Source organism: Camellia sinensis, chromosome 8 (genome assembly GCF_055761805.1).
Source record: "Camellia sinensis isolate YWXY chromosome 8, ASM5576180v1, whole genome shotgun sequence".
In the NCBI taxonomy this organism is placed as follows: Eukaryota; Viridiplantae; Streptophyta; class Magnoliopsida; order Ericales; family Theaceae; genus Camellia; species Camellia sinensis.
In genome coordinates this window covers 22,719,029-22,791,117 of record NC_138968.1, presented here as the reverse complement: position 1 = coordinate 22,791,117, position 72,089 = coordinate 22,719,029, and the positions used below count along the sequence as shown (strand labels likewise).

General features: G+C 38.7%; 3 protein-coding genes across 17 annotated transcripts in view; 1 reads left to right on the top strand and 2 right to left on the bottom strand.

Annotated features, from left to right (window-relative positions):
* Nucleotides 1-14,714: 14,714 nt before the first annotated feature.
* On the bottom strand, nucleotides 14,715-15,152 carry LOC114315307 (uncharacterized). Its single transcript, XM_028261926.2, has one exon. The coding sequence runs from the start codon at nucleotides 15,150-15,152 to the stop codon at nucleotides 14,715-14,717; it is 438 nt and encodes a 145-aa protein (XP_028117727.2).
* A 47,410-nt stretch (nucleotides 15,153-62,562) lies between these two features.
* Nucleotides 62,563-63,735, top strand: LOC114267621 (uncharacterized). The gene has a single exon (XM_028208681.2). The coding sequence runs from the start codon at nucleotides 62,780-62,782 to the stop codon at nucleotides 63,542-63,544; it is 765 nt and encodes a 254-aa protein (XP_028064482.2). The 5' UTR covers nucleotides 62,563-62,779; the 3' UTR covers nucleotides 63,545-63,735.
* A 2,424-nt stretch (nucleotides 63,736-66,159) lies between these two features.
* Nucleotides 66,160-72,089, bottom strand: part of LOC114315277 (SKP1-like protein 21) — an 11,414-nt gene continuing 5,484 nt past the window's right edge. For 2 of the 15 annotated variants that reach the window (XR_014337453.1, XR_014337454.1), the window contains 10 exons: nucleotides 70,915-71,123; nucleotides 70,218-70,439; nucleotides 69,809-70,000; nucleotides 69,580-69,690; nucleotides 69,308-69,386; nucleotides 68,556-68,653; nucleotides 68,240-68,385; nucleotides 67,440-67,573; nucleotides 66,865-67,163; nucleotides 66,160-66,777 (listed from right to left, as the gene is read on the bottom strand). Coding sequence is in view for 9 of the 15 variants with exons in the window: in XM_082882235.1 (XP_082738361.1) it covers nucleotides 66,758-66,777; nucleotides 67,440-67,573; nucleotides 68,240-68,385; nucleotides 68,556-68,653; nucleotides 69,308-69,386; nucleotides 69,580-69,690; nucleotides 69,809-70,000; nucleotides 70,218-70,439; nucleotides 70,915-70,950 (1,038 nt within the window). In the remaining 6 variants the exon portion in view is untranslated. Of the gene's footprint in view, nucleotides 66,778-66,864; nucleotides 67,164-67,439; nucleotides 67,574-68,239; nucleotides 68,469-68,555; nucleotides 68,654-69,307; nucleotides 69,387-69,579; nucleotides 69,691-69,808; nucleotides 70,001-70,217; nucleotides 70,440-70,914; nucleotides 71,124-72,089 lie in introns of all 15 variants that reach the window. The other 13 variants (XR_014337456.1, XR_014337458.1, XM_082882235.1 and 10 more) reach the window with 8 other exon arrangements.

The following is a 72,089-nucleotide window of genomic DNA, read 5'->3' as shown; positions in this document are numbered from 1 at the left end:
ATTCAGAATATTTATTTATGAAGTTGATCAGAAATTAATTTTGATTTTCAGAAATAATTTCTGAGTTTTCATTAATCAAAATTCTGTTTCAGTATTTTAATTTTTGAAGTGTTACAGAAATTTAATTTTCTGTGTGGAATTAATTTGTTTAAATAAAACAAAATTTTATTTTATTTTCATATTAATTGGAAATAAAAGTTACAATTCTTGTTTCTTTTATTTTTACAGAATTTAATTATGTGATTTTGGTTTAATTTTGTGTAGTATAAAATTCTAATTATAATTTTGTTTTATAATTTAAAATCCATAGTTACTGAAATTAATGCTCAAACTAGTACTAGTATGGTGGCTGCAATTGCTCCAACCCCCTCTTCTACTCTGACTATGCCAGTCAATCACGGTGAAAAGCCAAAGAACTTCTTAGGAACTGATTTTAAAAGATGGTAGCAGAAAATGCTGTTATATCTTACTACTCTGAACCTGACTCGTTTTCTCCGTAAAAATGCTCATACACTGAAAGAGGATGAAACTAACCGGCAAGTGGTTGCTGCGGTCAATGCTTGGAAACATGCTGATTTTCTTTGCTGCAACTACATCTTGAACGGACTTGACAATACATTATACAACGTCTACAGTCCTATCAAGATGGCAAATGAACTTTGGGAGTTTTTGGAGAAAAAGTACAAAACAGAAGATACTGGCCCAAAGAAATTTGTGTTTGGCAAATTCCTAGATTTTGTGATGGTTGATTCTAAGACTGTGATCAGCTAAGTTCAAGATCTCCAACTTATTTTGCATGACATTTACGCAGAAGACATGTCTCTCAGTAAATCCTTCCAAGTTACTACTTTAATTGAAAAATTACCACAAAACTGGAAGGAATTCAAGAACTGTCTCAAACATAAGCACAAAAAAATGACATTAGAGGAATTAATTATGTGTTTGAGGATTAAGGAGGACAACCGCAATTCTGAGAAACAGGTTGGTAAGCATCTAATGGAGTCTAAGGCAAATGTGGTGGAACATGCTCCAAAAGCAAAAAATTGAAGTATTCTAAAGAAAGTTCTGCACAAGGTTCTAAAGGAAGGGAAACTGAGAAGTACAAGTTTAATGGCTAATGTTACATCTGTGACAAAGAGAGGCATCGGGCCAAAGATTGCAGTAGCAAGCGCAAAGGTAAAGGAAGATCAAGCAAGAAGCCTGCTCAAGCCAATATGACCGAAGTTGACAAAATTTTCAATGGTGTAGATGACATAAATCTTTCTACAATTGTTTCTGAGACAAACCTTGTCGAAAATCTTAAAGAATGATAGGTGGACACTGGTGCTACTCGCCACTTCTGTGCTGACAAAGAGATGTTCACATCTTATTCTGTGGTGGACAAGGAAAGATTATTCTAAAAATGACATCTGGAAAGGAACTCACCCTCAACAATGTGCTGCATGTACCGGACATTCACAAGAACCTTGTTTCCAGATATTTGTTGAGTAAAAATGGGTTAGGCTAGTTTTTGAAAGCGACAAGTTTGTGCTTACCAAAAATGGGATATATGTAGGAAAATGTTACATGTCTGATGGCCTTTTCAAACTAAATGTAATAACTGTTGTACCCTCTGTTATTAATAAAAGTACATCTTCTTCTTACTTGCTTGAGTCTTCAAATTTATGACATGATAGGTTAGGACATGTTAATTATGGATCTTTGCGTAGATTAATTAATATGGAATGTTTACCTAAATTTGACATTGATTTAAATCATAAATGTAAAATTTGTGTTGAGGCAAAATTAACTAAAACTCCTTTTCATTCAATTGAGCAAAGTATTGAGCCACTTGAATTAATTCATAATGACATTTGTGATTTTAAATCAATTCAAACTAGAGGTGGGAAAAAATATTTTATCACTTTCATAGATGATTATACTAGATATAGTTATGTTTATTTAATTCGAACCAAGGATGAAACTTTGGAAACTTTCATTCAATATAAGAATGAAGTTGAAAATCAACTTAATAAGAAAATTAAAAAACTAAGAAGTGATAGAAGTGGTGAATATGAATCACCTTGTGGTGAATTTTGTAAAGAACATGAAATAATTTATCAAACCACCGCTCCTAACTCACCTCAGCAAAATGTCATTGCTGAAAGGAAAAATAAGACTTTAAAAGAAATGATGAATATTGTGCGGGGAAAAAATATACGTCGCTTTCCATAGTCCTTGTGTCCAAGCTTCAAGTAACGTCGCTTAACCTGAGAACAGAAAGAGAGTGAGCTGCTCGGCGACGTGCTGTCGGAAAAACCCTCTGATTGTCGAGTTAGCACACTTAGAGAAAAAGAGAGAAGGTAGAGCCCTGTAGAGAGAGAGAGAGTCTGTAATCAAAATGGCTTACCACTAATGTCTGTATGCTCCTCATTTTCAAGGCTGGCCATGCAACCTCATAGATTGTGGGCACACTACCTCTGTTGTCCTTCTTTGGACAAGTGACTGTGCTTCCTTCTACATTTCTTACACGTGTAGAGACCAAAACCTCCAAACAATGTTTGTCGCGCTACCAAATGGTATTAACGCATACCAGGAGTGGATTCTTCTCTTCCCATCATTGGTCTACGTGGAATACTTGGCCAAACATTACTTCGCAACCAGCAACACCAACTCTGACTTCCTACATACCGGGTGAAGTCTACGCGGCTGTTTCCTCGGTGTCAAGATTGAATCACGCCTATCTTGATCTCCCCACATTGGGTTGAATGTGGGCGACCGATAGGTCGGTCGCAACATAGCTCACATCTCTTTAGGTCGACCAAACGAGGGCGTTCTGTCCACTCTTTTGGCTAATATGATCCCTTCAAGTATCAATCTCGAATGCGGCGATCGATGGCTCGGTGCGGCCCAGAGCGTATGCCGTGCGGCCCCTTGCTCGGCCCAACACCATTCCCGTACTAAACCCTAGATCGGCTCAACGCTCGGCATAAATCCCTTTCTCAATTGCCCCCTAACCCTATCTGCGCCGAGCGTGATTGGGATTACCTTTTATTACCGAGCTATCAATTCCGTACAGTTTTCGAGATTTGTGACGGTTGTCTTGTAACTGATCAATTAGCCACACTTACATCATTGTGGTCGTACAGACAACCAGTCATCTTCTTGCCGCATGGCGTTCCCCCATTCGCTTCGTGTAGCCCCATAGCTGTCATCATTATGCCCAAAATTCAAAAGGTTGCCTCCTTTTGGCTTTCCCTCCATATATACTTGCTAGAAGTCAAAAAAGTCCCCATCACTGTTTATCCTCTTTCTAGCCCAAAACCCTAAACCCTTGAACTTCAGCGACAGTCACTATCACTATTGCTCTCATTCTCAGCTGTCATTTTTGCTTTGTTGGATTCGCCATTCTCCGTCAAAGCTACTCTTCTCTACGGACCAAGGTCTCCCATCATGTTTGGTAAGTTTTTCTAATCTTCTTCACCTCCATTTTTTATTGTTCTTCAAGTTCTTCATTTCTGTTTATTTGAGACTGTTGATATACTGTCGATGCCCCTCTTATGGGGTAAAATTGATAGACATTCGTAGACCCTAAGCAAAACCAAAACCAAAAACACAAATAGGGCCCCCATGCCCTTCATTCCTCTTAGTTCTAGTGTATAAACTTCGTATTTAGGATGAACAACCTAATTCCTGGGCAAGATAGAGCAAAATTCAGTTTTGGATCTTGAAATCGCTCCAAATTGAGCTAAAATGTGTTTGTGGTCTCTTTGAGTGATTTGGACTACGATAGGAACCAGTAGGGGCGTTGAGCCGAGATAACCACAAACCGTTTTGGATAAAGGCCAAGAACCGGTCTAACACCTTAGGCTCCAAAACTGAGCTAAAACTGTATTTCGAGATAAAGCTGGAAGTTTAGAAGAAACTTTTCAAAGCAGAGCTAGACATATTTTGGTGGCCGCGCACTTGATGCTGTGCTAACACTTGCATTTATTTTTAATAATAATGAACTAGGACCGATTAGGCATACCTCAACACCATAATCAGTGAGGCTCAAAGACCGAGCAAATAGTAACCAGAGCCGTTCAATTTTGACCGAGCTACTATCAAATTTAAGATACACAAAATAATACCGAGATAAATAGGAAAATACCGATTTATGGTTAGTTCGCCTGGGGCAATTACTGAGTTCTGTAGAGAATTCAACATACCAGATGATGTCCACTTTGAGCTAGCCAAAAAATGAGAAACTCCCTGGGGTAAATTGAACGTTTGCCCCTTTACGGTCGTGTCCATTGTGGAAGACGGCCTATGTTTCCCGATCCAACCCCTAATCTGTGAATTTTTTAGGCAGACTAGGTTGTCTCCAACCCAAGTGTCCAATAACACTTATAAGATAATAAATGGCGTGGCCGCGCTAAACCGAATCGTCAGTTTGAACCTCGGCCTCGCCGAGATATTCCACCAATATACACTTAGTAAAAAAAAGGGAGGCTTCTGCTAGTACCTGAAGGTTAGGAAGGGCCACGCAAAACTTATAGAGGGCAACCCGGACAAAGAGATGAATGAAGATGATTTCTTGTGGGTGTTTGGTAATTATGAGGACATTGAGACGCCCATACGCAAAAATTTCGGGAGCGCTGGTGAGTATCCTAGTGCGGTTTATATTTTTGCATTTGAACTGTTTTGCCGATCTAACACTTGAATTCTTATGTAGATTATACGATCTTGGTAGAGGATTATTCTTGAGCCAACCAGGAGGCCATCCGAGTTGCTTTGCGGCACCCAGCAGAAGAACAAGAGCCCCAAAAGCTGCTCAAATATGTACCGAGCTACTGGCATACTGCACCGCGTAAAAGCCAGGTCACCGATTTTCTTCATGCCCCCTCTCCAGAACTGGATCCAACACTTCCGCCGATCAAATTTGTCCTCTTGACAGCTGAGCAAGAGATGGCAAATATTTGCGCCATAAAATCGATGATCACTAGCGAGTCGAGCGATTCTCAGCCGCCAAAAATGACACGAGGCCAATATTACTAGCAATCCGCACAAGAATCTGGCCCGGTGCTAGCTCTGGCCAGCGAAAAAGGCACTGGCCGGTCGAAGAAGAGGCAGAGGCGGGCTTCAACCGAGCAGAGGTTGGTCGACGAAGATTCTATCGAGCTTCCATCGACCGATCAAGGGGAACAGACTGAACAACCTTTGGGCGAGCTATCCACCTGCTCCACACCCCCCTCCCCCAAGTCTGGTCACCCGAGCTAAAGTATAAGGGCCGAGCTCCTGCCAGCAGACATGAAAAAACCTGAAGGTTCTTGGGTCGACTGCAAAATCCATCGTGCTGGTAAGTAGTCGAGTCGCTTTATTTCAAGTTATTGATCGACTTCCGCTTCTGACTTCTTCTATTTTTCAAGCCGCATAGAAAAACTATCTCGTGCATGAACGCATGATCTCCATATGGTAGAGTCTACAGAAGGCCATTGTTGATAATAAGGCCAAAATGGCCGAACTCGAGAAGTTGAAGGCCACTCACGAGTCGGTGCTAGCCGAACAGGAACAACTAGCCGAGAAACTGGGTAGAGCCGAGGAAGACAAGCAAAAGTCAATCTAGGCGAACAAGGCTAGATACATTGCCGAGCTATGCCAGCTCTGTGATGTCCACAAAGTCGAGCTGGAGAAGCAGATTGATGAAGCTGAAGACTGAGGTTATGCGGAGGGAGAGAAACTTACGAACGACAGGTTGAAGCGATGAAAGACATATTTTTCCAGTGCGGTTGGAAGGCTGTCGTGGAAAAACTTGGTCATGCGTATGACTCCGAAGTGTTCAAGAACCTGCCAGCTGCGTTCATTCCTGCTCACATGCAGCCATACGCCAGTGCCGTGCAACAAAAGCTCATTGAGACGGCGAAACTGGCAGTTGTGGCTGAATTGTCCACTGTGTAGCCTGTTGGCCAGAGTCCGACACTCAGGGGATCTGAGGAAAAGGCTTTTCTAGCCGAGAACAAGCCGACTTGGAGCCTAATCTGGTGCACGGATCGAAGGAGGAAACCAAGCAGGAATTGGCTGAGCAGGCCGAAACTGTGAATGTGGACTGAGTTTTTTCCATTTTTTTTAATGTAACCGAGCTATGAACCCCACTGCTGTAACCAAACTTAATGATGAATGAAAATCACCATCTCTTAGCTCGCCATGTGCATGCGTCTTCAATTTATCTATTTTGTCTAAATGGTTCTAACTGTAGCTTTCATTTTTGCCGAGATAATTTTTTCGAATACATTTTATCACGCCAGGCTAACTTCATCGAGTAAAAGGTAGCATAAATGCAGAATACTTTTTCAAATGTGGGTAGCGCTACGTCTCTTGAGCACAAATCAGCTCGGTTAAAGAAGCCAAAGGCCAACTTTTAAATTGCATCAGTTTGCGCCACTTTGAGCAAAATCAATTCGGGGTAGCGAGCCAAGTTAGCCCGATTTAAAAGAGTAAGTGAAACAACAAACTTTTCCCTAGCGAGCAAAACCAGCTCGGATTATATTGTCAAAATTAAGGATAACACCAATTGTTAGCACGGTGGGAAAGGTCAACCCGGGGTTGAGCAAAAGCCACTCAGCCTTATGCCCCAAGCTGAACATAACACCAACTGGTAGCACGACGGGCAAAGTCAGCCTGGGGTTGAGCAAAAGTCGCTCAGTCTTATGCCCCAAGCTAGACATAACACCAACTTTTTGGACAGCAGGATACATTAAACTAGGCTTGAATAAAAAATATTACATAAAATACCAAAATACAAAGAGGAATAAAACACTTCTTTTCATTGCTCATTAAACATGACATGCAACAGCAAAAGGCAAAGTGTAAATAAGGAAAAAGGATTACATTTCAAAAGTAAATCTGTTTGAGGGTAGCCGCGTTCCAGGGTCTTGGGATAGCTTTGCCGTCCAAGTCCTCTAGATGGTATGCCTCTTTGCCAGCCAGGCCAAGTGTCTTGTATAGCCCTTTCCAATTTGCACCCAATTTACCCTTCCCAGGGATCAGTGCGTTGCCCATCACTTTTCTCAAGACCTAATCCCCAATTTTGAATAGACGTGGAAGCATGATTTTTTATATTTCTTGGAGAGCTCTTGCTGATAAGCCGCAATGTGAATTAGTGCCATTTCCCTTCTTTCCTCAGCTGGGTCCAACTCCAGGGCAATGGTTTCATTGTTCAAGTCAAGCTCAAAGTTTTCAGATCGGATGGTTGGTATACCGATGTAACAACCCTCATACTGTTTACTGATTAATGACTGATTGATTACCGATAATCACCGATTACTGTTAAACGGAACTGATAATGACTGATAACTGACTGAGAATTGAACTGATTAAAGTACTGAACTGACTGACCGAAATTGAAACTGAATTGAGTGAATACATCTGTTTGAATTGCATTTTATCTGTTGACTGTTTGTTTGATCTGTTCGTGTTTTATGTTTAAACTATTAATTGAAGGCCTTATCGGCGGCCGAACCGGAAATGGGTTAGTGTATTATGATCGTCATATTTAATATGATTTTATGGTATAATTATCTGAAAACTGATTAGATACGATTAAATTAGATTAAATATTGATCAATTGCAGAGTTGGCCTTATTTACCGAACTACCCCTAGTGGACCACTATCTCACACACACACTTGAGCCTTATACATTGAATCAAACATTTCTTTGGCCTATTTGTGAGACCCTTAGCCGACCATAGAGAGAGAGAGAGACTTGAGGAGTTGAGTTCATCTCAATATTGCTTGGAAATTGAAGAATTGTTGAAGGGTAGATTGCATATTTGAGCTCCCTTCTTGAACTACAAGACTAAAGGTAGCTCCATTGTCTTCTTGTTCATGTTTTAAGTTGATTCTTGCATGGTTCATGTCATATTGATGGAGTGTAGAGCCAAAACATGGTTTAGATGTTGAATTGTGGCTTAATTGTTGCATGCATGTACATATATTGAAGTTTTGAGGTTGTAGTCCACGTTTCCTCACATGCATGTCCATCTTTTGGTCATACTCCATGAGTTCATCTTGTTTTTGAAGGTTTGAGCTCTTTTGAAACAGCATTAAAGCTTTGAAAATGATTTAAGATCATGCATGTTTGCATGTTCTCCATGTTCTTGGAAAATGGTTTGAAATTGGATTTGAATTAAACACCCTTGGGCTTTGATTTCTCAAATTGAGCTTTGAACCATGTTATTCTATGTGTTTATAAATGTTTTCTGGAAATTCAGCCCAAGAGGATCGGTTTTGATGCATTTAAACTTGAGTTTGAGCTTGGAGGTGCAATTTGGGTTTTCCAGATTTCGCACTTCCGCTCGAGCGGGGAAAGTTACGCTCGAGCGTGGAATCCGAGCAACCAGCATCTCTCTGCACTGTTTTACAGTCCGCTCGAGCGGAGGATAGGGCGCTCGAGCGGAGTCATGTCTCAAGCTCGAGCGGGCGTCGAGCGGAGATTTCACCAATCCAGTACTTTTACAGTACGCTCGAGCGGGAAAGTTTACGCTCGAGCGTGTACCTTTGTTGCATTACCGCTCGAGCGGGGAAACCTGCGCTCGAGCGGAACTCTGTTTTTCTGCAAATGCTTTTAAATGTGCATCTTTGCATCCTCATCTCATTCTAGGCATTCTTAGGCCTAGTTGTAGACATCTTGTTGAGGATATAGATGTAGAACACACCGAGGCATTAGGGATTAAGTTGTTATATTTCCCAACTGCGTAGCTTAGTGTGTTCAATCTGTTAACTGTGTAGGGTTTGGCGACTGGGGAGACACGTTCTAGCTTACTGTAGCCCGAACTCTATGAGTAACAATTGTGTAAAGATATGTTCAAAATGATTATCTTCTGAATACTGAACTGAACTGTTTACTGAACTGATACTGTTTACTGAATGAATGTATGTCCTATATTCTGAACTGTATTGTGGCATCCTTAGCACCTACTGTTTACTGTTACTGTTACAGAGATCTCTGTCGGTTCCCTCGTGGAACCACTACTGTTTACTGATTGATGGCCATCATTACTGTTCGGTCTTTAAGACCTACTGTTTACTGCTATGCTAATGGATGTACCACATATGACTGAATAACTGTTCTGACTGAAAGACTGAAGTATTGTTTAATGAACTGATTTCATTACTGTAAGGACATTTCATTCATAACCCCTTTACGCATTATGTTATTCACTGGGCTTTAGCTCACTGTTTATATATATATGTAGGTGCTCAGCCACCAGACCGGAGTTAGGAGCGTGGGTTAGACTCCAGTTTTGTCAAGCCAGCCTTTGTGCCTCACTGCGAGGTTCCGAGCCTAACGTGTGAGGGCTTAGGGGTGTTTTACAATTCCCCCTTTTGTACTGTTTCACTGTTCTGTATAGACTGAATGTTTACCGTACTGTTATCTAGGGTTGAGTCCCTAGTCTGAATGATTGTAAATATTGTGCATACCGTTCTGTACTGTTTACGTATAAATGTATGAAAAATCTTTTCATATAGACTGTCGCAGCTCATTGGGCATTGTTTATTTACTGTTTTGGCTTCCGCCAGGCCCTGTACTCTGTTTTACTGTACTACTGTTCTGCAGGCCTGTGGTAATCTCGGATTACTGGCCGGTTACGGTGCTAAACCCATAGGGCCGGGTTTGGGTCGTGACAACCGATCTCCAAGAGTATGACAGGCTCCATACCGTAAGCTAAGGTGAATGGAGTTTCCCCGGTTGAATATCTGGGGGCAGTTTGGTATGCCCAGAGGACGTTGGGGAGTTCCTTAGCCCATCTTCTTTTGGCTTTCTCGAGCTGTTTCTTCAGCCCGTCTAAGTTAGTCTTGTTTGAAGCTTTAGCTTTGTTAGACTTATTTATTTTGATGATTTATTTAATTATATTGTTAATTTATTTGAAAGAGAAAAATAGAATCAAAATTTATTTTGATATTTTATTTGAAAGAGAAAAATAGAATAAAAATTTATTTTGATGATTTATTTGAAAGAGAAAACTAAAATCAACATTTATTTTGATGATTTTATGTTTTAATTTATTTGAAAGAGAAAAATAGAATCAAAATTTATTTTGTCCCATTATTTCTCACCTAAACCTTTATCCTAAATGTTGTTAGAATGTATTTAACATTTGATTAAATCAGGAGTTCAAACAGCCCAGCACAGCAGCAGTTCAAAAGGTTCAAAAGGTTCAAGTGGAAGATATTCAAATTTGTAATGATGGAGTGGAAGATATTCAAATTAGTAATGATGGAGTACAACGGCTATAAATGGTTATAAATTCAAATGAATACAACGGCTATAAACGGCTATAAATTCAAATCAATACAACGGCTATAAGTTTCATTATATATACCAAAGCCTCTAATGTAAACAAGTTACAAAAAATCAGAAAATATTCTTTGATCTATAATCACTCACATCTAGGGTTGCAAATGAATAGAGTCGTTCGTGAACAAACTCGAGCTCGGCTCGGTAAGAGCTCGTTCGAACTCGGTTCGTTAATTTTTTTTGTCGTTCGAGCTCGAGCTCAAGCTCGTTAAATTTTTAATAAACAACCTCAAACATTCTAAAACTCGGCTCGTTAGCTGGCTCATTTAATATTTATTATTTATATATTAAATAATATAAAATTATGTATAAAAAATAAGAGAAATATGTTATTTATATGTTTAAAAAATATAAATGTAAATAATAGTTAACTATAGATAGTACATTTATATAATAGTGGTAGTAGATATTATTATTTTAGTAAAATATGAATTTTTTTTTAGTATGTTTATATATATTGTATATATAATTGTATAATCAAAGTTTTAATTGTAACTTTAGTCTCACATGCAAGTATGAATTTATAAATTTTTTGGCTCGTTAAGGTTCGTGAACAGGCTCGAGCTCGAGTCGAGCCTAAGCCAACTCGGCTCGAGCTTAGTTCGTTAAATTTTTATTCACGTTAAAATCTTAATAAACAAGCCCAAACACACTAAAGCTCGGCTCGGCTCGACTCGTTTGCAACCATACTCACATCTATTCTTTGAAAAATTCTCTGAGAAGTGTTCTTCAATTTTTGTTTACATCCTCTTTCAGAAATTATACACTGAGACGTATAGCTTTAAGCCCATCTTTCCTGTGTGAGATTTACAGAAAAATCAAAGCTTCATTTTTATAACTATATTTGAGAGATAATTCTTGTAGCTTTCTATGAAAGCAAAAACACCTTCTTTTCAACCTTGTAACAGTGTAGTACACTCAGTGTTCTTGACTTAGAAAGTCTGTGTAAAATCCGTGGAGGATTGCTCTATTTGTAAAGAGGTTGCTAGCACCCTCGTGAAGCTAGAGCATAGTGGAAATCTCAAGTAAAGCTTGAGGAGTGGACTTAGGCTGAGTTGAAACCGAACCACTATAAATTTGTTTGCCTCTCTCTCCCTTATCTCTTTATTTTATTTAAATTGCTGTAGCTATGTTTCACATTTTCATTGTGCTAAAATCATTAACTGACATAGTTGTTAGAACACTTGTTTTAATTATTTTTATTTCATTAATTATATTTATCTATTGTGTTGGTCATAATTTTTATTAGGGTATTATTAATTTTAATTATAAAAACCTAATTCACCCCCCTCTTAGATTGTCTTTTAGGTAACAAGCTTGACCATTCGATTAAGGGTAGACCAGTGTAAAGTTGTAAAACTCAATTTTCAACTCTTCGCAAAATTCGCAAAAGAGTTTCCCGTCGAACTGCGTGCCGTTATTCGAGATGAGGGCTTTGGAATGCCAAACTGAGTAATGACATTCTGCCAGACAAACCTCTTTACATATTTTTTCTTGATGGTAGCCAACGGCTCGACTTCCACCCATTTGGTAAAGTAATCGGTAGCGGTAACGAAAAACTTGTGGTTGCCTGGAGCAGTTAGAAGCGGTCCCACAATGTCCAGCCCCTGAAGTGCAAATGGCCAAGGACTCGTCAAGGGGAGCAACTCCCTGGCCAACTGGTGGATCTGGTGAGCAAATTTTTGGCACTTCTCGCATCTGCAGACATATTTATGAGCGTCAACCTGCATGCACAACCACCAATAGCCTTGAAAAATTGCTCGATATGCCAAGGATCTGCCCCCAATGTGGCTACCACACATGCCTTCATGAATTTCAAAGAGGAAAGCTTCAACCTTGCTGGAATGGACGCATTTCAGGTACGGCCCAGTAAAGGACTTTTTGTACAAGGCGCCAGATAGAGAGAGCCAAAACCGTTCTGACTTAGCCCTGATCTTGTTGGCTTCTTTCTTCTCGGTGGATAGGATTTGTTCTTTGAGGAAGGTGATGATTAGATCCATCTAAGATGGTTCCAAGTCAGTGCAAAGTATCTTGGGCGTCTCTGGCTCCTCGATGCTAGGTCGGGGCAGGAACTCGATCATTAGAGGGTTGGGAAGGCATTTTGCACAGATGCCAAGCCGGTTAGTTCATCTGCTTTACTATTTTCTTCGCGGCCAATTTGTTTCATTCTTATTGCAGCAAACTTTTTGATTTCGGCGTGTACCAGCGCTTGATACTTGGCCATCCTCTCATCCTTAGCCTCATATTCACCAGAGACTTAGCTAACGACAAGTTTGGAGTCACTGAACACCATAAGCTTTGTGGCCTCCATTCGTAGAGCACTTTTCAAGCTAGCTAGAAGGGCTTCATACTCTGCCTCATTGTTGGACGCTGGGAATCCCAATGTGATGGCATGTTCAATGGTCAGTCCATCTGGCAAGGTTAACACAACTTCTAGCCCAGTACTATGTTTATTTGAGGCCCCGTCAACAAAGAACTTCCACATCTCCTCGATGAACAGCTTCCAGCAATCGGAGGGATTTTGAGATTTTTACAAATCCAAGGCATTGGGCAGCATCGTGCGTAGCTTTCCTACGTGCGTATTTGTCTCATCGTTCAGTAAGTCAACTGGCCTTTGCTCGGTTTGCTCGGGATCGTCCACCTCATTTACTGTATGCACCTCATCTCCATGTGGCAACACCGACACCATAGGCCGTTCAAAATCCGCACTATCCATTCCCTCTTGCTCGGTGTCGCGTGCTAAGTCTATTGGGCAGACGGGGTGGGTGCCTGGTGCAAATTCAGTGACAAAATCAGCCAGGGCTTGTGCTTTGATGGCCGTTCGCGGCTGGAACTTTATGTCGTACTGCCCCAGCTCTACTGCCCACTTCAAAATTCTACCTGCAAAATCTTCCTTCTCAAAGAGCACCTTGAGTGGAAATTCGGTCAGCACTATTATGGTGTGGGCATGAAAATAGTGCGCTAACTTTCTGGAGGCCATCATGAGGCTAAAGCCAATTTTTCAAACGACAGATATCTCGATTCGACTAGGAGCAGCGTCTTGCTGACATAGAAAATAGGAAGGTGCTAAATCCCCTCAGCTCGGACGAGTACCGTGCTCACAGCGTGTTGAGAAACGACCAAGTATAGATAGAGCTCTTTGCCTTGCTGTAGAGTGACTAGGATTGGGGCAGAAGAGAGACATGCCTTCAGGTCTGTCAAAGTGCGGTCACACTCTGTATTCCAGAAAAACTTGGCTTTCAAAGTTTTAAAAAAGGGCCTGCAACGATCTGATGACCGACTGATGAATCTGTTCAGCGCGGCTGCCACTTCAATAAGATGTTACACATACTTTGAGGAATTTGGTCGCTCTTTGATTTGTGAAGGGCCTGCTTTAATTCCTCGGTTGGTGACCAAAAAACCTAGAAATTTTTTCGTTCCCACTCTGAAAGCACACTTGGATGCATTCAAACGTAATCTATGTAGCTTGAGAATGGCAAACATCTCGGCTAGGTCGGTGAGGTGCTGGGACTGATCTTTACTCTTTACTACTATGTCATCAATGTAGGCCTCCATAGTGCGACCAAGGAGAGGGGTGAACATTTTGGTCACCATCCTTTGAAAGGTTGCCTTGGTGTTCTTCAAGCCAAAGGACATGACCTCGTAGCAGTACAAGCCCCTTGGCGTAGTGAATGATGTTATCTCTCTGTCTGGTTCATACATGGTTATCTGATGGTAACCATGGGATACATCAAGGAAGTTGAATCTTTGGTGACCAGCAGTAAGATCCACCAGTTGGTCAATCCTTGGGAGTAGAATGATATCCTTGGGGCAAGCACGGTTGACCGTCTCGTAGTTGACGCATACTCGCCATTTTTCATTTTTCTTTCGCACCACAAACGTGTTTGAGATCCATCTAGGGTAGTGCACCTTTTCGATCGCCCCGGCTTCCAGCAAGTTTCTAACCTCTTCGGCAACTACTTCGGCATAGTGTAGAGCTGAGCGCCGAGTTCTTTGAATGACATGCAGTGCGTTGGGAAAGATATTCAACTGGTGGCATATGAAGCTAGGGTCGACGCCATACATGTCGTAACGCCTCCACGTGAAGATTTCAATGTTGGAAACCAAAAAGTTTACATAGTCTAGCCGTTCGGCGCTGGTCAGAGATGAACCTAAGAGAAAGAACTTGCTCGGATCACTCTCATCGATACGAACCTCCACCAAGTCTTCCACTGATTTCTCCTCAACTCTTTTTCCTATATCCTCTAGGACTTCTTTGCCTTATGGCTCCTCTATTATCTGGACAAAGCCTTTGGTGGCCTGACTGCCATTTACCACGACAAAGCATTGTTTGGACATCACCTGATCCCCCCAAACTTTTTCAATTTGTCCAGTTGGGGCGGGAAAGCGCATGACCTAATGATAAGTCGAAGCCACTGCTTGCATGGCATGTAACCAACCCCTCCCCAAGATCAGATTGTATGTTGACGGGAGCTTCAGCACCCAAAACTCCACCTGCATCGTGATCGACCCAACCTTGACTGGCAATATGATCTTCCTAATCGACCATTCCGGTTGAGAGTTAAATCCGACCAAAGGAGATGTTATTGGGGCCAAGTCCTTGTCTTTCAACTTCATCAGCTTGAATGCATCATAGTACATGATCTCGACCGAACTCTCCTGGTCGATCAGTATTCGCCTGATGTCAAAATCCTTGACACGAAGCGTTACTACCAAAGTGTCATTATGTGGGGTTTGAATTCTTTCCAAGTCGTTGCTCGAAAAGGTCATGATGTCTTTTACCTCGGTTTTCCCTTTCTTTACGGCGGGCTGAACATAGAGCACTTCCCTCATGTGCTCGACCTTTTTAATCATCCCCTTGAGCTCACAAACTCGTGCTGGCTCGATGATACCGTAAATAACATTGTTGACTCCTTAGGGTGTTGCATCCAAGACGGCAAGGCCATTTGGCTCCGCTTACCCTTGTGGAGCGGCTCTCATACCTCCGTCTATATACTGGTCCAAGTGCCCAGCCGCAACCAACTCTTCTAAGTATTGTTTCAATGGCACCTAGTCCTTCGTGCAGTGCCCCCTTTCTTCATGGAAAGTGCAGCGGTACCTTGAGTTGAAGCTCCTCTGTGCATCTCCCAATTTTGCTGGCCAACAGACGTATGGCTCACCTCGGATTTCATTGAGAAGGATGCGATAAATTGGGATCTTAAAAACTGTGGTGATGTTGGTCCGTGCCTTTAACTTTCTCTTAGCATCTTTCTCTTCGCTGCGAGGAGTGTTGGCTCAGTCATTCCCGCGGCCTTTGTTTATGTCGTTGCGGTTAGTACCACGATGTTGCTCTCTAGCTCGGTTATTAGGGCAGTTATCCTCCTGCCCTACCGAGTAAACCTTTCCCGCAACATGTTGGTCTGCTGTAACCGAATTTTTCCTCTCAGTTGCTGTGGCGACATCATCCTCAACTCGAATGTGCTTGTTAATCTGCTACATCAATGATTCCATGGTTATGGGTCAGTGTATTGTAAGCGAGTCCCGCAGTCTATGTCCGACTAGTAAGCCTCGCTTGTATTAGGCGATTTCCAAATTAGTGGGGCAATCGAGGATCTCATTGTAGGTCTCATAATATTTGGCATTATATGCCTTCAAAGAACTACCCGATTCCATCTTGATACCCAAGAGGTGGTCGACCTCCTTCGGTGTTCGGGTATTGGTCTTGAATCTGGTGACAAAAGCTTCTGCTAGTTGTTGCCATCTCTGGGAGCCTTTTAAACCATTTCAAGCCCAATTCTCCCAAACTTGCTGGGAATATGAGACGCATCGAGGCATTATTGCGCTGATAACCTACCACCACTTGCCGGTAGTGACTAACATACATGTACTGATCCGTCTTGCCGTCGTAAAGTGTGAACTTAGGTTGATGGAATCCGGCGGGGAGGGGTGTGCTCTCGATCTCTGGAGACAGCGGGGTGGCTGTAAGTCTTGCGAACTCTCTGTCCACCGGTGCTGGAACCATCATTCTAGGTGGTTGCATGGCCACTTCCTCACTGTAACGGATCTTGGGACTCAGTCGTCACAACGCTGGCACTCTTGGTGCCTCTCTGCGCCGTGTTCGTTCCTTCAAGACGTCCCTTAGGTCCCCCGAACGGGTAGAGTGAGAGTATCTTGATGTCGTCAACGGATGTGAGGGGCGGTAGCTGTTGTCTCACGTGCATGACCTCTCCACCGGTGGGTCAAAATCGCTAATGCCGTAGCTCCTGGTGATGGAGAGGGAGGGCGTGTCTCGTTTGTGCTGGCTACATGAGCGACAGGGTTAAGTGTGCTTACTGTGATTTTCCACCCTAGCAACACCCTTCCCTTTGATCTATCGTTTCAGCGTCTCCATCTTAATTGCCATATTCCGTTTGAGGGTATTCTGGTCTCTAAGTTTGTGCTCTAAGTGCTGAGCGTGTGACTCTCCTCGTCGCTGTCGTCCATCAGGACTCCTCAAAAGGTTAATGTTCTTCGTGCATTTCTAGGTAGCCTTCTAGAGGAGGCCTCCAAGCCTGCCATGGTTGGAATGGTGGGAGGGTCATCTCTAATCTAGACCGACTCTGGAGTGATGTCGTCGACAACGGACAACGGTGTTTCGTCGTTGTTTTCCATGAAAAATGGTTGAAAAAGCTTGGAGAGCAAGGTTTGTCTGTCAAAGCCTTTCCACAGATGGCGCCAATTGTATGGGAAGGAAATATTCGTTGCTTTCCGTACTCCTTGTGTCCAAGCTTCAAGTAACGTTGCTTAACTTGAGAACAGAAAAAGAGTGAGCTGTCCCGACGGCGTGTTGCTGGAAAAACCCTCTGACGGTTGAGTTAGCACACTTAGAGAAGAAGAGAGAAGGTAGAGCCCTGTAGAGAGAAAGAGAGTTTGTAATCAAAATTGTTTACCACTAACGTCTGCATACTCCTCATTTTCAAGGCTGGCCACGCAGCCTTACGAACTGTGGGCGCACTACCTCTGCTATCCTTCTCTGGACAGGCGATTGTGCTCCCCTCCACATTTCTTACACGTGTAGAGACCAAAACCTCCAAACAGTGTTTGTCACGCTGCCAAACGGTATTGATCCATACTAGAAGTGGATTCTTCTCTTCCCATCATTGGTCCAGGTGGAATACTTGGTTGAACCATTACTTCACAATCAACACCACCAACTCCGACTTCCCATATATCAGGTGAAGTCTGTGCGGCTGTTCTCTCGGTGTAAAGACCGAATCACATCTATCTTGATCTCCCCACACCGGGTTGAATGTGGGCGGCCAATAACTCGGTCGCAACGTAGCTCGCATCTATTTAGGTCGGCCAAACGAGGGTGTTTTGTTCGCCTTTTCGGCTAATACAATCCCTTCAAGTATCAATCTCGAATACGGTGACCGATGGCTTGGTGCGACCCAGAGCATATGCCGCGCGGCCCCTTGCTTGGCCCAACACCATGCCCGTGCTGATCCCCAGACCGGCTCAACACTTGGTGTAAATCCCCCTCTCAATTGCCCCTTAATCCTATCCACATTGATCATGATTGGGATTACTTTTTATTACCGAGCTATCAATTCCATACAGTCTTCGAGATTTGCAACCGTTATTTTGTCACTGATCAGTTGGCCTCACTGACATCCTTGTGGTCGTACCGACAACTAGTCATCTCTTTGACACATGGCGTTCCCCTATTCGCTCCATGCAACCGCATAGCTGTCATTATTATGCCCAAAATTCAAAAGGTTGCCGCATTTTGGCTTCCCGCCCATATATACTTGCTAGAAGTCAAAAAATTCCCATCACTGTTCACCCTCTTTCTAGCCCAAAACCTAAAACCCTTGAACTTCAGCCACTGTCGCCATCATGGTCGCTCTCACTCTCAGCTGTCGTTCTTGCTTTGTTAGATTTGCCATTCTTCGTCGAAGCTGCTACTCTCTATGGACCAAGGTCTCACATCGTGTTTGGTAAGCTTTTCTAATCTTCTTCACTTCCGTTTTCCATTGTTCTTCAAGTTCTTCATTTCTGTTTATTTGGGACTGTTGATATACTGTCGATGCCCCTCTTATGGGGTAAAACTGATAGACATTCGTAGACCCTAAGCGAAACCGGAACCAAAAACACAAATAGGGCCCCCATGCCCTTTATTCTCCTTAGTTTCAATGTATAAACTTCGTATTTAGGATGAACAACGTAATTCCTGGGCAAGACCGAGCAAAAATTCAGTTTTAGATCTTGAAATCGCTCCAAACTGAGCTAAAATGTTTGTGGTCTCTTCAAGTGATTTGGACCGCAATAGGAACCAGTAGGGGCGTTGAGCCGAGATAACCACAAACCATTTAAGATAAAGGCCCAAAATCGGCCTAACACCTTAGGCTCCAAAACCGAGCTAAAATTGCATTTCGAGATAAAACTGGAAGTTTAGAGGAAACTTTTTAAAGTCGAGCTAGGCATATTTTGGTGGTCACACACTTGATACCGTGATAATATCAAGATAAATGGGGAAATACCAATTTTTGGTTAGTTCGCCTGGGGCAGTTACCAAGTTTCATAAAGAATTCAACGTACCAGATGACGTCCACTTTGAGCTGGCCAAAAAAAAATAGAAACTCCCTGGGGTAAATTGGACGCCTACCCCTTCACGGTCGTGTTCATTGTGGAAGGCGGCCTACGCTTCCCGGTCCAACCTCTAATCTACTAATTTTTGAGGTAGACTAGACAGTGTCCAACCCAGGTGTCCAATAACACTTATAAGATAATAAATGATGTGGTCGCGCTAAATCGAATCCTCGGTTTGAACCTCGGAGGCTTCTATTGGTACCCGAAGGTTAGGAAGGGCCGAGCAAAACTTATAAGGGCAACCCGGACAAAGATATGCATGACAATGATTTCCTGTGGGTGTCTGGTAATTATGAGGACATTGAGGCGCCCATACCGGGCTGGTATATACGCGAAAATTTCTGGAGCGTTCGTGAGCATCTTAGCGCGGTTTACATTTTTGCATTTGAACCATTTTGCCGATCTAACACTTGAATTTTTATGTAGATTATATGATCTTGGTAGAGGATTATTCCCGAGCCAACTAGGAGGCCATCCGAGTTAGTTTGTGGCACCCAGCAAAAGAGCAAGAGCCCAAAAAGATGCTCAGATACGAACTGAGCTACCAGCATACTGCACTGCGTAAAAGTTGGGTCACCGATTTTCTTCATGCCCCCTCTCCAGAACCAGATCCAACACTTCTACCGATCAAACTTGTCTCCCTGACAGCCGAGCACACTTAGAGAAGAAGAGAAGAAGAGAAAAGGTAGAGCCCTGTAGAGAGAGAGTCTGTAATCAAAATTGCTTACCACTAACATCTGTATGCTACTCATTTTCAAGGTTGGCCATGCAGCCTCACAGATTGTGGGCGCACTTCCTTTACTGTCCTTCTCTAGACAAGCGGCTGTGCTCCCCTCTACATGTCTTACACGTGTAGAGACCATAACCTCCAAACAGTGCTTGTCGCACTGCTAAACAGTATTGACGCATACTAGGAGTGGACTCCTCTCTTCCCATCATTAGTCGATGTGGAATACTTGGCCGAACCATTGCTTCACAATCAGCAACACCAACTCCGACTTCCCACATACCAGGTGAAGTCTATGCGGCTATTCCCTCGGTGTCAAGATGGAATCACGTCTATCTTGATCTCCCCACACCAGGTTAAATGTGGGCGATCGATAGCTCAGTCGCAATGTTGCTCGCATCTCTTTAGATCAGCCAAACAAGGGTGTTCTATCCGCCCTTTCGTCTAACACGATCTCTTCAAGTATCAATCTCGAATGCGGTGACCGATGGCTCGGTGTGGCCCAGAGCATATGCCGCACGGACCCTTGCTCGGCCTAACACTATTCCCATGTTGAACCCTAGATCGACTCTACGCTCGGCGTAAATCCCCCTCTCAAATACCATGTTAATAAGTTCTGGATTACCTCAGAACTTGTAGGGACAAGCAAAACTTTCTGCTAATTATATTCTTAATAAAGTACCCTGAAAGAAAGTGAATCAAACACCTTATGAAATGTGGCATGGGAGAGTACCATCCTATAAATACTTAAAAGTGGCTATTCCTAATCCTAAAAAGACTAAGATAGGTTCTAAAACTGTTGATTGCATTTTCATTGGTTATGCTAAAAATAGTAGTGCATATCGGTTTTTGATTCATAAGTCAGAACATTCTGAAATCCATGTAAATACTATTATTGAATCTCAAAATGCATTGTTCTTTGAACATATATTTCTGAATAAGACTGAACAAGAGACTGGTACTAAAAAAAAATTTTATGATGCTATTACTAGTTAAAATCAAATACAAGAACAAGAGTAAAAGATAGATCAAAATTAGAAAGAGGAACCTAGGCGTAGTAAACTTGCTAGAACCTCAAAATATTTTGATCTTGATTTTCTAACTTATCTGTTAAAAAATGAGCCTTTAACTTTTAAAGAAGCTATGTCCAGTGTAGAGATGACAATCAGAACCCGGCCCGACAGGGACCCGATCCCCCGACCCCGAATTAAGCGGTTATTCCCCGAAAAATACCCCCGACGGGCCGGGGATGGTATTAAAAATTAGATCCCCGATGATATCTGGGTCGGGGATGGGGACACATGTTTCAGCCCCGGACCTGGCCCGGTCGGGCCCCGGCGCCGATCCTCGGCCCAGTTACCCCCGACATGAAATTACCCTTTTACCCCTGCTTATATATAACATATATGGGTGTGTGTAGGGTTTTGTTTGACAACACACACACAACACAAACACAACATAGCTGTCTCCTGCTCTCTCTCTCTTTCTCTCTCTCTCTCTCTCTATCTCTCTAGGGTTTCGCCTTCCTCTCTCTCTCTTTTTCACACAACGACGGCGCCAATCATCCGTCGCCGTCGATCCTCCCTCACCGTCGCTCGTACCTCACTGTCGATCCTCCTCCCTCACCACCGCTACTGCCTTCATCTCTCTCTCTCTCTCTCTCACGGATGACTGTAGACACCCCATTTTTGACCGTCCTCAAGACTTGGACGTCATCGTTTGAACACTCGGTGATCATCCATGTTCGTGTTCATTTTGAGATCCCGAAGGACTCGGCTGCGCGTCTTGCCTTAGGATCTCTCGACTTGACTGTTTTGTGCTTGGTTGTGGACCAAGAACTTCTGGTTCTTGCACCTGAGGGTAGGAAGTGGCTTGTTAGCCATCCCTTAAACCCACCGGTCGTGGCATGAAGCCACCGGCCTTTATTTCTTTCTACCGACCAATTGTTTGGTCGGTCGGCACGGATATCTGGTCGATCGACCATTTATTTGGCCGATTGTCTCTTTTTCTGGCTGGTACCTCATTTTTTCCTTTTTCAGGCATTGTGCATGCCAGCTGTGCTAGCTGGAGTGCACGGACTTGTCCTCCATACACGTGTATGGAAGACTTGCACCCTTTACATCCTTTTGCTCTAAGCTTCTTGGAGAAGCATAGACCCTTTGTCTTAGCTTCCTCCAGAAGGCTTGCACCCTTTGTCTTAGCTTCCCCAAGAAGCTTGGACCTTTGGTCTAGCTTCTTGAGGAAGCTTGGTCCTTTTGCCTTAGCTTCTCTAAGAAGCTTTGGCCCCTTGTTTGTTCTATAAAAGGAGGCCCCTCCTTCCTTTAGAGAGGTTCAGCAAATCAGACATATATATATGATATATCACTTTCTCTATATATATATATATATATATATATCTTCCTCTCTCTCTCTACATTTGTGTGTGCTAGAGTGCCTTAAAGTGTGTTTTGTTCTTAGTTTTGCACTAAAACACCTAGTGTTACACCATACTTGAGTTGTTAAGGTGTTGAGGGACTGATTTCAAAGCTTTTAGTTTGGTTTTGATCAGAGGAGTGGACTGGAGTTGCTGTTCTTGAAGTGTTCTTCAAGGGTGAGCAACATTGCTTTATATTTCCCATTCTTGCACTAACTTTTAACCTATCTTGCATGCTGTTTTAGGCTTAGTATATAACTAATAAAAGTTCTGATTTTTCATGTTTAAGAAGTTTCATTAAGGTCATTTTTGTGTTTGGGGTCGACCTCCCCCTCTTAGGCCTTATTTGGCCCTTTTGTGCCTTCTTTGTTTGAGCTTTGAGAACTTTCATGTATTGGCCTTGTCACCACTGAAATCCAGGGGATTTTCAGTGGTGGTGAAGGGGTTTTGAGGTCTTGCATAGGGGAGGAACACCCCTCTCCCCTTTTGTCTCATTTGCTTGTGTTTTTGGCTCATAAAGGTAGCATGCATGCCTAGCTTTGTTTGGCTTTATTTCAGAGGTTATTTGGTGTTTATCTAGCTTGTTTTACCTCTGTTTCATATTGGTTTGCCGACCCATTGCATGCACCATACACTTGCCTTGCATTCCTCTATTTTTGCTAGAGATGCATCTTGCATTTGGATCACCATGCTTGCATATTTTGGCTTAGCTTTATGAAGTTTTAGGTCATGTTTTATCATGTTCAAGCTCTGTTAGGTGTTGATTTGGTTATGCTTGCCATACTTTGTATAGCCTCTTTGCATTTTAGCTTGTTGGCTTCGGGTGTGTGAGTCTTTAGCATATATTACTTAGGCTATTTCAGTGGTTTGGAATCACTTATTATGCCATTTCAGTCCATGTTTTATGCTTACATGCTTGCATTTGATTACCCTTTCAATGCCTTGAAGAGTTGTGGTCCTATGCTCCATGTTTGAGTCCTTGGTGTATGCCTTTTGTTTAAATCCTTGGGCTGCCATATCAGTGGGTTTTGGGGTGTATTTTGACGCATTGAAACTCTATTTTTGGTTGCATAATCCATGCCATGTGTGATCATGATAGTTGTAGTGGAATGCTCCCTTTTATGCCTGTTTTAGGCCCATTGGTGTGCATGTTTGCATGAGTATTTGTCCATCATTTCCGTCACTTTTGGCCACTGTTTATGGCAAGGCTGAGGTCTGCCCTTTGCGGTTTAAGTCCACCATTGCATGTTTGTCGCATGTTGGTTGCATATTTGGTTCATTGTGTGTTGTCACATGCTAGTTCCATTGCATATTTTTCCATGTTTGCCACATTGCATTTTGCAGGCTTGGCATATTGCACATTTGCATGTTTAGTTTGCATTACATTTGGCATGCTTTGCTAACTTAGCCTCATGTTGCATACTTGAGCCATTTTACATATTTGAGCCATATCGCATGCTTACATTGCATTGTGTTTGGTTTGGGGTGTCAAGCCAAACATGAGGGATGAGATGTGTTTGTACTTAAAGTGACGAAACATGTCTCACCCCTCGGTCGCCGACGCCCTTGATCTCAACATGATAGGGCGTGAAGCATCCATTTGTTTTGTTGCATGTATTTACATTGATTTGCAAACTTGGTACCTTTGGTTATCATGCATAGAAATGCGTGGCTGGTGGCCTGAGGACTAAGGGCCACACTCCCTTGAGATCATAGCATGATAGGGAGGGTGGCTATGCACACATTGTCTTGAAAATTTCATGCCATACACTGTCTGTCCTCTGTTACAGCAAAACCAGTATTCTGCAGGAAGAAATGGCCAGTCGGCCACTCTTGCTGCCGACCGACCATCAAAGTCTAGCTGGTGGTCCTACTTTTGGTCGATGATAATTTTACCATGGTCGGTGGACCTACATCCAGGCCGGTAACATCCCACCACACTCAGGGAGTGATTCAGAAGGGTTCTGGAAACTTTCATAACTTTCAGAAGAACAAGGCGGTGTTAACAGAGGCAACAGTGGCATGGCAACGGGTTTCCGGGCAAGGCGAATCGAGCATGCATCATCCCATCATTCCGAGGCAGCGCTGCGGCCACCTCCCTTCTGATTTTAATTTGTTAATTAATTAGAAGTTTTGTAATATTTAATTAGCTAAGCTAGGTAATTATTTATTCGGGTTTGTATTATTTATTCGGACCCTCTGAGCGAGGGCAATTGTGTAATAAGTGTGCATAAGTGTGTGTACGTCTTCTAACCCCACGTCTTTCTCCCTTTTATTTAACCGTTTACAATGGTTAGTTTTAGGGCATGTTTCAATTAGCATACTAATGATAGCATGTTTGCATTCATTCATCTGTCTTGGATGCACCGGGCTTGGCGCATCATACAAATTGCATTGTATTTCAATTCCGAGTTGAATACTTGTTAGTTGTAGCATTTCACATGCCATCTTTAGAATAGCCGAGCCTATTGTAGTTGCATTTCTGCATGTGTTGCATTAGTCATTCCAGCATAGTTAGGATCATGCATGGATTTCTAACATAGCTTCTGTTTTGGCTCAGAATACTCGGTGAGTGTTTATGCTTTAGCATCCTTGCATGTGTGTGAGTGGCTGCCATGATAGCATGCTTACCATGAGGTTATTTGTTTATGTGATATAATTCCTTGAGTGCTTGTGGGTGAAGGTTGGGTTATTTGAATTGGAACAATTTACTGATTGCGAGTTTTAAAGCCCACTTGAGAGTGGCAAAATCATGTTTTCTAAGCCCACCCGAGGGTGACAAATCCGCGTCTTAGCCTACTTGCGGGTAGCACCATCTAACCATTTTCAAATAAACAAACATGAAATGTTTTGTTCCAATTCAGGCAATCCAATCTATACTTGTATGCTGTGTGCATCAAGTAGTAAATCTAGGCTAATAACTGGAATAAGAGCACATAATGTTTTCAAAAAATCGATATCATGGTTAGTAGAGGCCGATCTTTGATCAGGCGAGCGGGGGTGCTCATAGCTGACCTTCTCCAATCGTACCCAAGTTCCCGAGCCGAGGCAACTTTGGTGATGACGGACACGTGGCCTTAGGCAACAAGTCAGGGATTCCTAAATTCCCCCAAAATAAATATTTAGGTGGCGACTCTGTATCTGGCAAAGCAGTCCATGTTTAGCACTTCTTTCTAAAAAATCTATTTTCCAAAAACGATTTGCCGAATTTGGACTCTTTGGTGATTTATCAGTCTTGCATTGCACTTTGCAAGATCAGATTAAGAACCGTGACAATTTGAGTCCGAACTATAGTAAGCCCTAATGAACAAAACGGGATTTCCCTCACGGGGCGTTCGGGGACGTCTACAGTTTCTGGCGACTCTACTGGGGAGTTAGAGAACTTAACTCGAACTCATGATATCTTGTTTTGACTACATTCATGTGTTTCTTTGCATTGCATGTGCATTGGTGCGCCTAGGACACTGTGTTTGCCATCTGCTATTCCTGAACGGTTTGCCGGAGGCTCGCTTTGAGAAGCGTGCCATAAGGCTGACCGGTTACGGGCTCTGCCACGATGGGAACACAAACCCCAGTTTTGATCAGGGCACCATTTTTGACCATTCGACCTAGTGCATATCGAAATCCGTAGTGACCATTCCAAGCTAGGACAGGTTGCTTACCCGATTATAGGTTGTTTGAAACCGCTGTGTGCATAGTGAAATCCTAGCTCCTGACAAAATAGGACAAGGAAACCCTACCCCAACATAGGGTTGTTTTGGCTCTTACTTGCTTGCTTTGTGCTTTTAGAGTGTGTCTCTATAGGGAATGCATGTATCAGTTCGCAAGTCCGAGTATCAGGCCCGCGGGCATCAGTATTTGGTGGAATCAGTTTCACCTGAGGGTATCAGTTTATAGGCAAAATTTTGGGCAGAATTCAGTAGAGAGCACAGTCATTCAGCTTTGCTCATATCTGTTTTGGTGAAATCAAGCTGAGGTGCTGTCTGTTTTCTCTCTTGCTAAGTAGTCTTGGAACCATAGCTCCAGAAGGGTCTGATATCCCTTGGGTACTCTAGACCTGTGTTGTTATGTGATCAGGGGATGAACCACTTGCTGTCGGTGCTCAGTTTACTCCAGATGTGATGGATGACACGCACTATTTTGAGCATTTGCGAATGCTGTTTATTCTACTTTCTGACTTGGGTATTGAGTCTGTCTTGTTGTATCGAGTCAGTCCTGTTGAGTCTATTCCGTTGTATAGAGTTAGTCTTTTCATACTAAGTCAGTTGGGTCTGTCTTGTTGTATCGAGTCAGTCCTGTTTTGTTAGAGTCGGGTGATTCCGGGGATGTTACCTCGGATGTCACTATTTTGTTTTGTGTTTGTCTCTTTACTTTATTTTTGAGTCTGTTTCTGCCATGGAGCCAGTTACACCAGAAGATCTGAATAAAGCAGCAGTGGTTTTCATACTTTGTGCTTATTTCTACTTTGAGCCTGTTGTGCCAGAAGTTCTGAATGAGATGGTAGTATTTGACTAAAAACTGTGTCTTTTCTGTGCTTTGAAATCATTATATTGACCTGAGTTTTTCAAAACGTTTTGAACATTGTAATGAAAACGAAGAGGAAGGAATTCCTCGGGTTTTGCAAAATTTGATCATATGAGAGAAAGAGAGGTGTGCTAAGCCCTTAATGAATAAGATCATGCTTGTTAGTGTGAGTACTGAGAAGGATCCTGGCTTGATCCAGATTGGTTCTACATCGTCTTCCGCGCAAGCGATTAGTCGCTTTCTTAAAAGATTTGAAAAAAAATGTTTTGCGCTGTCTTGCGAAGACCTGTGTGGAATCGCTCTTGAGATTGTGCAGCTTAGGATCGCTCTTAGCCTCAAGACTCGACTCCTTGCTTTCAAACCTCGAACTAGGACTCAGAAAGTTCAAAAGTCAACCACAATGTGAGGCCTGTATGGCCAGATTTGAAGCAACCCACGAACTAGGGGCAAGAAAAGATCAAGAAGATCAGATCTCATCAAAAGAAGCTTGTGAAGCTAGATCAGGAACACCCCTCGAGCTAGGGGCAAAAGATGTCAGATTGTGCTCGACGAGCCGAAGATGGATCATTCCGCAAATCAACGAAGATCGGCAAGAATGCCAAATCCTAGAAGGGAAGAAAGAAAAAAGTTTGTTGTTGAAGGATAACCGAGTTCCTATCCACAACACTAGGGGCAAATTCAGCCCCCCATTGGACGGACTCCTACATTGTCAGCGAACAGTAGCCATTCGCCTGGATTCAAATGACTTCAGGATCTCAAAACCATTTGACATGGACAAAGCTACACTTTTACCCTTGAGAGGCTCGCTGGGTCGAAAACCCAGAAGGGTAACCCAGGCAAAAGTTAGAGCAAGAAAAAGAACTAAAAAAAATACAAAGAATGAAAAAAAGAAAAAAGAAAAAATGAAATGAAAAGAGTTGAAAAGAAAAGAAGAACATAGCTCACAAGGTTGAAAACCCGGAAGGGCGGCCTTGGCAAAAGTTAGAGCGCAAAAGGAGAGGTTAAATACCCGAGTGTACCTTAACCGGAACTACGTAAGGCTTGATTCCAATGTTTGAGATACGTAAGTAACTTCATCCTGAAGTCCAGCCGAAAAACACTTCCAAATCGATTATGTCCATGTAATGGTTTTGATCATCTTTGCCTTCTCTGTATCCGAGAATTTGGTTGTGTTCGTCACTCTGAGGACTGACTACAATGCGCCGCGATGCCATTCAGACAAGGGACAACTTTCCGTTGCCATACAGTGTGCTGTGGTGTTATTCAAACAAGGGGGAACTTTCCCTTGCCGTGCAGTGCCGTTTCAACAAAGGGCAATTTTCCATTGTTATGGATCTGAGGTTGTGCATCTCAAGAGTAAGTTCTGTGCTCATTGAGCAGTGGCTGTTTGCAAAAACAGTTTTTGAGAATTTTTACTGAGGTTGACTAATTTTCTCGAAAATTATTCCATTTTTTCAAAATTGGACGTTTTCTTGGACCCAAAAAAGAAAATTTCCAGTGCTCATAACCTAACTTGCATGATTTTAAATCAGAAAATCGAACAAGCATGTTAATCTAACTCTCATGTTAGTCAAAATTGTTTTAGCAGAACTTCAAAAACAGAAAATGGTCAAAATAATGAACTAGGGGCACAATTAAGTCAGGTGTTCTGTCTTTTCCCCATTGTCAACATACTTGCCAGAAAGGACATCGTATCTGCCAGAAAAGAGCACAACAGAAACTAACAGCAAAATGCCGAAAGTTCTCTCATCCTCCAAGCAGCAAGGTATCAAGCTAAGTGCGAAGCACGAACTGGAATGGAGCAGGATATTTCATTCCCTCATCTGGACAGATCTAATCACATCCAAACTCCCCAGTAGAGCATCGTCAACTGATGTCAGCTGCAGATTAGCTACACACCTAGTTGTAGCGTAACTCCTCTGTGGGAGAAGTTCACTGTTGTGAGCAGAAGAAAGAGAATCTAGCAGAATGCTAGGGGAAAGAGCCCGCAAATTCTTGCCTATCCATCAACCACCCAGGGGAGGGATAAAAAATGAGAGATTGAAGAATAGAGAGATGTGCGCTGAGAGCAAAAGTGAGAAAAAGGGCTTTTTCAGAAAAACAGAGCCTGAGGGCCGAGTGATGTGAGAATCACAAGTGAGAAAGGATGGGAAACAATACCCGGTGAAACAGGCTCCCTGTGCACGTTTGAGTGTCGTGTCTTTTTGTTTTATCTCGATTCTTGTTTTGAGTTGTCTCGAGTGTTACTTGATGTTTTAGGTTGTTTACCTTTTGTTTTCTGTTGTTGAGTCGTAGTGCGTTGTGTTCAGTCGTAGGCTCAATAGCCGGTTAAGAGCTCATCTCTCAATTTCAAAAAATAAAATCGTTTTGTGCTTCGAGTGCCGTGCCATTCTCCATATTTGTGCAAAACAAGATTCTTTCTTTCATAAACCGCAAGGGTTCAACCCAGGTCATGAGAGAACAGTAGAACAAGGACCCATCTAAAGCTATATAGGTTCTGGGCTGCAAAGCAAGAGAAAAGAGGGAAAATTTGGAGCATCTTAGCATGTTTCAACTTCAGCAAATTCTGAGACTGCATTCCAGGTGCATCTTGTCAGGCCTCGCCTTTCTCTGGAGTATGAGTGTATCTTGACCCCAAGCTTAAGCCTGCTTCAAGTCAGAATGGCAGTCCAAGCAGCACATGTGGCTTTAACATGCAGATGTTATCTCTTGCCAATATAAATAGGGTGTACCTTTTTTGAGCTGAGTGTGTTGCAAAGCCCTTTGAGAGATAAATCAGAGGCACCAGAGTACATGTTCGATGCCCTCTATTGCATAGAATGTGCACTTTTATATACACTTCTGTTGCATGCGTGCCACGCATCGTTATGATTCATGCATAGAATATGCTTGCTTTCGATTCCGCATAGAATATGCTTTGCTTTCAATATTGCATAGAATATGCTTTTCATGTTGCATAGAAATGTCCCCTTACTTGCACAGAATATGCATTTTATCGCACTTCTTTTGTGCACCTTCCTTGCACTTTCTGGTGCATTGTATCTCTCTCGCACTGTCTTGTGCATTTTCACATTTCATAGCATTCACACTGTCTTGTGCACTCGCGTTGTCTAAACGCATCGCGCTGTCTAGCGCATCGTACTATCTTGTGCATTCGCACTGTCTTGTGCACTCGCGTTGTCTAAACGCATCGCGCTGTCTAGCGCATCGTACTATCTTGTGCATTCGCACTGTCTTGTGCACTTGCATTGTCTAACGCATCGCGCTGTCTAGCGCATCGTACTATCTTGTGCATTCGCACTGTCTTGTGCATTCGCGTTGTCTAACGCATCGCACTGTCTTGTGCACTCGCGTTGTCTAACGCATCACGCTGCCTAGCGCATCGCACTATCTTGTGCATTCGCACTGTCTTGTGCACTCACGTTGTCTAACGCATCGCACTGTTTTGTACACCTTACATTACATTGCATCATTCGCGCTATTTTGCGCACCTCAATCGCACTGTTTTGTGCATTACATGTCAATCGCGTTATTTTGCGTACCTCAATCGCACTGTTTTGTGCACCTTACTTGCATCGTGCATGCATATTATCGCGCTATTTTGCGCATCCTGCTATCTTGCGCACCTCATCTGCATTTGTTAGTGCATTGTATTTTCATTCGTGCTGTTTTGCGCATCGCATTGTTTTGTGCATTACATTATTTCTTTTGCGCTATCTTGCGCATCCCATCTGCACTTGCATCGCATTGTATTACATTCGCGCTGTCCTGCGCAGTCTACCTGCACTTGTTAGTGCATTGCATTGTTACGCACTTTAACATGCATTGTCGTGCACTCTTCACTTGCGTCGACGCGCATGTTTCGCCTCCACGTGCATTGTCGTGCACTCTTCACTTGCGTCGACACGCGTGTTTCGCCTCCACCTGCATTGTCGTGCACTTTTCACTTGCGTCGACACGCATGTTTCGCTTCCATTTGCATTGCCATGCATTTCTATATCTTGCATTGTCATGCATATCTCATTTGCATTGTCATGCATTTCTCTACTGCATCATCTAGTATGTCTATTGCATTGTACATAGCATACATTACATATATCCACTGCATCCATTGCATTGTAGTTTGCATGCATTTACTGCATTATCCATCTATGACTTGCGCCTTTCCATGTTGAGCTTGGTCTGGTATGTGCCCATACTTTTCGCGTTGAAACATGGTTATGATATTATGTGCACGCACCTAGTGTTGAGGGTGACGGCACCATTTTCGTGTTAAACGTGGTTTGTTTGTGTCCATGCCTTTCTTAGGAAAAATTTGGTTTGGTCGCGCGCCTTATCCACTACATCCATTGCATTTTAGCTAGTATGTATATTGCATTGTACATAACACATATTGCATGCATTCACTGCATCACCTCCATCTATCACTTGCGCCTTTCCATGTTGAGCTTGGTCTGGTATGTGCCCATACTTTTCACGTTAAAACATTGTTATGATATTATGTGTACGCACCTAGTGTTGAGGGTGACGGCACCATTTCCATGTTAGACGTGGTTTGTTTGTGTCCATGCCTTTCCTAGGCAAGATATATTTTGGCCGCGCGCCTTATCCATTCCATCCATTGCATACAGAATATAGGTTGCATTGTCTTGTCCACCCGCGTTGCTTCGCATTCTTAGGTTGCATTGTCTTGCATCCTCCCGTCCACCCGCATTGTTTCGCATTCTTAGATTGCATTGTCTTGCATCCTCCCGTCCACCCGCGTTGTTTCGCATTCTTAGGTTGCATTGTCTTGCATCCTGCCGCACACACATTGCATGCGTTGTCACGTTATGCTTTACTTATATGTGTTCAAGTTCCTATACACATTCCATGCGTTGTCACGTTATGCTTTACTTATATGTGTTCAAGTTCCTATACACATTGCATGCGTTGTCGCGTTATGCTTTACTTATATGTGTTCAAGTTCCTATACACATTGCATGCGTTGTCGCATTATGCTTTGCTTATATTTGTTCAAGTTCCTATACACATTGCATGCATTGTCGCGTCGTGCTTTACTTATATGTGTTCAAGTTCCTATACACATTGCATACGTTGTCGCGTTATGCTTTACTTATATGTGTTCAAGTTCCTTTATTTTCACACATTGTACATGTTGTCGCATGTGCTTTACTTACATGTGTACATTACATTCTTGCTATACCCATTGCATGCGTTGTCGCGCATACTTTACTTACATGTGCATGCTCTTCCTCACCTCCACACATTGTACACGTTGTCGCGTGTACTTTACTTATATGTGTTTGTACCTTCATAGCATTGTTATGCTTTTTTCAAATCGCATTGTTATGCACATACTCGGGTTGCGTTGTTATGCGCCTCTCCCACCTGCATTGTCATTCACCCCTCTTCGCTCGCGTTGTCGCGCACTTTTCACTTGTATTGCTATGCATGCATCTAACGATATTGTACCTGTTAAGTTCTCTTTCTTTTTTAGGCACGATATTGTATGTACGGTTCATTTGAAGCTGGCACGACCAGACGAACCGCAAAAGTATTATATTCTCCGTGTGAAACGTAGCGAGAATTGAATAATTCTCTTACATCCTCTATGCATTGTAGTATAGTTTGGTTTCTGCTAGCTTAAAACTGTCATATGTTATGCTTCGTTACAGCTCTCTTTGTATGATCATAAGTTATGCTCGGCTTTGTGCATTGTTCTTGTATCTTGCCCCTGCCTTCGGGCACATACCTTTGTCTGTAGCTTGTATGCTTTGTCTAAGTCTTTGGCCTTGTCAAAAATGGGTCCTCTCTGGACTTTCACATTCACTCCCGTCATTGTCATGACTTTTGAGTTCTGTCAAAGAGGGGCAACTGTAGACACCCCATTTTTGACCGTCCTCAAGACTTGGATGTCATCGTTTGAACACTCGGTGATCATCCATGTTCATGTTCATTTTGAGATCCCGAAGGACTCAGCTGCGCACCTTGCCTTAGGATCTCTCGACTTGACTGTTTTGTGCTTGGTTGTGGACTAATAACTTGTGGTTCTTGCACCTGAGGGTAGGAAGTGGCTTGTTAGCCATCCTTTAAACCCACCGGCCGTGGCATGAAGCCACCGGCCTTTATTTCTTTCTACCGACCAATTGTTTGGTCAGTCGGTACAGATATCTGGTCGATCGGCTATTTATTTGGCCGATTGTCTCTTTTTCTGACCGGTACCTCCTTTTTTCCTTTTTCAAGCATTGTGCATGCCAGCTGGAGTGCACGAACTTGTCCTCTATACACGTGTATGGAAGACTTGCACCCTTTGCACCCTTTTGCTCTAAGCTTCTTGGAGAAGCTTAGACCCTTTTTCTTAGCTTCCTCCAGAAGGCTTGCACCCTTTGTCTTAGCTTCCCCAAGAAGCTTGGACCTTTGGTCTAGCTTCTTGAGGAAGCTTGGCCCTTTTGCCTTAGCTTCTCTAAGAAGCTTTGGCCCCTTGTTTATTCTATAAAAGGAGGCCCCTCCTTCCTTTAGAGAGATTCAGCAAATCAGGCATATATATCTGATATATCACTCTCTCTATATATATATATCTTCTTCTCTCTCTACATTTGTGTGTATTAGAGTGCCTTAAAGTGTGTTTTGTTTTTAGTTTTGCACTAAAACACTTAGTGTTACACCATACTTGAGTTGTTAAGGTGTTGAGGGACTGATTTCATAACTTTTAGTTTGGTTTTGATCAGAGGAGTGGGCTGGAGTTGCTATTCTTGAAGTGTTCTTCGAGGGTGAGCAACATTGCTTTATATTCCCCATTCTTGTACTAGCTTTTAACCTATCTTGCATGCTGTTTTAGGCTTAGTGTATAACTAATAAAATTTTTGATTTTTCATGTTTAAGAAGTTTCATTAAGGTCATTTTGGTGTTTGGGGTCGACCTCCCCCTCTTAGGCCTTGTTTAGTCCTTTTATGCCTTCTTTGTTTGAGCTTTGAGAACTTTCGTGTATTGGCCTTCTCACCACTGAAATCCAGAGGATTTTCAGTAGTGGTGAAGGGGTTTTGAGGTTTTGCATAGGGGAGGGACACCCCTCTCGCCTTTTGTCTCATTTCCTTGTGTTTTTGGCTCATAAAGGTAGCATGCATGCCTAGCTTTGTTTGGCTTTATTTCAGAGGTTATTTGGTGTTTATCTAGCTTGTTTTACCTCTGTTCCATATTGGTTCGTCGACCCCTTACATGCACCATACACTTGCCTTGCATTCCTCTATTTTGCCTAGAGATGTATCTTGCATTTGGATCACCATGCTTGCATGTTTTGGTTTAGTTTTGTGAAGTTTTTGGTCATGTTTTATCATGTTCAAGCTTTGTTGGGTGTTGATTTGGTCATGCTTTCCATACTTTGTATAGCCTCTTTGCATTTTAGCTTGTTGGCTTCGGGTGTGTGAGTCTTTAGCATGCATTACTTAGGCTATTTCAGTGGTTTGGAATCACTTATCATGCCATTTCAGTCCATGTTTTATGCTTACATGCTTGCATTTGATTACCCTTTCAATGCCTTGAAGAATTGTGGTCCTATGCTCCATGTTTGAGTCCTTGGTGTATGCCTTTTGTTTAAATCCTTGGGCTGCCATATCAGTGGGTTTTGGGGTGTATTTTGACGCATTGAAACTCTATTTTTGGTTGCATAATCCATGCCATGTGTGATCATGATAGTTGTAGTGGAATGCTCCCTTTTATGCCTTAGTTTTAAGCCCATTGGTGTGCATGTTTGCATGAGTATTTGTCCATCATTTCCGTCACTTTTTGCCACTGTTTATGGCAAGGCTGAGGTCTGCCCTTTGCGGTTTAAGTCCACCATTGCATATTTGTCGCATGTTGGTTGCATATTTGGTTCATTGTGTGTTGTCACATGCTAGTTCCATTGCATATTTTTCCATGTTTGCCACATTGCATTTTGCATGCTTGGCATATTGCACATTTGCATGTTTAGTTTGCATTACATTTGGCATGCTTTGCTAACTTAGCCTCATGTTGCATACTTGAGCCATTTTACATATTTGAGCCATATCGCATGCTTACATTGCATTGTGTTTGGTTTGGGGTGTCAAGCCAAACATGAGGGATGAGATGTGTTTGTACTTAAAGTGACGAAACATGTCTCACCCCTCGGTCGCCGACGCCCTTGATCTTAACATGATAAGGCGTGAAGCATCCATTTGTTTTGTTGCATGTATTTACATTGATTTGCAAACTTGGTACCTTTGGCCATCATGCATAGAAATGCGTGGCTGGTGACCTGAGGACCGAGGGCCACACTCCCTTGAGATCATAGCATGATAGGGAGGGTGGCTATGCACACACTGTCTTGAAAATTCCATGCCATACACTGTCTGTCCTCTGTTGCAGCAAAACCAGTATTCTGCAGGAAGAAATGGCTAGTCGACCATTCTTGCTGCCGACCGACCATCAAAGTCTAGCTGGTGGTCCTACTTTTGGTCGATGATAATTTTACCATGGTCGGTGGACCTACATCCAGGCCGGTAACATCCTACCACACTCAGGGAGTGATTCAGAAGGGTTCTGGAAACTTTCATAACTTTCAGAGGAACAAGGCAGTGTAAACAGAGGCAACAGTGGCATGGCAACAGGTTTCCAGGCGAGGCGAATCGAGCATGCATCATCCTATCATTCCGAGGCAGGGCTACGGCCACCTCCTTTCTGATTTTAATTTTTTAATTAATTAGAAATTTTGTAATATTTAATTAGCTAAGCTAGGTAATTATTTATTCGGGTTTGTATTATTTATTCGGACCCTCCGAGCGAGGGCAATTGTGTAATAAGTGTGCGTGAGTGTGTGTACGTCTTCCAACCCCACGTCTTTCTCCCTTTTATTTAACCGCTTACAATGGTTAGTTTTAGGGCATGTTTCAATTAGCATACTAATGATAGCATGTTTGCATTCATTCATTTGTCTTGCATGCACCGGGCTTGGCGCATCATACTAACTGCATTGTATTTCAATTCCGAGTTGAATACTTGTTAGTTGTAGCATTTCACATGCCATCTTTAGAATAGCCGAGCCTATTGTAGTTGCATTTCTGCATGTGTTGCATTAGTCATTCCAGCATAGTTAGGATCATGCATGGATTTCTAACATAGCTTCTGTTTTGGCTCGGAGTACTCGGTGAGTGTTTATGCTTTAGTATCCTTGCATGTGTGTGAGTGACTGTCATGATAACATGCTTACCATGAGGCTATTTGCTTGTGTGATATAACTGCTTGAATGCCTGTGGGTGAAGATTGGGTTATTTGAATTGAAACTATTTACCGATTACGAGTTTTAAAGCCCCCTTGAGAGTGGCAAAATCATGTTTGCTAAGCCCACCCAAGGGTGGCAAATCCGCGTCTTAGCCTACTTGCGGGTAACACCATCAAACCATTTTCAAATAAACAAACATGAAATGTTTTGTTCCAATTCAGGCAATCCAATCTATACTTGTATGCTGTGTGCATCACATAGTAAATCTACGCTAATAACCGGAATAAGAGCACATAATATTTTCAAAAAATCAATATCATGGCTAGTAGAAGCCGATCTTTGATCGGGCGAGCGGGGGTGCTCATAGCTGACCTTCCCCAATCATACTCAAGTTCCCGAGCCGAGGCAACTTTGGTGATGACGGAGACGTGGCCTTAGGCAACGAGTCAAGGTTTCCTAAATTCTCCCAAAATAAATATTTAGGTGACGACTCTATATCTGGCAAAGCAGTCCATGTTTGGTACTTCTTTCTAAAAAATCTGTTTTCCAAAAATGATTTGCCGGATTTGGACTCTTTGGTGATTTATCAGTCTTGCATTGCACTTTGAAAGATCAGATTAAGAACCGTGACAATTTGAGTCCGAACTGTAGTAAACCCCAATGAACAAAATAGGATTTCCCTCTCGGGGCGTTCGGGGATGTCTACAACGACGTTGACGGCTGCTCGCCCCTCACCGCCACTCCTTCCTCGCTGGCGAGCCTCCTTCACCGCCGATTTCAAACGGTATCTCTCTCTCTCTCTTGGTCTCTGTCTTTGTCTCTGTCGGGATTTCGGATATAGGGGGGTTTACATACATACACGCGCACACACACACACACACACATATATATATATATATATATATTTGTGAGTGTATATATAGTATCTCTTTTTGACATTCGACCTCTGTTTTTTTTTTTCTCTAAATTTATTTATTTTATATATATATATATGAGCTGATCTTTTATTGAGTTTTTGATCTGTTACATATATATATATATATATATATGATCAGGTTTTTTTTTTTTTTGATCTGTTAAATAAATATATATATATATATATATATACAGTTCTGGGACTTGATTATGTTTGAAGCCTGATGATAATCTTTTATTAAGTTTTTGATCTGTTATATATATATATATATGATCTGTTTTTTTTTTTTTGATCTGTTAAATAAATATATATATATATATATATATACAGTTCTGGGACTTGATTATGTTTGAAGGCTGATGATGATGTTGACAAATTAGCCAGAACTTGCTTAGTTATTAAATTGATGATGATTTAAAGCCTGATTACATTTCATTAGCTTAGTTGGTGATTCCATTAACTAAGCTAATAGTTAATGATATTGATGATTCCATTAGCTTAGGATGACAAAAAAGATCATTTGGTTTGTTAGGATATAGTTTGTACTTTTAAATATTTGAGTGGTTGTGATTCTTGGCATTGACAATGTGGTTTCTAGGATCTGAACTCTTTTCTATAAAATGGATCTGTAGATTTCCCGTGGAAAAAATATTATCTATAGTGCTTACATTGTTATTGATAAGATCTTATTAGCAAACTCAGGGAACCAATTGGTTATTACATTTATATTTTTGTGCTTCATGGCATGTACTAATTCATTTATGCTATTTTGCTGGGTTCTCATTTGTACTTAACTGGGATTGGAATACAATTTCACTGTTAGTTGCAAGCTAGGTGAGATCTTATATGATATCATTGTGTGCTTTCCACATTCATTTGTTGCCAAGAGAATCTAGTGCATGACATTTGTTGCCAAGAGAATCTAGTGCATGATACTCCAAGCAGTATCATGCTTCATGCTTATTCTTTAAAGAAACCTTTTGAATAGCTGTCCAAAATGGCAATTTAGCTCCAGTTTGTTGATTCTATTGGGACTTCTGATTGGTTTGGATGCATTAGGGATTGTTAAAGTTAAACCATAAATGTTAGCTTAGTTGATGATGATATTGATGATTCCATTAGCTTAGTTGATGATTCCATTAGCTGTTTATGTGAAGAAAATTGATGATTAGTTGATGATGATGTTGATGATTCCATTCTCAGTTCCATTAATTCAATCCATTAGCTTACTTATTATTTTATTTCTCAGTTCCAGTAATCTACTTTTATGTTGCCTCTGTTAATATTAATTCAATCCATATTATTTTTATAAAGGTTAAAAATGTCATATGTTAACTCCCAAGCACCAGTTAACTCTGAAGTACTCGTTAACTCTCAAGTACCATTTGAGAGTGACGCGTCACAACATTCATCGCCAGCTACAAACTCACATACGAACTCACCATCTCCCCTCTCTAATCAAAATGTTGTTGATTTAGAAGAAGAGTCTAATACTACTTGTGGAGGAACTAAAAGAAAACCTAGTGTTGTGTGGGAACATTTTAAGAAACAACAAGTCAGTGGGGTTGTGGAAAGCAATATGTAATTATTGTAATAAGCATCTTGGAGGTGATTCAAAAAATGGAACTAGGCATTTGCATGATCACCATAAGAGTTGTACTAAGAAAAAAGTGATGGACATAAGGCAAAAAGTTTTAACTAACAACTTTAGTGGAGAGAGTCTAAAAATGAATTCTTATATTTTTGATCAAGATTTTGCTAGGAAAGAGTTGTCACATGCCATAATCTTGCATGAATATCCCTTCTCTATCGTAGACCATGTTGGTTTTAAACGATATTCAACAGCACTTCAACCATTGTTTAAAGTGCCTTCTCGAAATACGATAAATAGTGATATTTTAAAGATTTATAATTATGAGAGGGTGAAAACATTGAGTTTGGTCGAGCATAATAAAAGTAGGGTGGCAATCACAACTGATACGTGGACTGCTAGCAATCAAAAGAGATGATTCATGGCTGTCACCGCACACTTTATTAATGATTCATGGACATTGCAAAGTCGCATCTTGAGGTATATTTTTGTAAATTTGCAAATCATTTAAAAGCTCTGTCTTATTCAGTTTAATTTGCATGTTATTAATACTTGTTTATGAATATCATATTTTACGTTTATTTATGTTCCATGTCCACACACAAAAGAAGTTCTTTGTGATACTTTGCTTGAGTGTATGATGGATTGGAATATTGATAGAAAAATCTCTACTGTTACTGTTGATAATTGTTCCACAAATGATGCCATGATTACTTTGTTGATGGATAAGTTAAGTAATACATCGCTTTCGTTGGGTGGTACTTTGTTTCATATGCGTTGTTGTGCGCATATTTTGAATTTGATAGTGAAAGATGGATTGGATGTCATACGAGTGGGTGTGGAGAAAATTCGAGAGAGTATAGCTTATTGGACAGCAACACCAAAAAGACTAGAAAAATTTGAAGAAATAGTCAACCAATTGCGTATTCCACATACTAAGAAATTAGGACTTGATTGTGCAACTAGGTGGAATTCAACCTACTTGATACTTCAGACAGCCTTATTGTATAAGGAAGTCTTTTCTAGGTTGAAAATTAGAGAGCCCCAATATAAAATTGTGCCAACTGAGCAAGAATGGGAGTTTGCTAGAGAGATTAGTGGGAGGTTTAAGATTTTTTTTTCTATCACAGAGTTATTTTCTGGTACAAATATTCCACAGCCAATGTTTGTTTCCCAGCTTTATGTGAGATTAGGATGACACTGTCTCAATGGCTCTCTTGTGAAATTGAAGTGATCAGAACAATGGCATCAAAAATGGTGAAAAATTTTGATAAATATTGGTTAGTGATACATGGTGTTATTGGAGTTGCAGTTGTACTTGATCCTAGGTATAAGATGAGTGTATTGGAGTTTTATTTTGAAAAAATTTATGGAGACAAAGTTGAAGATGAAGTTGATAGGGTTCGTCATATTTGTTATGATTTGTTGCAAGAGTATCAGCACCGAGTTGGTATGGAGACCGATGTTGTTGGTGACTCTTTTACTCATCTAGAAATTGTTACAGAGACCCTTTTAAAATTTGATTTGTTTATTAATAGAAAGAGAAGTAAAAAAATGAAGAATGTAAGATCAAAGTTGGACCATTATCTAGAAGATGATGTTTTGCCAAGAACTTCAGGTTTTGATATTTTGAATTGATGGAAAGCTAATGGACCAAAGTATCCGACCTTACAGGCAATAGCTGGGACATTTTAGCTATTCCTGTATCCACTGTTGCTTCTGAGTCAGCATTTAGTACTAGTGGAAGGTTGGTGAGTCCACATCGTAGTAGATTTCATCCAAACACATTAAAAGCATTAATGTGTGCACAAAGTTGGTTGTGGGATGCAGAGATGAAAGGTATTATTTCATCCAATCTATATATTATTATTTCACTTTTATTATTTATATTACCATGGAATAATTTCAATACTGAATTTATATTCTTTACTTTTTAGGAAATTCAACATTGGAATCGGTGGGCTATGCAACTATATATGATGATGATGAGATCGAGTCAGATGAGTCATGTGCTACTTTTGTGTTAGTTGTCATCTTTTTTGTTTTAATTGTTAACATTTTTTACATTTTATTATTTGTATTAATTATTTGTTTTTTTCCTTTTGTTATTTAACAGGAATTCAAGTTGAAAGAGATGATGGAAGTTGTTGTGTGGTTTGTATGGGTATTGGAGAAACAATGGATTTGATTTTTTATGTTGTGATGGATATTTTTTTTTTTTTTTAATTTCAATTTTTGGGTAACCTATCCCTTGCGGGTTGTGCTTGGGATTAATTATTCTCTTTGCTACTTGTTGAATTTTCTTGTGTGTATGGGTTGTGTATGGGCTGCTGAATTTTCTTAGAGAAGCAGGATGCTATTTTATGAGTTTTGTATGGCACTGTCTCAATGATGACACTGTCTCAATGTTTTGAATGCTACAGGATGTTTTGTGTATGGGTTTTGTATGGCACTGTCTCAATGTTTTGTGTGTGGGTTGTGTATGACACTGTCTCAATGATGAGTTTTGTATATATTGATGTTGGACAAATAAGTATAGATTGATATTGGCAAATATGTTGATGTTGATTTGTATATGTTGGCAAATATGTTGGACAGATTTATACTGAATTTATATGTGGATGTTTAGGAGAAATTTATTGATTTATTGATGTTGCTAGACAAATATGTTTGAATTGGATGTTTATAGAATTTTTTTAATTGGCAAATAAGTTGACAAATATATTTTAATCCATCTTTACAGATTTTTATAGATAAAAAAAAAACACCAGGGATTTTTCAGGGTCGGGGATCCCTGATCCTCGGTCGGGGACGGGGATGGGGTCGGGCTATGAGTCCCCGTCGGGGATCGAGGCCGGGGACGGGGCATATATAACTTTCGGGGATCGGGGACAAGAAGTGTAGTCCCCGGCCCCGCCCCGCCCCGTTGCCATTCCTAGTCCAGTCCTGAGGCTCCTTTATGGAAAAAAGCTGTAAATAGTGAAGTTGAATCCATCCGGCATAATCACACTTGGGAATTTGTGGATTTGCCACCAAGTTGTAAACCTCTTGGGTATAAGTGGATTTTCAAAAGAAAAATGAAAACAGATGGATCAATTAACAAATACAAGGCAAGACTTGTGGTCAAAAGATATAGACAAAAAGGTCTTGACTACTTTGGCACATACTCACCAATTACTAGGATAACATCTATTAGATTGCTAATTGCCATTGCATCTTTGTATAATCTAGAAATTCATCAAATAGATGTGAAAATCGCTTTCCTAAAAGGTGAGTTAGATGAAGAAATTTACATGAAACAACCAAAAGGATTTTCCGTTCCAGGAAAAAAAAATGTGTAAATTAGTTAAATCATTATATGGTTTAAAACAAGTGCCAAAGCAATGGCATGAGAAATTTGACAAAATAATAATGTTAAATGGATTCAAAATTAATGAATGTGACAAATGTGTTTATATTAAAAACACAAGCAAGGGTTATGTTATAGTATGTCTTTATGTGGATAATATGCTCATCATAGGTAGTAATAATGACATAATTAAAACTACCACGAAAATGTTGAATAAGTATTTTGACATGAAGGACATGGGACTTGCTGATGTAATTCTTGGTATGAAAATTACCAAAACATCAGAAAGTTATGCTTTATCACGATCACATTACATTGAGAAAATACTTGACAAATCTAGCAAAGATGATAATCATCTTGCTAGAATACCTGTGGATGTTAATTTATTTCTTTCTAAAAATATACAGGAAAGTATTTCTCAATTACAGTATGCCAAAATTATTGGAAGCTTAATGTACTTGATGAACTGCACTCGCCTGGATATAATTTATGCAGTAAGTAAATTAAGTAGATATACAAGTAATCTAGGAGTAGAACACTGGAAAACAATTATAAAGGTTCTAAGATATCTCCGATTTGCTCGTAACATTAGGCTAAATTATACTAGATATCTAGTAGTACTTGAAGGATACTATGATGCAAACTGGATATCGGATACTAGAGACTCAAAATCCACCAGTGGATATGTCTTTACACTTGGTGGGGTGGTTGTATCTTGGAAATCTTCCAAACTGACTTGCATTGCTGGGTCTACTATGGAATCAGAATTTATAGTTTTAGATAAAGCTGGGGAAGAAGCAGAATGGCTTCATCACTTCCTTAAAGATATTCTAATGTGGCCAAAATCGGTGTCTGCTATATGCATACGTTGCAATAGTCAATCAACAATAGGTAAAACACAAAGTCATATATATAACGGTGAGTTACGATACATTCGTCGTCAACATAACACCGTGAGACAACTACTCTCTAATGGAATTATTTCCATTGAATATGTGAAGTCTAAAGACAACATAGTGGATTCACTAACCAAAGGGTTAGTAAGAGAGTTAGTTAAGAATTCGTCGAGGGGAATGGGACTTAAGCCTATTAAATAAGAGTTACCACAACGGCAACCCAACCAAGGTGACTGGAGATCCCAAGATCTAGGTTCAAAGGGACATCCGAGTTGTGTATGGCTCATAAGGATCATTGGAGAGTTAAACTCCTACCCATTTCTATAATGAAATAGTGATGTCCGCAGCGTTTTAGGTTCAGTAATACTTTTAATGATTCTTATATCTAGGAATACTTAGTGGAGTATGGCAAGATACTCTTCATAAGAATCACCTATATGAGTGTGAACTGGGCCGGTTCTATGAGATTTGTGAAGGACTACAATTCTCTAGAGCACTCATGAAAAACCAAGTTATTCAGAGCCAAAATGAACACAATAGTGAGAACTAAACTGTGTCTGTTAATATACTATGTGAATTCTATTGTCTTGGTTTACACAAATAGCTGAACAGTTCAAGACATCATGTTCACTAGTTAGTTAGTAAATTTGATAGTGTCTCACAAAAGAAGGTTCAAAGCCAAAAGCTACCTATCATTTGCAGAATATTTCCAATTTCTATACTTTCTGTAATTAGATCATATTGTTGCATTTTCTCTCTATCAAATTCCATTCATGTGGGGGATTGTTGGAATTATGGTTTTATAGGCTTATTTTGAGCCAACTTTGAGCCCAAATTTGAGTAGGTCCCTGTGGACTCGCCTTTTTTCACGCCCCGCCTTTCGGAAAGGGGATTAAAAAGAAGGCCTCACAGTTTGGACTCTCGCGGTTCTGAATTTAGTCTCACAAGTGCAATGTGAAACTGATAAACACCAAAGAGTCCAAATTCGGCAAACCTTTTTGGAAAATCGATTTTAAATCAAATAATGCCAAAATTGGACTGCTTTGCCAGATACAGAGTCACCACCTAAATATTTTATTTTTGGAGAAATTTAGGAAACCCTGACTCATGCCAAAGGCCACGTGTCCGTCAGCACCAAAGTTGCCTCGGCTCGGGAACTTGGGTACGAGAGGGAAAGGTCCTGAAATGAGCACACCTGCTCGCCCGATCAAAGATTAGCCTCTACTAATCATGATGTGTTTTTTTATAAACCTTATAGGTGTGTTTGTTTGGACGGATTGGATAAGGAGAGATTGTAATCCATCCGACTATTAGTCCTGGGATATATTGTCCCCGGACTATTTGGTTGGACTGAATTTGTATCATATGTTTGTTTAGTCATGGGATTAGATGTCTGGATTGGACTATTTTTAGTTATCCAATGTTTGTTTGGGATATTATGGAGAAGGATAAATGCTCAAATGACTATTTTATCATTTTCAATTATTTACTGAGTAATAGCAATATTAAACATAACTTTAATATTTTAATTATTTTTAGCTAGATTAAATAATTTTTTTTTTTTGCACAATTAACTAAATTTATTTTTAAAAAATTAAATAAATTAAATATCAATAAAAATATATGTTATTTTTTAATTAAAATTTTAAATAAATTTATTTTAAATAATAATAATAATGAAATAATGAAATAAAATAAAATATCTATTAAAATTTAAATAATGAAATTAAATAAAATATAAACAAAAATTTTAAAATAAAACATCAATAAAATATCTATAAAAAATTATTTTAAAACATTAAATAAATAAAACAAAAATAAAAATTAAATAAAATTATTTTATTTTTAAATTGAAACATTTAAATTTTATTGAATTTTACTAAATATAATACATAATTAAATACCAGAGGGCAAATATGTAATTTTAGTAGCTAATCCCATGAGATGAGTTATCGCATGATTTCTATCCCACCCCCCTTATGGGATAGCATAGTCCCACAAATATGGGACTAATAGTCCGAGGGGATTATTAGTCCGGACCAAAAAATTCATACCAAACAACAGACTATTAGTCCATCCGGACTAATAATCCAATCTCATGGTGTTATCCTTCAAAACAAACAGGCTTTATGTATTCTTATTCCAGTTATTAGCTAACATTACTATGTGATGCACACAAGCAAGTATAGACTAGTTGCAAGACTTGGAACAATTCAACTCATGTTTGTTTGCGAAAATTGTTTGAATTTGCCACCTCAAGTGGGCTTAAAAGATGTGGATTTGCCACCAAACATAGTGGGCTTAAAACATGATTTGCCACAACAAAGTGGGCTTAAAACGCACATTCGTTGAATCGTTCCAATTCAAACAACAAGCCTTCATCCACAGGCATTCATGCAGTTTAGCATTTAAGCACATAGCCTCATAGAAAGCATACAAAACATGGGAACATGGCAATCGCACTCATGCAAGTATGCTAAAGCATAAAAACTTACTAAGTACTCCAAGCCAAAACAGAAACTAGTTAGAAAGATGCATGATCCTAACTATACAAGATGCCTAATGCAACACATGCAATATGCAATTAATGGGCTCGGCTACTAATATGGCATATGATCTAATTTGAACAACATGTGATTAAACACGTATTCAAAGAACAAATTGAAATTGTAATGCAGTTTGAATGATACGCCGAGCCTCGGTGCATGCAAGACAAATGAATGGATGCAAACATGTAAGCATAAGATATGCTAATTTGAAACATAACCCTAATCTAACCATCAAAAGCGATTAAATAAAAGGGAGAAATACGTGGGGTTGGAAAATATACACACACGCGCGCACACTTATTACAACATTATGTCCTCGCACAGGAGGGTCTGAATGAATAAGCTAACCAACTAGCTATGCTAATTAAGCTAACTAATTATTACAACAATTGAAACGAATTAACTAACTTATTCTAAGCTAATTAAATATTACAAATCAAATTAATTAGCTAAATACTAAGCTAATTAAGTACCAAGCAATTAAACTAATTAATTAGTTACCACTAATTAAATAAACCAAAGCAATTAAATGGCCTCGGGAAGTGAGGGATGCATGCATGTTCGGCTTCTCCACCCGAAAAGCCACCGCCTTGCCATTGAACGCCTCTGTTTGCATATTTTGAACACCAACAGCTGCTAATTCACAGAAAACCTCTGCTCCACCTTACCAACATACTGTGCAAATTTCATTAATAGTCGTCGGCTACCATTGGTGGTCGGTCGGTTACTGCTAGTGGCCGTCAGCCACTGCTGCTGGCCAGTCGGTCGGCCACTGCTGCCCCGAACTTCTTTTTTGTTGCAACAGAGAGCAAACAGAGGCAAAACAATGTATTCTCAAGGGTTGTTTGTACTGTTACCCTCCTTATTATCAAACAAGCTCAAAAGAGTGTAACTATTGGCTCTTAAACCACCAATCAAGCAATTTCCATGCATGATGGCCAAAGAACCAAGTTTGTACAAGTTTAATGAGTGCAAAAAAAAAACTCAAAAGGACCACCACCCTATCATGCATGATCAAGGGCAATGGTGACCAAGGAAAGTGGTACATTTCATCACTTTGAATATAAAATGTCTCATTTTTCTTGTGTTCGAATTAACGTCCGATTCGAACACATACAATGCAACACGAAAGATGCTTATCTTGCCTCTTTTACTTTTTCATTTTGCTTACTCGTTTTACATTACCGATTCATTCTTTAATCGATTAAGTCTATTGGTGAGTGTCTTCTAAAGCGAAAGAAATGTCAACCAAGGGGTAATTTAAGGCATGAGAAAGATCATGTCGTTGGTAATGAACCCTCCAAGAGTATTAAATCATTAAGCATAATCTCAATCTTAAGCTTAAAGGATCCCAAGTTTGAAACAACTCTCAAAAGCAAATAAAAGAGTGAAACAAAGAGGGAGGTTGCAGAGATTTTAAGTGCTGAAATGAAGTGCAAAACAACACTATAACATGCTATTAACTCAAAAGAATGATGATTAAAGCATTAAAACATCAAACTAGTGAAGGAATTAACATTACAACTATGCAATACAAGCCTCAACTGAACTAACCAGCCCAAAACAAAGCCAAAACAGGCTATTTTAAAGGCAAAAACATGCTAGACTTAAACTAAATTAAGCTAGAAAAACATGCTAACATGTGAAGCTATCTAGGCATGCAAACAAGAAACGAGGAGGGGAGGCTAACCCCTCCAATTTTGGACTTCAAAAGAAGGTTTTTACCACTGAAAAACCTTGGAGATTTAGTGGTTAAAAGACCCAAAAAAGTTGTTTTGAAAGTGATGAAAAGATGGTACAAGAGCTTAACAAACAAAGGAGCAAGAAAGGTGGACCACCCCCTAACTCAAAGAGACCTCAAACTAGCACTTTTAAGTCACAAAAACAAAGTTTTTGACAGTTCAAAATTAGCCCAAAAACAGTTTGAAAAGATGACAAAGCAAGTATTGAAAACAAGCTTAAATAACAAGTGTTATACCTCTTGAAGCTAAGGCACAAAATAGGCAACAAACCAAGCTCAAACCTACTTCTAGAGCTTAAACAAGGCTCCAAGCAATCTCAGCTCAAAGGTGAGAGCATTTGGTTAAGGGTTGATGTGCAAAAGCTAAGAGAAACTAGGCAAATATGTGCAAAATAACAAGAGAGAGAGAGAGAGAGAGAATTCTAGAGAGAGAGATACTTTTTTTTCTAAAAATGCTAACCCTCCAAAATGGGGGGGGGGACGCCCCCTATATATAGAAAAACAAGTCTTGAGCTTGTGAACATCTCACCATACACGAGTATGAAGATGCAGCTCAGTAAGCAACAGCTGGCACAATTGTCAACAAATATCTGGAAAAAGAGACCAATGGTCGTCGGCCACCACTGCTAGCCGACCGGCCACCACTGGTGGCTAACAAGAACAAGCCTTGGTTGACAGCCTAGGGGGTTGGCCGACAGGTCATCCACTTGTCACGACCTGAACCCGCCCCCGTGGGTTAAAGACATAACCGGCCAGTAATCATGAGATTACCTACGGCCTCAAACCAAAACAAATGTATTCCAACAGAGTTAATGGGGGCCAAACGGAAGCAATTCAAAACTTTGTCCATAGAGCTGTGCATACATGGCACATCCAAAAAACCAAATATATATACATTAATAACTCACAACAGAAATACAGTAGCATAAGTTCTGTACAAGCAGGATCATCCAAAAACTAAGTCAACCCATAAAAACTATACACAGACATATACAAAGACTTCGCCAACATGGCAACATAAAACAAAATGACAAAAAGGCGAAGGCGAGTCTCGTGCGTGAGACACGTGGGCTGACTCTTCAAAACCCGGTAGCTCCATATAGACTTCACTGGGGCTGGGTCTGGACCTCTCTTGGCTCACCTACAAACATATGAATAAGCGTGAGCGAAAGCCCAATGAATAATATCAAATAAAGTAAATACATTGGAACATTATACATCAGACAGCCTCGGGCCCAATTCATTCATGTCAAACTGGCCTTTGGCCTTTTCAAACTTAAACTGGCCCTTAGGCCTTTCAAACTTTCATATCAAACTGGCCTTTAAGCCTTTCAAACTTTCATATCAAACTGACCTTTAGGCCTTTCAAACTTCTATATCAAACTGGCCTTTAGGCTTTTCAAACTTTCATATCAAACTGGCATTTAAGCCTTTCAAACTTCCATATCAAACTGGCATTTAGGCCTTTCAAACTTTCATTTCGGCGATAGCCATTTTGTAGGGAGTTTTAGAAATGGGCTGGGTGCCTGGCACAGTTTCAATAGTAAACTCTATCTCCCTGTCTACCAATTCCACTGATAATTCACTTGGAAACACATCCGGAAATTCTCTAACGACAGGAATACCATTCAATTCAACATTCACAGATTGTTCAAACAACACATAGCACAAATAACCCTGGCACCCTTTCCTGATCAGTTTACATGCTTTCATTGCAGATATCATATAAGGTGGAGGCACTACCCCATTTCCCACAAATACAATTTCTTTCTGTTCTGGTGGTTTAAACACGACCTGTTTTGTCACACTATCAATGGTGGCACAATACTTAGTCAACCAATCCATGCCCAAAATTACATCAAAATGCCTAAAGTTCAAGGGCAACAAATCTATATATAAGATAGCATCCTCGACATGCATTTCACAAAATTGGTATATAGATTCACACAATATAGATTCCCCAGATGGAGCAGACACACATAGCAGATATGGCAATGGTTCTAAGGGTCTATTCAGTCTAGATGCAAATGCACATGTCACAAAAGAGTGTGTGGATCCGGAGTCAATTAACACAAAAGCATCCTGATTACATATAGAAATAGTACCTGAAACAACTGCATTGGCATTCCGTGTATCACCCGGAACAAGCGCAAAAACTCTCTCATGTCTCACGGTATCCCCGGTGGTAGCGGATCTCAAGGTGTTTCCTGGCTTTGGGATCGATGCAGTGGAACTAGCAGCCTTCTTTCCTCCATTTTGATTACAATCTCGGGCCGTATGCCCTTGTTTACCACACTTGAAGCAGGCACCTAACACACGGTAACAAACTCCACGGTGTCTTTTGCTGCAAATGTTGCACATGAGAGATGTGTCTTGGGAAGAATTCGAGGTATTTGAGCAGCCCGTGTTTTGCTTTTTTAGAAACTTCTTCTTTGAAAAGAAACCTTGTCTTTTGTTACCTTTCCATTCTATTGTTGGCTTGACTTGTCTAGCTATGTTGGCCTCTGGTATGATGGCCCTGTCTAGCACTCCAATGTAGATTTCTACCTTTAAGACATTCACTCTTTCAAGGATGTCACTTCGAAGCCCACCTTCAAAATGCCTCGCCTTTTTATAGTCTGTATCAATCACGTGCGGTGCAAACCTGTCCAATTCACTAAATTTGGCCTCATACTCGGCTACAGTCATGCTGTCTTGCTTAAGTTCCATGAACTCTACTACTTTCCTATCCCGAACACATTGCGGAAAGTATTTATCGTAGAAAATTTTCAAAAATTTTGCCCAATCAGCATCTTTGTAATTCTCACGCATTAACATCCACCATCTTTGGTTAAGGGTTGATGTGCAAAAGCTAAGAGAAACTAGGCAAATGTGTGCAAAATAACAAGAGAGAGAGAGAAAGAGAGAGAATTCTAGAGAGAAAGATGCTTTTTTTTCTAAAAATGCTAACCCTCCAAAATGGGGGAGGACGCCACCTATACATAGAAAAACAAGTCTTGAGCTTGTGAACATCTCACCATGCATGAGTATGAAGATACAACTCAGTGAGAAACAGCTGGCATAATTGTCAGCAAATATCTAAAAAAAGAGACTAATGGTTGTCGGCCACCACTGTTAGTCGACCGGCCACCACTGGTGGCTGACAAGAACAAGCCTTGGCCGACAGCCTAGCGGGTTGGCCGACAGGTCATCCACTCCTCCAGAATAGAAACAACAAGCTTTTGGTCCAAAACCAAGCACAAAACAGATAAGGTTTAGAGGCTCAAAGATAAGGCGTTCTACCGAAGACATCGGGCGCTCACAATCATCAAGTGCACAAACGATGATGTTCAAGTCTTGAGGGTGGTCAAAAATGAGGTATCTAAAGTCTCGAGCGTCTTTTGGGGTGAGTCCAAAGAGGTGACATGTTCCTTGCCGTATGGCAAGTCATACGGTAAAAACGGCGCGTCAAAACCATTTATGAGTGAATAAGAAGTTGACATCGTTTTCGGGTTCGTGGAATGGACAATTAAAGAATAAAATGTGGATTTCCTTATAAGGCTTGTTCCACATTGAAAACTTAAGGAAACTTATGTGCGTATATAAGTTTTAGGTGGCAACATTTGGGTTGGGTGCCAAGGGACACCCCAAGTTTGTAGAAGGGAGGAGTTGTGGACAAAGTGAACCTTGGCTCAAATCACTACACGCGCGCACCACCGCGGCCGGCCGAGCCGTGCCAAGCGCAAGTGTGGGTTGTGGGTCAGGTCGGTTCTAATATTAATTTTTTGGACAAAATTTATTTCAATTGTTTTCAAAAATTCTTATGAGAAAATTATTTTCTCTAAACGAAATTAATTCAAATTTTATGCCAAATTTGAATTCAATTTTTCCTGTCCATACAGTGCCTTTCCGGTTCAATTCTAGCAAGTTCAAACTGTTGCTTAACAATTATAAAACTACCCAACATTTATAAAGCAGCCAACAAATCTATTCAAATTTCAAACTGTATCTGTTCAAGTTTTTTGCACCTGTTCAGTTCAAGATCATACCTGTTTGGACAGATCTGAAGGTCACTAGTTTGCCTATAAATAGTGGTCATTTCTAGCAAATTTTCACATCTAGAAAAATTCTTCTCTTCCCGGTTTTGCTCTTTATATGCATTGTTCTTCATACTAGTTCTTAGGAAAAAATTCAGAGAGTAAAGAACACAGGTTTTGTTCGTCGTACAAATTGTTTGGAGTACTACTCCAATCTGTGTAGATCATTGTATCTTAAGAAATAGACGCATTTTATCCGTAAGCACCGAAGCGGGACGAATCTGTCTTAAGGACAGAGTATTGCATACTCGACTTGATCTATTTTTTGTACTTATTCATTTCGATAAAATAAATTATGTAAGTAATTATTTTTATTTGTTTGATTTGTTTCAAGTTATTTATTCTACACAGAAGATTGTTCCAACAATTGTCATAATTTTTTGTTTAAAATAAATAACAAAAAAATTGAAATTTGTAACTATTTTTCTATGAAATAATAAAATTATCAACATTATTAATTCAAAAAAATTTCTGACATCATTAAAAATTATTAAGTCAATAAAATGCGTAATTTGTTATGCGATTAGAAATTTAAAGGGACGGGATGTAATTTTCAAAATCATAAAAAATAATTTATATTTTAAACAAATCTTAGAGAGTATATTTGTAATTTACCCAAAATTGAAAGGACCCGTTACACACCTTTCAAATAATCAATTATTTTTTAGCTTATTTAAATTTTTTTTATCTCATAAATTATAAGAAAAAATTGGACCAAACACAAAACTTTCAAAATAAAATATATATATATATATATACATTTTCATAAGTTATGAGTGAAAGCCATTGCAATTTTATTGCGAGAAAATATTATTTTCTCTTTTAAACTATTATTGAAAAATCAATTTAATTATTATTTTTTAATAATATTAATTTTAGATGTAAACTATTTGATTTTGCATCCATTTTATTCCATGCTTCAATTGCCGTCTATAATCAAACATAAGTTGTTGATGTGGCACTCCACCTTCATTCGAAATTTCATTTTACATCTAGATTATTTTCAAAATATCAATTAGAATTTTGAACAAAATGAAATTTGAGAGTTTAATTGATATTTTAGAGATAATTTGGAGGATAAATAAAATTTCAAACGAAATTTTAGTATCGCGTCAGTAACTTCTGATTAATTATAAATAACAGCTAATGACAGAGGTAAAATTAATCTAAAATCAAATAATTTAGATGTAAAATTAATATTATTAAAAAATAAAAATTAAATTAATTTTTAAGCAATAATTTTTTTTAAAAAAAAAAAAGAAGAGAAATTTAGCCAAAATCTCTCCATTTGGCACTTGTTTGGTGAAAAGGACAACCCAATTTATTTTGCTTCATAAACTTTCTAAGGAGGAGGCGCATAATTGAGTAAGGACAAAATAAAATTTCTTTTTTTTTCATGAACAATATTGCCCATGCATATATATATATATATATATATCACAAAACTCTTTTGACAATGAACACTTTTATTTTATTTTATACAGGCTTAAAAATGTTGTATATGTGTATTTTTTGTTGGTTTATTTAGAATGTACTATGTTTTTTTGTAATAGTAAAATGTTACTGTAAATCAGAGTAACATGTTACTGTAAGACAGAGTAACATATTACCGTTTTACTGTGAACCAGAGCAACATGTTACTGTCAGATAAAGTAACATATTACTGCCAAATAAAGTAGCATGTTACTGTTTACGTCAATTTTGACAGTATTTTTTTTAAATTTTTGAAGAATTTCATAATCAATATGGATTTTATTTGATAGATCTTGATGAAAAGATTATAAAAATATTAATTTTTATTAAAAATCAACATTTAGATCAAAAGTTATTGTGGGGATATATTTTCTGAGTACCAACACGTGGCAAGGTGACGCCGATGTGTCAGCCGAGGTGCCACGTGTCCTGGTCGTGACGCTGAGGTGATCTCGGCTAGGCCGAGGTTGCCTCCGAAGATATCAGAATCCGAGATAAGCGGATAAGGGACAAGAGTCCTAGAATGAAGAGGGAACTCAACTTGGATATGGACAAGAGTCCTAGATTGGAAGAAGACTTCAGTTTGGGTAAAGATAAGACTCTTAGAGAGTTTATCCTAATCCCACTGGGAGTCCCAGATTAACAGTAATCCTAAGTCCATTAGGGCCAGGCTCCTATTGGGGCTAGGATTGTATTGGCTATAAAAGAGAGGCACCCCCATGGGTCTAAGGTATGCTTTTGATACTCAAGCTTGTGAGTTTAGTACTTGATTTATCTTTGAGAGATATACTGACTTGATCGTCGGAGTGCCCCCGGGTGGTCGAAACCACCGCGGGATTCTTATATTTCTGTTACAGGTAAGACAGGGGCCATCTATTCTGCCAGTGCTCTCCAGCTGGTTACTAAGCGGGCAGTGTGGTCGGAAAATCACCCACACAATTTGGCGCCGTCTGTGGGAAAGAAAGAAGAATAGATGGCCAATGACGAACAGAAGGATCAGATTAGAGACAACGCTCCTGCTAGGAGTCGGAGACCTATCGATCTCGACGTTGAAGGGGACAATAGCAACACAGACACTCGTGACCAGAGTCACAGAGTGAAAGAAGCCGGCCAGGAAGGTGACGCACCGAAGAAGACAAATCGAAGCAACGAAGACGACCTCCGGGTATGGAAGGATAGATACCTGTGGAGGAACGAAGACCCTTCCAGAAGGGATGCAAAGACAGAGGGCATGAACGCTCCTAAGGAGATAACATTCAAGTATAGAAGAGCTCAACCTGAGTGAGCAAATCCCGGATCCCAGATCCCAGAAGACATGATCTCGGCCTAGATGAGTAGGTCCAAAAAAAAAGAGAGCTCAACCTGAGTGAGTAGATCCAAGATTCCAGAAGATAAGATCTCAGGACCTGAGTCCGAGAAGAGAAGAGCACAATGAGCAGATCTCAGATCCCAGAAGATAAAAAGGAAACACACAAGATCGGACTAAAGTTGGCCAGAATTGAGAAGTATGCTAGGGCCGAAGAAGACATGCCAGGAACAAAAGCATCGGAACAAGAAAAGAGAAGCGGCTCGCCGATGCGAGGCCGAAAATCAAACTCAGGTTGGAGCCAAGTAAGATCAATAGAGAAACCAAGGCCGACAACCTCGGCTTGAATTAAACCTCGGCGACAAGGTCGAAGCTACATGTATGATGAGAACCCAAGTGGATTTTAAGTTCACACTGGGGGGGCAGAGAGAAGAAGAATGTGTTTACCACTTGTTGAAATTTGCAGCAATTTACAAGTTGGTTAAACCAAGACGATGCTTAACCGAAGTTAAGCCGAGACGATGCTTAACCGAAGTTAAGCCCAGATGATGTTTAACCGAAGTTAAACCAAGACGATTCTTAACCGAAGTGAAACCGAGATGATGCTTAACCGAAGTTAAGCCGAGATGATGCTTAACCGAAGATTAAGCCCAGATGATGTATAACCGAAGTGAAACCGAGACGATGCTTAACCGAAGTTAAGCCGAGATAATGCTTAACCGAAGTTAAGCCGAAGATGATGTTTAACTGAAGTTAAACCGAGATAATGCTTAACCGAAGTTAAGCTGGAGATGATGTTTAACCGAAGTTAAACCGAGATAATGCTTAACCGAAGTTAAGCCGAGATTATTCCTTAATTCACTTGTTGAAATTTGTAGCAATTTACAAGTTGGAATTAAGCTGATTCCTTATCTTCACTTGTTGAAATTTGTAGCAATTTACAAGTTGAAGTTAAGCCGAGATTATTCCTTAATTCACTTGTTGAAATTTGTAGCAATTTACAAGTTAGAATTTAGCTGATTCCTTATCTTCACTTGTTGAAATTTGTAGCAATTTACAAGTTGAAGTTAAGCCAAGATTATTCCTTAATTCACTTGTTGAAATTTGTAGCAATTTACAAGTTGGAATTAAGCTGATTCCTTATCTTCACTTGTTGAAATTTGTAGCAATTTACAAGTTGGAGTTAAGCCGAGATTATTGGTTCTCTTCACTTGTTGAAATTTGTAGCAATTTACAAGTCGAAGTAAAGCCGAGGTTATTGCTAAACACTTGTAGCAATCTACAGGTTGGTTAAACCGAAGAAGATGCTTAACACTTGTTGAAATTTGTAGCAATTTACAAGATAATGTTAAGCCGACATGTGATCATCTGTTGAAATTTGCAGCAACTTACAGGTTGAGTAAAAAGCTAAGTATGTTGTTTAAACACTTGTTGAAATTCGTAGCAATTTACAAATAGATTATTGTTTAACACTTGTTATGTTAATCCTTGTTGATCCCTGTTACAGTATATGTTAATCCTTGTTGAAATTTGTAGCAATTTACAAGTAGACTAAACCGAGATCACCGTTTAAATACTTATTGAAGCTTGAGAAAAAGTTTGCAAAGTTAACATTGAGTAGTATATGTTTCACACTTGTTAGAATTTATGAAAAGTTTGCAGGTCAGTATCTTGCTGAAGTAAAAGTTTTATAGCTATTATACCCGAGGTATGTAACCCCGAGAAGATTGCACAAAGGAGGCAAAGTATGAAAGGCATGCACAATATTCTAAGTATAGAATCGTGTAAGAGCAGTTAGAAGAAGATCAAGACAGAATTCATGGTGATTAACACGCCCTCACCATACAATATCATCTTGGGAAGGCCATGGTTGCATACAATGGGGGCAGTTCCCTCAACGTTGCATCAACTATTGCGATTCCCCACAGAACATGGGATTGAAGAAGTCAGAAGAGACCAATTGCATACAAAGAATTGCTCCATGGCAGCAATGAAAACTACCTGTAAACATTCAGGAACCAGGGAAGGCAGAGATTGAAGACGAGGACATGGAGGTCCTAGATGATGTCGGCAAGGAGCCAGCCAAAAAGAGTGAAGAGACACTGAAGAAAATCCTCGTCCAGGAGGGCGACGAAGAGCGCTTCATTCAGAGAAGGAAAGTTGAATTAGACATTTAAGAACAATGAGGCACATCGGCCATATGCAGAGCTTACACTATCTAAAGAACAAAAAGGTACAGGAGTACAAGCGACAAAGAAAGAAGGAAAAACTTCAAAAACTGAGATGATGCTTAACCGAAGTTAAGCCGAGATGATGTTTAACCGAAGTTAAACTGAGGTGATGTTTAACTGAAGTTAAATTGAGATGATACTTAACCGAGGTTAAACCGAAATAATGTTTTACACTTGTTGAAATTCTGAGAGAATTTACAAGTTAAAAAGTGCACAAAGTTAAATGTCGACAAAAGATTTGCCGGAGTCAAACGTCGTTTTGATTAGAACAGAACCACTAAGTACACACCAGAAGAGGTGACCAGAATTGTGAAAAGGAATAAATGCTTCAAGAAATAGCGATGATAGTTTGCAAAGGCCAAGAGAAAGAGGGTCTAAAGGGGGTGAATTAAATACCAGAAGTTTTAATACATCGGCGAAAGAAGAACACATTAGGTCTGTGACTACAGCAAGAAGCCCACCCTAATGTGATCCTAAGTACAACTTGCGTTCACATTAGGGGGCAGGGAGAAGGTGTAGGGGGAAGGAATGATAATTAAGGAGCAAGGAATGTTAACACTTGTTGAAATTTTTGAGCAAATTACAAAATGAGTTAACCGAAGATTATGAAGTCTACCACTTGTTGAAATTTGTAGCAATTTACAAGTTTGGTATAGCCGAGATAACACAGAAAGACGTTTCCGAGATATGATCAACCGAGATGACCAACTAGCTTGTTAAGAGCTGAGAAGGTTGGCAAAAATGAAGACCTTAAAGAACTAGGGACTGAAAGCAAGAACGTCGGACTAATCTACTTCGACGGACGACAATGGTTCAGCCTCGGCAGTCAGTTGGAGGAGCTTCTCTACCGCTACCTCGGCATCAATTTTAAGAAGGAAGCAAACTACTCGGCATCAGCGGTAGGTTGTGTCTCACCCCCAGAAGACAGTTGGAAAGAACTTCTCAGCAGCCTTCTCAACCACGAGCTCAGCATCAACCTCCTGAAGAGTTTGATCAAAGCTCTTCTTGGCGATTGGCACCTTGGAGTTTGAAGGCAAAGATTGAAAGCAAGAATCTGGAAAAAGACACAGAAAACAAAAACAAGAATATAATTCGTAATCAAGAATGGTGATGAAGCTATCAAGAAATCAAGACAAAAAGATTGCACAAGTGTGTCAAGCCGAGAACAGTGGTAGAAATCAACATATGTGTGAACAGTGTGTATTCAAGAAGATGATTTGGAAATAACGGGTAGAACAAGCAATGGTGATTAACAATGAAGCAGAGCTTCTTGGAAAGCAACAAGAAATAAAACCAGGAGGAACAGTGGCTTACCAGAAAGAGGGAAGCCGAAATGAGAATTGCCGAAGTCTGACGACAATGACAGAATGACGTAAAGCTTCACCGAAGGAGAGAAACGAAGACAGTTGAAGAAGCTTGAAAGCTTGGAACAAATGACGGATTTAAGCAAAAGAGCTAGAAAGAGAAGAAGCTAGAGGATTAAATGAGAAAAGAAAAAAATAGTCAAGAAGACGACAAAGTTCAAGAATAAAGCCAAGTGCACAGGCACTAAGTAAGTATGTGAAGAACAAGAAAGTAATGAACCAGACATGATGCTAGCAACAGAAAGCGGATATGACAAAGAACAGTTTCAGGCATTTTAGCAATAAGAAATCAAAAAATTGAAGACAGATGAGAACAGAAGGCCACAGATGGCAAATAAACAGATTCAAAGTAAATCAGAAGAGTTATGAAAGATTGAGCTTAATAAAAAAAGTAAGAGTTTATGAACCTACAAAGTGAAGTGAACGCCGATATGAAAATCGCCGGAGTCAAATAGGTGACTGGAAATCGGGAACTCACCAGAGAGTGTGAGTGGAGCAGTTGCAAAGCTCTTGGAGTTTACGAATTAAAGGAACCAGAATCTCGGCTAGGAGGTGCGATTTCAAGCAGTTTGGAAAGCATGAAACTTGATTCTTGACACTAGTGGACAGCGAAGTCCAGGGAACTTTGAGGTCGGCAAGTTTGATCTCAGACAGAGGGGCACAGATGAACGAACAGTGTAGGTTCCATCACCTCAGAATGCCGAGGTAATAAAACCTAGGGGGCAGTTGTGGGGATATATTTTCTGAGTACCAACACGTGGCAAGGTGACGCCGATGTGTCAGCCGAGGTGCCACGTGTCCTGGTCGTGACGTTGAGGTGATCTCGGCTAGGCCGAGGTTGCCTCCGAAGATATCGGAATCCGAGATAAGCGGATAAGGGACAAGAGTCCTAGAATGAAGAGGGAACTCAACTTGGATATGGACAAGAGTCCTAGATTGGAAGAAGACTTCAGTTTGGGTAAAGATAAGACTCTTAGAGAGTTTATCCTAATCCCACTGGGAGTCCCAGATTAGCAGTAATCCTAAGTCCATTAGGGCCAGGCTCCTATTGGGGCTAGGATTGTATTGGCTATAAAATAGAGGCACCCCCATGGGTCTAAGGTATGCTTTTGATACTCAAGCTTGTGAGTTTAGTACTTGATTTATCTTTGAGAGATATACTGACTTAATCGTCGGAGTGCCCCCGGGTGGTCGAAACCACCGCGGGATTCTTATATTTCTGTTACAGGTAAGACAGAGGCCATCTATTCTGCCAGTGCTCTCCAGCTGGTTACTAAGCGGGCAGTGTGGTCGGAAAATCACCCACACAGTTATATTATTTTAAAATTTAAAATATTAAATTGCTTACTAAATATATTTGAGTAATGCGAGAAATTCCAAAAGTTCTACTAAAATTTTTACCAAATATCTCAAATACACCATGTGAATTCCATGTAAGTCTCATACTCATACGAGACATTTGATAAAAATTTTAATAAAACTGTTAACATCTCTAATATTTTTTAATATATTTAGATAATAGTAATAAGGATTCAACTTTACAAATTTTATTTTATTTTTATTTTTATTTATTTATTTATTTTTATAGTTACCCTTGGTCCATTAAAATCTTATTATACGTCTTCCAAGTTCCAACATTTTACCCCTCTAAAAAAAAAAAAATTCCAACATTTTAGATTAGAGTGCTGCTATTAGCACCTATCAAAATTCTTTAGACCCAAATCTAAACCCTAAATTTTAATAATATTTTTTTGGACACCCCAATTATTACCAAATCTACCCATATTCACAATGAAATGCACACTCACGTGAATCCATTCCAATTCCCTCTCTTCTCTCTCTCTCCTCATCAGTGATGTCTCTTCTCTCTCTTTTCTCTCACTCTCTCAAAACCCCTTTTGTTCATATGAAAAAGTGAAGATTTTTCTCTCTTTTCTTTCTCTCTCTCTCAAAACCCCTTCAAAACCCTAGTTTTTTCTCTCTTCTCTCTCCAACATTAATCACATTTAAAAAGTGGTTCCTGAAAACACAATGCATTTACTTGTGGGGTTGGTGTTCTTCGTCGATTAGGATTTCGACGACGTGGGTCTCTTTGGAATTTGCCATTGCTTGGAAAATTCAGATGAGAAAGTGAAGATTGATGCGAATTGTAGAAATAGAAAATAATGTATATATATGGAAAACTAATCTCCATAATATTTTCAGAATAGAAAACTAATCTCCATATTTTCACAATGAAAAGCACACCCACCCAATTTGTTCACCACTATGTAGCTGAAAAAATGTATTTTGTTCAAAACTGTTTTGTCGAACAATAATGATCCTGTCAGCACCGTATGTCTGAACAAAATTTGTTCATCACTGTGTAACTTGAATCCATTCTAATTCACAACTTAAAATAATATGAATTAAATCCATTCAAAATACATAACTTAAATCCATTCTAATTCACTCTTTTCCATTCTAAGTTAGTTTAACAAAGAAAATTACATAACTGACTATCTGCATTAATGTTCGGAACTTATGTATTGAACGAAAGGATTATGTTCAGTACTATATTACCGAACATAATTGTAACAGACAGTAAACCAGTACCGAACAGCTCGAACAAAACAAGAACGACCGAAAACGACCAAGAATGTTAATACAAGACAGATAAACGATCGAGAATGTTGTCCTCGTCCTCCATTGCTCTACACAGTGAAATAAGTGATGAAGTATACGTTATACTTGAAGCAAAACTTTCAAGTTCAATAGCGTTGATGATGGTGAAGAAGATGACACATTTAGGATTCAAGATGATTATGAAAAATAATAGATTTAGGTTTTATGTTAATTGGTTATAAAAAGTAATAGGTTTAGGGTTTACAAACATGGAATACGTATAGTTGGAGTTGGAGGTGGGGGTGGGGTGTGGATGGGTGTCCAATATTATAGAGTACTAATTATTATTGATAGGTGAGTGTTCCATTTCATAATGTCTTTTAATGTAATTTTACTTTATGGTATAATTGTAATAAAAAAAATTATAAAATGGGAGGTTCAAAAAATTTTGAGAGGTACTAATAGCATCACTCTTTAGATTAATATGGAATAATGACAAGTCACGTGGTCTTTTTTTTCTGATCACGTGTTATTACCCAAGTATTGTCGCTGAAAAACAGCGGTGGGGTAAACCGAGTCCCAAGGCCCTATTCAACGTTGTTGATTAGCTTTCAGACAATATTTTTGAAGTTAATTAAAACCACCAACATTACCACTTCCTCCTCTTATAACCCCACGTATCACTCAAACTACTCATTCATCGCCACTTGTACGCCCCCCACTAACCCTTTCCCTACTTCCCCGCCTCTCCTCCATATCTCTCTCTCTATCCACATAATTATTAGACTAGTAATGTTCTAATTCAAAAATTACATCTTCTTTTCAAACTTAGACCTCGTTTGAAAACAGATTAATTTAATAATTTTTTAACTATTTGACTAAAATATTAGTTTTAAAAAATTAATATATTTAGGATAATTTTTTGACTTTTTAAGAAAAGATGTATAAAAAGTAGAGAGAAAAGAGAATTTTTAACTTTTTTATATGAATTGTTGGCTTTTTAATTTTTTTTATGTGACTTTTTGACTAAAAAAGTCACTTGCGAAACGAGGCCTTAATAATTATTTAGTTAATTACATTTATGTATTATTTTTATTTTATATTTTTTACTTATTAATTAATCATCTTAACTTCAAGGAATTGGCATAATGGCTTGAGGTCCGGGGCTTAGAATATACAAACTTTAAGTCTTAGGCTCGATTTCTTCAACTAACATAAAATTCTTGAGACCATGTACCGTAGGAAAACCTATTTCGAAAGACTTACTTAGGCTAAGGAACTTAGTTTGATGCACAAAAGTTGACCTACAATACTTTACATAATCAAAATAATTATAATAATAATCCTCTTACTTATATATCATTGGATTTAAAAAATTGATTTAAAAAGTAAATTTGTATATTAAATTACAAGGGTTTAAGTGTTTATATTATTTTTACGGTAAATTGCAAATACACGCTTAAAATACGGATTATTCTTGTGATTTAAAAAATTACAAATATTTCCTTGTTAAATTTTTTTATTTAACCGAATTAATTAAAAAAATAAAATTCCTAACTATTCTCCTATACAATAATAAAATTACATGAATTATTAATTGAAATAAATTTTTAGCATCATTAAAAACTATTAATTGACTTGATGATTAATTAACAAAATGGGTCATTTGTTATGAAATTAAAAATTTTAAGAGGTGAGATATAATTTTCAAAATCACATGAAACAATTCGTATTTTAAACAAATTTTAAATATTGTATTTGTAATTTACTTTTATTTTTACTTCATTTAAAGGATATATTATACTGATTGGGTAATGTTACATGTCTGTTTGTGATCTTTTCATTTTTAGTAAAATCATTTACTGTTGTAACTTGTAACCACACCTTTAAGGTATGGTAAGTTGGATATCAGGGTTTAAATTGATAGAGTAGTGGCGAACCTTTCAATTATAGTCTAACTATACTAATATATTAATGTTATCTTTGACCCCCCCAAAAAAACTATAAGTATATTATTACTACATCATTTTGAATTTACTTTATGTATAAAAATTACGTTTGTAAATTTGATCAATCAAATGATGTGAATACATAAAGATGATATCATTTTATCATTTATATAATAATGAACTACTGATGAAAATGATCTAAATATTACATATAAACAAAAAAAAAATTTAAAAATCTAATGTGATTAAGCCAAATTTGTAAGACTTAATTTATTTTTTTCAAAATTCAAGAAAAATCACTATAATTTATATTTTTTCGAATATTGTTGTTAATATTTATTTTAAAGACACATGTTTAAAAAAAAATTAAAAATTATATAATTTTTTATTACACATTTTTATACATAATATACCATTTCTTTTTTAAAGAAATTGCACTTTAGTGCAAATTTTCCAAAAAAATAAAAAATAAAAAAAATTAATACAAATATGTAAAAAAAAATTATCAATTTTGATAATTAAAGTCATAAGTTTTTCTATGAATTTAGAAGTATTTTGTAGAAATATCACTTATTTACAATTTTTCCTTCTTTTTTATGAAAATGCCAACAAAATCCCTATGAAAACATGACCACATGATTTGTGAGAAACACCAATCAACTTCACCTCTCTTTTTTCTGCCCTTAAAATTCTCTCTCACACACCTTTCCTACATACCCTCTCTTTGTCCTTCCGCTCAATCTCCACCATTTATCTTCTTCAAACCCAATTCAAGGCTCTCTCACTTTTTTCTTAACCCACAAACAAAAATACAAAAAAAATGAACTTTAACCCACTTTCTCTCCACGCATAAACTTTCTCTTCCCATCCCAAATCCCACTTCCCAAACACAAAAAAATAATGTCAGGTGGGGTTGGTCCATGCAGTGACATTCGTCTCCCAAAAGAAGAACAAGAACTAGACAAAAAGCTCCAACATGACACCTACTCAAAAACCCACCCTCCAACCACCACTACCGCCGCCGTGGGCGGCGGTTTCTTCACTTTCCGGCAGCTCAACGCCCTCGCTGTCGTGATCGTCCTCTCCGCCAGCGGCATGGTAAGTCCAGAAGACTTTGCCTTCGTCTTCTTCTCCTTCATCTACATGTACCTAATCTCAAAGGTGGCATTCCCAACTCTCTCTCCTCCCTCCTCCACCACACAACCATCAGTCTTTCGCCGGAATAACAAGATTCTAGCCCTTTACACCTTCGCCGGAGCCGCCATTGGGCTCTTTCTCCCCATAGCATACATTTTTGAAGGCATTTTTGAAGGTGACAAAGAGGGTATCAAAGCAGCAGCACCCCATGTTTTTCTCTTAGCAAGTCAGGGTTTCATGGAAGGAGTGGCGTTTTCGGACCGGTTTTCGACCCCGATTCGGGTTTTCGTACCGGTTTTTTACAATTCGAGGAGGATTTTCACCATTGTCGAATGGGTTAGAGATGAGATTTCGAAAGTGGATGCGCAAGATAGTGGGAGCTCAAGGAGGTTGTATGTGGGAAGAGCTCTTGCAGTTGCAAACATGGTGTTTTGGAGCTTCAATCTTTTTGGGTTTTTGTTGCCTGTTTATCTTCCTAGAGCTTTTAAGAATTACTACTCTGGTGCTGCTGTCAAGGTTAAAGACTGAAATGTGTGTTGCAAAGTCTTGTTTTTTTTTTTTTTTTTTTTTTTTTTTTTGTGTTGTGATGTTATGCACTACTTGTTTTTCTTGTTTTTTATATTTCTTATTTCGTTTGCTTTGGTTGGGTAAAGAAAAATGTACGTTTTGTTGTTTTGTCTAGGTTTTGAAGTGTGCCGATCAATTTTTTTATGAGCAAATCATTTACCTTCTTTTAACATGTGATTGTGTTAGTTTTGTAATGACTATTTTTCTTTGATTCAAGATCCAGATTGAATCGGATTGAAGATATTCTTCAGATATAAGGTTTATTGAAAATTCTGTTTTGATTATTTAAATTGTTTATTTATAAGATTTATATATATATATATATATATATCATTTATAAATAAAAAAAAAATTAATAATATCACATTTATCTCTAGAAAATGACTATTGTTTTGATAAATGAATCAAACAATTTGAACTCAACTCATGTTTAAATTGTTAAAAATTAATTTAAATTTAATTTTATTAAATAAATAAGTCAATCTTAAACATATTTTTGAAACTTATTAGAATTTTAAACCAAACTTATACAGTGAATTTTTTATTCGGCTCGGTTCCATTTAATAAAAGAGGATTATGTGGTTGCAATGACAGACTGCCACATCATTATTTTAGCCGGAAGTAAGTATATTTTTTAGGGTAAATCAACAATAAAGTGAATAAAAAATAATTTTAAATAAATACTAAATATTATAAATATTAATAATTAAAATTATAAATTTTATTTTGAATTATAATGTGTGTGTTTGGTTTGAGTTTTTTGGATTAAGTTTTTTATTTTTCGTGTTTTTTTTGTTTTTAGTGAATATTTTTAAAATTTTAAGCATTTTTTTTTTACTTTTTTAGATAAAGTTTACTTAGATATATTTAAAAAGTAAAAAAATTTACGATGTTTTTAAAAAAATATTAATAAATACATAAAAATATGAAAAATATACTGAATTCTAGTATTTTTTTTATATTTTTGATATTTAGTGAATTTTTTAACAAAAAATTTCACAAAAATTATATTTTTTATTTGTATTTATGTTACGTGTATCTAAAAATTAAAAAAATTACTTAAAATATTTTAAAAAATTAATGAATACAAAAAAATACAAAAAAATAAGAAAGTAAAACTTTTTAAAAAGTGCTTTTGAAGATGATTTTTTAAAAATTACCACTAAATGGTAATTTCTCCTTTTTTTACATTAAAAATAATATCATGGATTGTTTTTATTGCATGTCATAAATCATGGGGTTCACAGTTCATCCGCGTAGAATTTAATGGGAAATTCTATTTCCACTTACTTAATTACCTCAATGCATATCTTTTCTCAGTATACATACTTATTAATTTGATTATTAATTAATTTTCTCAATTCACACACTAAAAGTTACAATTATATCCTTCGCTCATAATCATTGTATACACACTACTCAACCCTCCTTTCCATACCTTTTTTTCTTTCTTTTTTTTTTATGTTTTTCGGTTTGGAGATTTCGACACTAGTTTTTTGAAATTATACATTTAATTTAAAACTTAACTTCCGAATAAAAGTGATTAGTTTGACAAATTTGTTTCCAAAAAAAAAAAAAAAAAACTTTCGGCAGTTGATGTCCGAATATAATGAAATAATTCAGCATTGGTTATCCAACTGAAAACCGTGAAAGAAAGGGAAAAAAAAAAAAAAGAGTTATGCACGAAAAAACTAACATTTTCATTACTAATAGAATATAAATTTAGAGATTAAAACAATATAAGAGTTGTTATGAGAGTATTGATTTGCAAGTAATAGAGGAATATAAAGTGTGACAACAATAAAAAAATTAAGAGTTTAGTTTAGTTTTTTTTTTTTTTTCCTCAAAAAATTCTAAAAATATGCTCACAATCTGATTTGAATAAATGAAAATAATATTATAACAACCTCAGCAAGGTTCTTCGTGCTGTCTTCAGATGCACTTGAAGTTCTTTCTTGGATACCCAGTTTAGGCTTTGGAGTTCGAGGAGAATCTGAACCATGTTGTCCACAAAAATTTGTACATTGAGATTTTTTTTTTTTTTAAAGGTGTGTACATAAAATATTTTCATATAATATTATAAGTGCTAGTAGATGTCCATTATAATCATTTTAGTTTAAGATATAATTATCATTAAAATAATATTTCATTAGGTGTGTGCACTGAGGTAATGAGTTGTGTAGAAATAGAATTTTCCGAATTTAATCCCTACGGAAAAATAAGAACAGTAGTAATAGACAAATCAGTACATGATCATAAAATAAAAACCCACAAACAAGCTAAGCTCTATTTAAATCATATATTTAGGTAAGAATTTAAATAAATAAATTAAAAAAAAAAACTTATAATTTTGTTCTCTTTCTTCTTCTCTAGTTCTCTCTCTCTTTTCAAATTCCTATCAAAATTCATGATCCAAACACATCCTAAAAGATGGGATTTCTTGACAAAACAAAAACAGAGATCAGTATTACTTATCCAGTGAATTAATTCAAGTAGGGGCACATTCCAAACAACTGGTAAACCAAAATAAATGCCAAACCAAAAAATGCAAAAAGAAAAAAGAGACAAATCAATACTTTCTCAGAAAATTCTTCATATAAAATGCTTAAAAGCCATAATTACATTAAGCACTTCACATATGCCTCACATCGTCTACATTTCTCAAATACAAAGCAAACTCGAAACCAACAAGGTACTTACCACCAAGTTTCTGTGAAGATTAAAAAAAGAAAAAGAAAAAAAGTAAGCACTTTCAACATCATTGCTCATTTATCACGGCCGCTCAAAGACATGCCCACCGCATATGAAATGAAAAAATTTGAAATTAATTCAACTGAAAAAAAGAAAAAAGAAAAAGAAAAAGAAAACGAAAATGGAAAGTGAAATGAGCATTGCAAGTTTGATGCTTAGAAGTTACAAATGCATGGGATTCATCTCTTTCTGTTTTATTTTTTCTCCCCCTCCTTTTTCTTTTTTTCTTTTCCCAACATAGAGGACAACCCAAGGACTAAATTTGTATTTTGGACATGGCAGGGTAAAAACAACATTGGTGCGTGCAGTCCATGGCAAAGACATCGTCACCTTTCCTAGGCTCTGGCGGACACCCCATTCTAGAACATTGTCCGAAAGTGCTCAAGCTGCACGGTGTGAGAAATGGGCAATTTGCCAACTGGATCACTGTCGTTGGTCCAAACCTGTTTAATGAATCAAATAATTGAGACACATGAAACTGATTGCCTTTTGTTTGGGACACAAATAAGACATCTGGCATATAAGCTTACATGTTGTTATGTCCAAACAAGAAGAATATATAGGCATTAACGAGGACAGCAAGAGTGAACTACACACACACACAAAGAAAGGACATTTCATAGCAGTTGATTTCACTCAATCTCCATCACTTGTGCCACCATATCATCACAGCTCATCTCCTTCTACCCTACAATCTCCATTTTTTGTGGTTGTTAACACATTTTTATTGGAGCTTTCTTCTGAGAGATTCGTAGCCACGAGAGTATGTGCTAGCACCTCCAGTGGCACAAAATGCAAAATATGTAATTATTGCAGTCCCACAATCAGCCTAGAAGTCAAAAATGGATTTCTTATAAAATTATCAAAAGGTTATCTTTCCCTTTCATAAATCAAGAAAGAGAAACATAGCTGACGTCGAAGTGAGATGAAAAACTCTAGCACCAACAACATCTGTTTAGGGCAAAACCATTTTTTTCTTCTTTTCTTGCTCAGTATGGCAATTAACTAAATACAAAGTTTACGGCACATGCTTGATTTAATTTTTTTTTCCTAATATAAAGAATAATTACAAGAAATCCACCATAGTGAAGGATTAAGAGCATACCAGTATATCTCTTCAAAGAACCATTGCCATTCGCAGAGATTGGTACAAGTCTTCTATCTTGGCCCAATGACAGAATCTCCTGCATTCTTTCTGGCCAAACAGAGTTCAATCTCCTGGCAAAATCCTCCACTTCCCTACAGTTTACAAAGAGATATATAAAGGGATGTGCAATTCAAGATAAAATTTCCATTTTTATTTTGATAAATAAGATAAAATTTCCATATAAGGAGGCAGATACATATAACTTCAAAGGGCAAATTACACCTTGCACTTTCTCACTTTGGTCTTCAAACTTGAGATTTTATTATTTTGGATCCTCAACTATAGGATTTTTGTCATTGTGATCGAGTTAGTAACTGCAGTGCAGTCCAGATTTCTGACAAAAAACTCCACATGGCTCTGAAACATTTCCCACTTTTGCCACGTGGTGTTTTCCGTTAAGAGAATTTGAAACAACAACCAACCAGACCACAAAATTCAACAGATCAAGGACCAAGTTGGACAAATCTAAAGCTTAATGGTCAAAGTAAGAATTGAGTACAATACATTAGAGGTGCAAAATGCAATTTACCATTTAAAAGAATAATGATAAAATTAAGCAGAAAAGAGATTAGTCTGGCTATTTTGCTTTCTTTCTTTCTTTTCTTTTTTTTTTCTTTTTTTTTTTTTTGGGAGGGGGGGGGGGGGGGGGTGTGCGTGTGTGTGTGGGAGGGTGTAAAGGAAAGAAAAGAGAAAAAGAAAGCAAAAAAACCTTTCTCCCCTAATAGATTTTCAACAATAATATTGATAAATCATCTAACCTGTCAAGTTCTTCCTTCATGGCGGGATCTAATTCATCCTCAAAAACACTATCATCAAACTCAAGCTTCGGTGAAAAGGCAACAGATGTAGAATCCTGCAATTTTGAGGTTACATTTGGGGTAGCCACAATGTCAACCATATCATTCTGGCAAACACAAGATATACCATTAAATTTCTAAAACATAAAAAGACACCAGCAAACCAACAATGAACAAAGTACTGTCTTCCCTGAAATGGAGAGAACCAATCAATAATATTATAATAAAAAAAAGGCAGACATGCATAGGCAAAATGAGAGCAAAAAGTGGTGCCAACCTTATCATGGCTTCCATTCTCATTGTTTGAAGAAGAATCCCTTGGTTGATCTTTTCTCCTCCGGTTTTTTTTTTTATTCTTAGCAGCCCTTTTCGAATCTGTAAAGCGGAACTCCAATAAATTTAAAAAGAACAGTAACCCAACATTCGAAGTTTGTTTTCTGAAGTCAAAAAAATCTTAGACGCTCCATATGTTTCAACAAGAAGATGAAATACACAAGCAAAGGGAAATAATTTATGATGAATCACAATGAAAACCTCTATAATGCACTTGTATCACGTCATGCTTACTGAACCATCAATCAGAAACCCAAATTCAAAGACACAACCAGTAGGCAATGATCCATGCAACACAGTTCAAAAACAACATAAATCGTTTTGAAGTGATAACAATAGCAGCCTTCTCAACTACTTTGCTGGAAACCCCCCCCCCCCCCCCCTAAAAGCAGTTCAGTGACCTGCCAACTCCAACCATCATGCATAAACATCTACAACATTATAATAATCCAAAGTGCATGATGCACAACTGATAAGAAACCCCCACATCTAGAATGGCAATTTCTTTTCCTTAGCTCAAAACTCTTGATTTCAAATTATTCTTGACAGTTATCCTTTGCCAGTTATTCCCAATACCAATCAAACTCATAAATGTGTGCATTCACATCATGGGTGCCATCATTCTAGTTCTACATATAGAAGAAGATGGAGCTAAAAATCACCCAAAAAAATGGAATAGAAACATTGTCCACACACCTCCATTTCCACCATTTATAAATGATAAGAGTTCATCGACTGAGCGTTCATCAACACACTCTTCCTCAACTTCAACATTCTGAAACACAAGGAAAACGCATTTGCAATAAGTGCAAACATTTATATATAGGTATTACAATTTTAATACCATGCCATTGTTTTTAATCAACCCATGAGCAATTCAAATTTATATGTACTAGAAAACAACATTTGGCATTAACTGACAATAAGGCAAAGATACGATTCCACACAAGAGAAGTACATGTAACCACCTTTAATCGCTCCCTCTCTTTCAATTCTTTCCTCTTTCTAGCGTATAACCGATTCAAAAGCCTGATGCGTGGATCATCAGTTATGTTTCTCAAGGGCTCCAACTTCTCCTCCTACAACACCAGATCTAAGTGAGAAATAGTGAAAACAAACAAAACTACACAAAAATGGACACCCAAAAAAAAGGATTTTGGGGTGAGAGGGAGAAGATTTCATTCCAGCAACAATCACCTCCGTAAGATCATCAGGTAAATTAAATGTTTCACGTATTTCCTCAGGAGTTTTCCCTTCAATCATTCGAGCAAGTGCACGGCTTGTAAGGTCAACCAAAGGCCTCAACTGGAGGCTGTCAGCAGCAGATGTCAGCTCACATAGCTTTTTTGTATCTAAACGAACGAACTTTTCATCAAAAGTTTTCCGCTCCTAGATGCAGAAAAAACAAAAAACGAGTCAAAACATTTCATACTGAACATCGTCATAACCTATGCCATCTTATTGACTCCTCCCCAGAGAGAGATTGAAGGTAGGAAAAGGACCTTTGTAACAAATATTTCTAACTCCTTGAAATTTTAACGTAGCAGTCAGCATTTTTACCCAAGAGGAACTTAATCCAATATAAAACATCCAAAACATAACAAACCTTATTAGAGCGGCCAGGTAGTTGATGAAACCGACAGTAATCAAGTATTAAGCCCAAGACGGCAGGATTGACTCGTTGAGGAAGAGATATAGCATAGTTTTTGGAAGATCCCATGCCTGTTTGAAGTACTTCTCGACATATCATGGGGCAAAACATGGCAACCTCTTCCTCCACTTGTTGGATTGAACCATCAGCAGTTTGGACCCAGATGTAAGACTTCATCTTGAAACATAGAGCAAAGGTAAATTAAATAGTGATCATAACAAAATGGATTAAGACTACATCAATGGGGGAAAAAAATAAACTAATAATTTAATTGTGAGCCATCATCATATATCTTGAACCTCATGTCTACAGGTTACAACATCAACCCAATTTGGCCACAGCCTATGCCCCTCATGGTGGGGTTTAAGAAAAAAGTATGATAGATATCATTTCGAAAAACTAAACACTAAAAAAGAAACACCCTATGTGATGATATAATAAAACCTTATGGGAACAAGCATTACATATCAGCACAAGCTGATGCTTAAAATAGTTTCCAATATCAACCAAATTCTACCATCACATTATCCAAAAGAGCGAATAGGAAAATCCCCAATAACCAACTATAGTCAGAGAAAATTATCTTCTCAATCTGCATTTGTAAAGAATTGATAACAAAAAATAAGATTCCCAAAACAATTATCTAACATACCTCTGGTTTCACAATTGCCATTGTACCTTCTGACATCAAACTGTGAAGATTTTCTTTCGGAGTTTCCTATAAAGGAACCACCCTATGACTTCAACTTCAAAAGCTCAGAAGCAACAATGGATGTGGAAGTTTTCCCTTCTTTAAAATATGAACTCTGTGAAGTATGTGACTCTTTACAGGTGCATTCCAAATTGGCACATTCCTAGACTCTAGCAACAGAAGTACAAGTACAAGCACTTTCTTAAGAAAAACACTTCATCAAATCCAGTCACTAATTAAAAAAAGGAATGATCAAGAAATTGTGAAATACTATGCCTGATGCAACATTTTTATTTTACTATAAGGATAAGTGAAAATGCAACATAAGTATAGTTTCTACATGAAATTTACATTTATGTCTTGATTATTCAGGTTTAACCATTCACTATTAAAACAAAAGAAGAGCAAAAGGCATACAAGTATACACAAGTGTGATGATATATTAATCAAATGAAGGCCAATGGAGAAAAACTATTGAATATTCACCAACTTTAGAATACAATGGAAACATGTTCAAAATTGAAATGGTAAATGCTGCCAGCATGATGTTGTTAGTTTTTCTTTCCCAATAGCGGGGGACAGTGAGCATCTTCCATATGAGTGATTTACCTAAATTGAAGAAATGGTAGACAATTTGAACTTTGAAGAAATGTATGACAATTTAAATTCCTTGGATGAAAGGGATCAATCCAAGGTTGTTAAAATCGGGATCCTAAGTAGGATCGTTGGGAGGACTTATGGATCGAATAGTAGAATCGGATCAAGGATCGTAAGATTCTACTTTTAATGTAAAATAAAATGATAAATTATCTATAATGATAAAGTATGTTAAATAATTGTAAAACAATTTTAAAAAATGATTAATTTGATATAATGCATCTTTTATGTTATCATAAATTAGAAGAAATATTTGTAGAAAGAATTTATAGTCAAATTTTTTATATAGATATACACATATACATACATATGTAAGAAATAAATAATAAAAAAAAATTTTTTTGATAAGATCGGGATCGTAGTGTGATTCTACACGATTTTATGACTAGAATTGTAGTCTCTTTAAGATCCTACTAAATTTAAGATCTTAGTGTGATCCAAATCGTTTGGCCCAACTAAAGTCGTAGGATCTTGATCTT

Bases quoted from the DNA above. Each gene is read 5' to 3' on its own strand.
- LOC114315307 (XM_028261926.2), bottom strand. From the start codon at position 15,152: ATGAGGGAAGTGCTCTATGTTCAGCCCGCCGTAAAGAAAGGGAAAACC.
- LOC114267621 (XM_028208681.2), top strand. From the start codon at position 62,780: ATGTCAGGTGGGGTTGGTCCATGCAGTGACATTCGTCTCCCAAAAGAA.